The following is a 72,089-nucleotide window of genomic DNA, read 5'->3' on the forward strand; positions in this document are numbered from 1 at the left end:
CTTGTGAAGCAATGTTTCTGTTGGAATTGATCTCTAGTTTTATACCACTATGATCTGACAAGATACATGGTACAATTTCTATGTTTTTAAATTTGTTGAGCTCTGATTTGTGGCGTAGCATTCGATCAATTTTGGAGAAAGTTCCATGAGATGATGAGAGGAATGTATATTCAGCTTTATTTGGGTGGAATATTCTGTAGATGTGTGTTATACTCATTTGTTCTAGAGCTTTGTTTAAGTCCATTATTTCTTTGCTTACTTTTTGTTTGGGGATCTGTCCAATTCAGTCAGTGGGGTGCTGAAATCCCCCCCTAATTTGGCATTACTGTCTATCATGCTATTTAGATCAAACAGGGTTTGCTTTATGTATCTGGGTGCTCCTGTGTTCGGTGCATAAATATTAAGAATTGTTAAGCCTTCTTGTTGGATTTTTCCTTTCACCATGATTTTGTGACCATCTTTGTCTTTCTTTAGTCTTGCTATTTTAAAATTTATGCTGTCTGAAATCAGAATCACCATGGCCTCTCTCTTTTGGTTTCCATTTGCTTGGAAGTTTGTTTTCCAGCCCTTGACTTTGGGTCTGAAAGTATCTTCAAACTTTACTACAAGGCTATAGTAACCAAAACACCATGGTATAGGCACAAGAACACAGATATAGAATTTTGGAATAGGACAGAGATCCCAGACATAAAACCATCCTCATATTGTCATGAAATCTTCAACAAAGCAGACAAAAGCATACATATGGGAAAAGAATCTCTATTCCACAAGTTGTGCTGGGAACACTGGATGTCCATGTGCAGAACATTTAAACTGCATCCCCACCTCTCACCTCTTACAAAAATCAACCCACGATGGATAATGGACTCAAACCTGAGGCACGAAACCTTAAGCATTCTGAAAGAAAATGTTGGGAAGAGTCTTTTAGACACCCACCTAGGCAAAGAATTTATGAAGAAGACCCCCCAAGCAATCACAGCAGCAACAAAAATAAACAAATGGGACCTGATCAAATTACAAAGCTTCTGCACAGCCAAGGAAACTATCATTACAGCAAACAGACAAACTACAGAATGGGAGAAAATATTTGCTTTCTACACATCTGAAAAAGGGCTGATATCAAGAATCTATATAGAACTTAAGAAAATCAACAAGAAAAAAATCAAATAGCCCCATCAATAAATGTACAAAGGACATGAACAGCAACTTTTCAAAAAAAGACAGATTAATGGCCAGCAAACATATAAAAAAGTGCTCAACGATTAATGGCCAGCAAACATATAAAAAAGTGCTCAACATCTCTAATCATTAGGGAAATGCAAATCAAAACTACAATGTGACATCACCTAACTCCAGTGAGAATGGCCTCTAATAAAAAGGCCCAAAATAACAAATGCTGGCATGGATACGAGAGATTGTGACACTCTTATTCTGCTGATGGGACTGCAAATTAGTACAACCCATGTGGAAAGTAATTTGGAGATACCTCAAAGAGCTAAAAATAGAGATACCGTTTGATCCCACAATCCCACTACTAGGCATCTATTGAAAGGAAGAGAACAAAGACATTTGCAATCAAATGTTTATAGCAGCACAATTCACTTTTCCTAAGCTGTGGAAACAACCCAAGTGCCCATGACTACATGAGTGGATTAATAAAATGTGATATATGTATACTGTGGAATAATACTCAACTACAACAAAGAACAGTGATCTAGTACTTCTTATGTGATCCTAGATAGAGATTGAGCCCATCCTTTTAAGTAAGGTATCAGAAGGATGAAAAAACATGCACCACATATACTCACTATCAAATTGGTACTAACTGATAAACACTAAGGTGCTCACAGGGTAGTAATACTCACTGGGTGCTGGTCAAGTGGAGGGTGGAGGACTGAGGGGAGTAAACCCACAGTTAATGGAAATGGGGTACACTGTATGGGGGAAGGACACTCTTATAGCCCTAGCTAGGGTGAGGCAAACAATATTTCATGTAACCAAAATGTTTGCACCCCCAAAATATCCTGAATTAAAAAAATTAAAATAAAAAAGGAACGACACTAAAAAAAATAAAATTAATCTTAAAATTTTAAACTGTAGAAGAGAAATGCTTATGTGATGCAGAATTATGATGCATTTCTAAGTACTATGATCATGTAAGAAAGAAACATAAAGCCCTCCATTAAATTTCACCTTGTTTTCTTACTCCCATGTAAGCAACATACTCATAGCTCTAATTTCCTATTTCCATCATATAGGACGGTAGTTAAAAATTGGAGAGAGCATCTACTATAAAGAACATAAAGCTATGATTACCCGAATTGAAGATTTAAGAATCTTCAAATACATCTACAATTGTCAAACAAGCCCCAATATTCACATAAGGAGTGGAGAGAGGACTACAAAATCAAGTCTACAGGATTTCTGAGTTTTGCAGATGAAAAAATTTATGTGCAAGATATAACAACTATGAATACTAAACTTAATAAAGCTTCCTAAGAATAAAATAAAATGTCCCCAAAGCTAGAAATATTTTTTAAAAGTAAACAACCATCTTCCAGAGATAAATGTGTATGCTCTGTTGACAGTCCCCTCTTCTTTATAATGCTATGACAATAAGTAGTTTATTCTAGGGAACAGTAATCAATTATGATTGCATTCATGTGATGTATACATATGTGTGTCTGGTATATGTAGAAATTATTGGCACAAGATAAATCACATGTCCAGAAAAAAATAATTGTAGCATTTATTTCTTCAAGAGGGTTGCAGCTCAAAATTTATATTCTTATTTAATGAATACCAATTAAGAACCTCCCTTATATAACCTGAAATTTTTAAAAAGATCAAATAAAATGTTTATTCCTTTCTCTATTTTCAAACAGATCTAAAATGATTGTCAAGATTATACCAAAGAGTAATACAAATTATTTAAGTAAGTTATGGATATGCAAAAGATAAGTTATAAACCTTAAAGAAGAAATGAAAGAGTCAAAAATTAATAATTCATAATATCAGATAAGGCCTGAAATATATTTCACTTTGCATTATCCAGGAACATAGGTTTTACTCAATTAAATATATTACTTTAATAATTTACTAGATTAAATGTATTACCTTAATAATTTTTTAAAAATGAGGATTCATTTTTTTCCTTTTTACATAGTTTTTATTTGAGCATAATAGATGTACAAATTTTGAAGGGACATAAATTTTGATACATTTCTAGAATCTTATCAGTGTACTTGAGATACGCATCATGTTAAATAGTATCTGTTCTTTATGGCAGAATCATTTGAATTATTCTCTTATAGCTAGTTTTAAATGTACAATATATTAATTATAGCCACCCTTAACTTTTCTGTTTGTTTTTCATTAAACAAATATATAATTTTTTAAAAGAATATCAGCCTCTTTTTCATTGCCTTTCTTTTCTTGATTTGCATGAAAACAATTTCTAACATGCCTTACAATACAGAGAGTTCCCACTATCATTTATCTCCACTATTTCTGTTATCTTTTCATAAAAATTTGTGTGATCTTGACTCTCTTAATCAAACTTTGTATTTATCTTGCCCTTCCTCCATGAATTCTTCCCTGTCATCCCCTTCTTCATTTCCACATTTGTGAGCTGCTCCTTTGGGTTGCTTTCTAATTCTTTCCTTCTACAATTTCTAACCTAAGAATTGTTTACTCCCCTCCACTTTTACAAATCTCAATCCTGTCCATCCTTCATTTTGTTATTACATTTGTTTTCTACTATGGCCTTGAGGAGGTCCATTTCTTTACAGTATTTTTGTCAGCATTATGAGGATGGGGGAGGGGTACATAAATATATGGGGGAGAAAAGTTTTTCAAATAATAACTTGCCTTTGTAAGACCACAGTTTTCCAATGACCCGGAGGAAGGTTTGCGCTGAGGCTCAGGTGGTGGAAAGGAAGGATTTAAAAAGCCCTGGACTTTGCCTGATGTTGTGGGAAAGCATTCAAACACATCTTCCTTTGGATGATCAGAAATCTTGTCCTCAAACACGTTTCCCTTACCTGTTCTCACAGTAGCATATTTTGCTTCTACTACAGTAAAAAGAAAGTAAATAATATATAAAAATATTTGTAATGAAGAATCAGTGGATAACACAAAAATAGGCAATCTTTAAAGAGCTTACAATTTTTCCTGGATTGCTGAGAAGCAGTAGTTAAGTTTGTTAAGTTTGGTTCAGAAACATCCTAGAACAAAAAACAATAGCTTTAAGAATAACAAGTATCAAAGTGGTAAAATAATTATAATATTCACCATTACCGTATGACCTAATGCAAAGAAAAGAGGTTTTGGAGTCACTCAGATGTAGATTCAACCTCAATTCTGTCATTTACTAATTTACATCTTCTCATGGGGTGAAGATTAGGAGAGATGGTACAGATGTCCTAAGACTGTTACTCCCTTTGCCCATAATTGATTATTCTACAAATGCTATAATATCCATTAGATTATATTCTTAGCCAAAATAGCCTGAGACAAAAATGGACCTAGTCAGCTTACAGGATTATTAAAGTAACTATCATTAAGATACTTAAATTAATCAATTTTGTGTTACATTGTGAAATGTTTTTGCATGATTTACATTTGGATTAACTATCTCTTGCCAGGGAAAATGGGAGAGTTTAGGTTTTAGTAATAACTTATTTTAATGGGTTGGCTTTGCAAATATTATCAATCACTTCTATTATGTTCGTCAAAATTCTAAAAATAAATTATTGTATAGATTCAGGTTCTCCTAAGAAAGACAGAAAATAATAATAAACCTTGTGGGGCAATCATTGAAGAATGAAAGCCACAAAGAGCTACTCAGTAGAAAGCTTTCACTAAATATGATGACAATGAAAACAAAGAAGCACTGACAGGGTACACACTGAGGAAATGCATTCTGCAAGGAAATATTTAGATTGGGGAAAAGCATTTTTGCAAGGTGGAAGAGGAGGATGAAACAAACAAACAAAAAGAGACATGACCACTCCACCTAATATGTGATTAAACCATGGAAGAAAAGGAAAAATATTCTGTATGATAAGGTACATGGAGAAATATGAGAATAAAACAGAGACTTTAGTTTACAGTTTATCCATGATAAAACTGATAATTGATTAACATTTACTCTACAATTTATTTTCCTATATACTTCTATAGGAAACAATTTAATTTAATTACCATAAAACAATAAATTATTGAAACATAATCATCTTCCACTATGTGGAAGCTGTGACACTATTGCTACAGAGATAAAAAAAATCAGAAAAAGAAATATTCCATCTCTTTTGTACTTGGAGAAAAAAATTAGTAATTAGAATTATAAAGATTCATGTATTGCTTAAAAAGACATTTTTTAATAGAACTTCGGTTGAAGATAAGGAACACTTAAGAAACTTTAATCTGAAATCCTAATCTAAACTTCCAATTGGATGATACTAGAAAAGATACCATAGTTCTCTTTCCTACTTATGATATGTTGCTAATTTGTTCATTTTTATGAAATATTTTCTCATAATAACTCTCCTGAAGTTATACATTCTAATTATTAAAGGGGAACATAAATTTAAATTATATTTTAAAAATTCAATAGATTTAATTATTAATTATATTATGGATATTGTTACTTTTAACATTCCATTATAACCTTAATATTCTAACATTTCTTTGCACTAAAATTCATTTATCTATTCATTTATTCCCATTAAAATACATTAAAACATTTTATACATGCCAGATTACATTCTCCGTCCTCTAACACACACACAAATATGTTTCCTAAACTGTAGTAACTCATAGTAATACAGGAATTATAAAATTATTATTTAAATAACTAGGAAAAACATGGAGTGGATATAGCTTAGATGGCTGACTAGAGACATCAGAAGCCAGATCATCTCAGAAAGAAGAGAAAGTTTCAGATGAAATCATAGCCCAGGTGTAATTCGGCAGGAAGAGTGCCAGAACCTGCCAGGGACACCAAGGAAAGAAGTCACAGGAAATAACAAGAAGGAACAAGATTTTAGAAGAAATGAACCCCCAGGGAATTGGTGGCCCCATGGAAAGGGCAGGTGGGTGTGTTTGATTTTCCTCCTTTCACACCTCTGGCAGTCCTAAGGCTCCAAACTATTGGGTAGACCCTGTAGCCTCATAAGCCCAGCACTGCTGCCCTCAGTGAACTGAGAGCTTCTTGACAATACAGCACCAGGCTTCTAGCCCACTGGTTACCACTCACACTTACCACAGACCCAAGGTGAGGCAGAAGTTGTCATACTGCTTTTCCAGCTATTGTGTGCCTTTGCCCTGCCCAGGGGAATTGAGCATTTTACATTTCTTGACACTGGAACCCACACAAATATTTTCTAATACTCAGTCAGATTGCAGTAGCCACAGGGCACTGGTGGGTCTTGAGGGAACTGTGTGATCCCAGAGCTTGGACATACAGGGTGAGCTCCCTTCAAGTAAGAGGAGAGTGCATCCCCTGCAGGGTACACCTTGGGAAAAAGAGGACCAGAGTGCCAGCTCTCCTCCATTCAGACTCTTCTCCCCTGACTCACAGCACTGGACCTGCTCTACAGAGCAGAAAATGCTACATTCTACAGAAAATGCTCAAAAGTGCTCTAAAAATCAGAGTGCAGTCAATACAGTGTAAAAATAAGTAGAAGTTAAAACTCAAAATTCTTACAAAATAGTAAATTAAGTGAGAATACAAAGCTACCGGTAAAAATCAACAAGACTGAAACAGTATTTCACTAATCAATATTAACATTCAATGTAAACCTTCTAAATATCCCACTGAAACATATCAATTCGTGGCATGGATGAAAAAACAAAACCCAAAAATATCATGTCTCAAAAAAATACATTTAATTCATAAAGATTCTCACAGAATCAAAGTGAAGGTCTGGAAAAATATTCGATGCAAATGGATATATAAAGCAAGCAAGAGTAGTTAATCTTCTACCAGGTAAAATAGATTCCAAAACAACAATAATGACAATACAAAAATGGTTATTATATAATGATTAAGAGATCAATTCAATAAGAAGATTTAACAAATCTAAATATATATGTACCTAACACCAGAGCTCCCCAATTCATAAAACAAATGCTACTACTGCCAGGAAAAGAAATCAATAGGGGCATAATTATAGTGGGGGACCCTAACACTCTACTGACAGAACTAGATAAATCACTGAGGCAGAAAAATCAACAAGGAAACAATGGATTTAAGATGGTAGAACACATGCACCTAAGAGACATTCGCAGAATATTCTGCCAAAGAAACTGCAGAATGCACATTCTTCTCATCAGCACATGGAACATTCTCCAAGATAGAACTTATTCTAAACCACAAAACACATCTCAGAAAAGCTTTAAAAAATCAAGATCATATCATGTATTTATTGTCTCATACTACAGTGGAATGAAATGAGAAACAATTCCAAGAGAAACTCTCAAAATTGTATAAATATATAGAAATTAAACCACTTCCTGTGAAATGATCTTTGGGTCAAAGATGAAAACACAACAGAAATGAAAAAATGTTTTTCAATTGAATGACAATGGCAACAAAAGCTATAAAATTTTGTAAAATGCAGAAAAAGTAGTAACAAGAGGGAAGTTTATAAGAGCACAAAATATCTACATGAGAAAGATAACAAATTAATAACCCAATATCACACCGCAGGAAACTAGAAAAAATGAAAACAAACCAATGCCAAATCTAGCAGGAGAAAAGAAATAACAAATAGCCAAGCAAAACTAAACAAAAGTAAAACCAAAAAGAAAATACAAAGTGTCAATGAAATGCAAAATTCATTCTTTGAAAAGATAAAACCATTGACAGACCATGAGCCAGATTAGCCAAGAAAAGAGATGATTCAAATAAACTCATTCCAAAATGGAAAAGGAAACATATTTTAAAAGAAAATCTGAGATTACTACAAACACCTCTATGCACACCAACTAGAACATCTAGAGGAAGTGGACACATTTTTTGGAAAAATGCAAAGTCCCCTGCTTGAATCAGGATAAAATAGAAATCCTGGATGGACCAATAATGAGTAATAACATTGAGTCATTAACAAGAAAACTCCCATGGAAAAAAAAGCCTAGGGTGAGATGGATTCACAGGTATATTTTACCAGAGCTACAGAAAAGAACTTGTACTATCCTACAGAAATTGTGCTACAACAAGGAGGGAATCCTCCCTTACTCACCTGACAAAACCAATATCATCCTGATAACAGAGCCAGGTAAGGACACAACAACAAAAAAAGAAAACTATAGGCCCATGTCCTTGATGAAAATAGATTTAAAAATTCCTCAAAAACAAACAAACAAAGAAAACCTAGCAAAAAACACATCAACAATATAATTTACCATGATCAAGTGGGTTTCACCTGAGGGAGGCAAATGTGGTTCAACATACAAAAGTCCATAACTGTAATTCACCACATGAAAAGAATTAAAAACAAAACCAAAGCCTAATCTCAATACATGCAGAAAAAACATCCAACAAAATCCAATACCCCTTTCATGACAAAAACCCCCAAGACACTAGGCATAGGAAGAACATGACTCAAAATAATGAAAACCATATATAAAAAACTCACTGCCAACATCATACTGAATGGGGAACATCTGAAAGCATTCCCTTTAAGAATTGGAACGGACAAGGATGCCCACTTTCACCACTTCAATTTAACACACTACTGGAAGTCCTAGCCAGAACAATGAGGAAAAAGAGAGATAAAGCGTATTCAAATTAGAAAAAATTGAAGTCGAACTATCCTTGTTGGTTGAGGATATGATCTTATACAAAGAAAAACATAAAGACACCTCCAAGACATTCCTGAAATTGATAAATAAATTCAGTAAAGTCTCAGGTTACAAATTCAATGTATACACATCACTAGCATTTCTATGCATTAACAACAAACACGGTAAGAATAATATCAGCAACTCAATCTCATTTATAACAGCTTCAAAATAAACAAATAAATAAATAAATAATCTGGGATATACTTAACCAAGATTGGGAATCATCTCCACAAGAAGAACTACAAAATACTACTTTAAAAATATCCTAGATGATACAAAAAATTGGGAAAGTATCTCAGGATTATGGATTAGAAGAATAAATGTTGTGGAAATGTCCACATTGTCAAAGTAATCTACGGATGCAATGCAATTTATACCAAAACACCCATGTCACTTTTTTCACAGAATTAGAAAAAACAAACCAAAAAAATCATATGATACCAGAAAAGAGTACGAACAGCCAAAGCAATGTTAAGAAAAAAGAAATCAGGTGGCATCGCATTACATGATGTTAATTTACACTATAAGGCAATATTAACCAATAAATCACACTACTAAAATAAAAGTAGATACATACACCAATAGAGCAAAATAGAGAACCCAGGAATAAAGCCAAATACCTACAACCAACTGATCATTCACCAAGCAGACAAAACCATAGATTAGGGAAAGGAAACCCTATTCAATAAATAGTGCTAGGAAAATTGGATATTCATATACAGAAGAAGGAAACTTGACTTCAATCTCTCACCATATACAAGAATTAAATCAAGATGGATTTAAGACTTAAGTGTAAGACCTGAAAACATAAAAAAAATTTAGAAAAAAAATACTAGAAAAAACTATCCTCAACATAGGGTTAGGTAAAGAATTCATGTCTATGACCCAAAAAGCAAATACAATACAATCAAAAATAAATAAATTGAAATTAAGTTAACTAAAATGCTTTTACATAGCAAAAGATGTAATCAACAGGATAAACAACCTACAGAAAGTATGCACAAGCTCCGTATCTGAAAAAGGCCTAAAACCCAGAATCTATAAATAACTCAAATCAACACGAAAAAAGAAAAAAAACCATCAAAAGTAGGCAAAATAAATGAACATTTTTCCAAAGAAAAGAAACAAATGACTAACAAACATATGAAAACACATCACTATTCATTGTACATCACTATTCATTAGAGAAATGCAAATCCAAACCACAATGCGATACCACCTTACCCTTGTCAGAATAGTTGTTATTAAAAAGTCAAACCAATAGATGCTAGTGGGGAGGTGGTGAAAAGAAGAGGCTTATACACTTTTGGTAGGAGAATAAATTACAACAATCTCTATGGAAACTATATGGAGATTTCTCAAAGAACTAAAAGTAGACATACCATTGGATTCATCAATATCACAACTGGTGATCTACCCAAAGGAAAAGAAGTCATATTATAAAAAGGACACCTGTAGGAGATCTGAGAAGAGCAAGATGACCAAATAGAAACCTGCAGCAATCATCCCTCCACATGAACACCAAATTCAACAACTAGACACTCAAGGAAGCACCTTCAGGAAAACCAAAAATCACGTGAGTGATCTCAGTACCAGGTTTCACATTCAATCAATGAAAGAGGCATTGACTGGGGCAGTAAAGAGCCTTGCACACTATCCCTCCTCCATCCACAGGCAGTGCCACACCAGCACATCAAGCAAAGAGAATACATTTCCCTGAGTCAGAGAGAATGAAGTGATTGTGGGACTTTGTATTGAATTTCAGAGGAACATAGCACAGGTCAGAATACTGCCAGTGCCCACAGAGGGAGCATTTGGACCCTCCCAGCCAAAGAGAAATTTTCTGTCCTGAAACCTTAGTTCTGGCTACGTCCATCAACTGGCTGAGAAAAAGCAGCCTGGGGCCTAAAATAAATTCATAAGGCAGTGATTTCACAAAGGACACCATCCTTGGGTAGTTCCTGTGCCTGTGCTGGCTCCGATCCAGTGGGCTTGAGGTACACATGACCCAGAGATACACTAATGGTGGTGGCCAAGACAGTGCTTATGTCACCCTTCCCACAAACACTGGCAGTGCAGCTCAGGGAGAGTCTTCTTCCATTTGGGGAAGGAAAGGAAAAAATTCAGAAGACTTTGTTTTGCAACTTGCATGCCAACAGCAAAATAAAGTACATAGCAGACTCCTAAGGCCCTGGATTTAAGAACATAGTCCATGAATTACACTCCTAGAATCACCTTGAGCCAGAAAGATACGCTCTGCTATTAAAGGAAAGACCCAGTCCTGTCAGGATTCACAACTCACTGACTAAAGAGCCCTTGGGCTAGCATAAACATCAGAGGGAGCCAGGCAACAGTCACCAAGGGCTTTTGTTGAGATTGGCTGGGTTCCAGTGTGACCTAAGCAAAGTCTTAGCTATGGTGACCATGTGGGAATGCCCACATTGCTCCTCCCCCAACTCCACCAACTCAACACACAGAGTGAGGAAAGAGAATGAGAAATTTTCCTTGTAATCCAGGAAATTCTCCTATATCATTCCCAACTCCACCAAGCCAGTACTACAAGGATTTAGCAATTGTCATATCATTACTGGACGTGGGGTTCCCCCTGTGCTGATTCACCTGTAGTAACCAACAAGTTACTTAGCAACACTCAATTTCCTTTGAATATCTGGAAAGCCTTCCCAAGAAGGTCATGTTAAATGGAGCCCAGATCAAGAAGTTTAAAATAAATAACTGCAAGATGGTGAACCAGAGGCACCACTAGCCAGAGCATCTCTGTAAGGAGGAGGAGCTTTAGATGAAAGACAAAGAAAAAACAGACAAACAAACACAGATTGAATGACAGTCTAAAGGAAGGGCTCCTGATCCTACAGAAGACTCCACAGGAAGAGGCTGCTAAACACCACTGGAAGGAGAAATGCATCAGTGGGAATTAAGCCATGAGAGGCTTGGAAACCTACAAGAAGGGTAGGTGGAGGAGGAGTTAACATCCCCCTCCCTCACATTTCAGACTGTCGGTGGGCTCCAGAGCTGCTGGAGTGTCCTTCTGCCCACGTACGCCCAGAGAATGTTGCCACCAGTGAGCAAGGAGCTTCTTAAAAACAGGAAACCAGGCTCCCAGTCCCCCAGGACACCTCCTGCCCTGCTGGGAGTCAGCTATTCTCCAAGAAATACAGGTTCCAAGCAGGATCCTCGCAAGACATTTGGAAATAATAGAGACAGAGATAAAGTGTAGTTTAAAATGATGGGGGAGGCAGAGGTCCTCCAGCATTCCCGTGAGCCAGGAGTCACTGAGTGAAATCCTGCATCAGTATTTATTGGTACAGCAATTAGCTGTTAGCGGTTACGGATATATGTGTACAGATCATTCATTTAGGTTTAAAGGCTCCCCAAAGGTTTCAAGAGATCCTTTAATTAATTCTATCTATGTGAGCAAATGGTTACAAAATTTTTCTCAGATAAACTTCTTAAGCACTAAGTTAAGAATAGACCTAGCTGAGTATACAAGTTAAAGATAAAATTACCAATTAGCAATAAAGCTAAAACAGAAATATAGAGACCATGTATTTCTTTATCTAGTTTGTCATTAACTGAGACATGTGGTCCAGAGTGAAGCAGGAACTGTCCATGAAGCTAATTAGCTTTAGCTACAGGTGCCTCCTGGGCTGGCGTCCTTTGATCACTTCCTTAACCTGTGACCCTATGCTGAGCTCCGTCTTACACAAGCTCCAGGTGCTGGCCTGCAGGCCTCAAGACAGGCATAGCCTTGCAGTCGCCCCTGGTCAGTGGAATGCCTCCCTTGTTGCTAAGCAGCTTCTTGTATGTGAACTAATATGCTCAGTTTCCTTCAAGCAAAGCCCTGAAAAACTCCTGCAACTTTCCATGTCTCTTAATTCTGTATTCCAACAACACCCCACAGATCTGAGCTGGACAGTAGGTGCCATATTTCTTCTCTACCACCAGACACCTTTGTCCTCCCTAGAGGGCTTCAACCCCTCAGATTGCATATTACTCACCCCCACATAGACATTGTTCAACTTTGTCCCAGACTACAGGAGCCACAGTGGTCCTGTGGGTCCCAGGTGATCTGCATGAATCTGCATCCCCATCATTCTGGACAGACTGCCTCCTGGAGAGAGGGCTGGAGATGACCAGAGTGGATTTCCTCCAGCCAAACTCTTCTTCTCTCCTTTCCCTCCCCAACCCATCGCTGCCAAGAGAAACAATTGGGCCACCACATGGACGCCTCTACAGGAAACAGGGTGCACACTTTTCCTTATTGGTCCTGCAGTGGACAGAGGGGTAACACAGACCATGAGCTCCCTGTCTGCCAGCCATCCCTGGTGATATTTCCCCAGCAACTCCAGCAAAGCACGGAACTACCAAAGGTGGGGGGACATAGAATCAGCTTGGGTACCCCATGGATGACTTGTGAACAGCATCCACATCCCTGGTATGGTCAAGAACTGGATCCCAGGGATGGGCCCACATGCCAGATCATGTATGCCCAGGTCTCAATCATATTGCCTGGAGGCACAGAAGTAATATTTGTGAATAAGTGTCATGAAATGTGGGTGCCTGCAGGGACAGACAAGGAGGAGAGTGCTGTGTGGGTCCTAGATGTAGTGTGCTCTAAGGGCACCCCTTCTTACATGGGAGGACCACACTCCAGCTGAGGCCAGGATCCTAGGAAGGGAACATCCTGGCTTGCACAACAGTTGTAGGGGAGCTTGGCTGGTTTGAGGGCTTAATGGCAGAGGCCTGGGAGAAACCATGTAATAAAGGAGGGTGGAAAGGAGTGAGGTATGCTCTAGACTGCCAGATTGAGGGACTCAGATAGCCCTGCCTCCTCACACAGACTTTCTGGTTGAATGAGGCCACTTCAGCCCCTCCCTGGCAGCTTTGTCCAGAGGTAGGGAGCAGATCTTCAACCCCTGTTAATAGCATTTTTCATCTTGATGGCAAGTTCACCACCCAAGCCAAACATGCCCAGCCTCATTCCCCAACCAAAACTGCTGTGGTAGAAAGTAAGGGCACACTTGGAAGTCCCAGGGTTCCTCCAACCACTGGGGGCATGAGAGTGCTTTTCCTGAGGGACTAGACTTGGTCACATGACCCCTCAAAAAAGCATTGCAGCTTGTTCCTTCTGGCAAGCACAACCTACTAACAGTGAAGTCAATTTGTACATCTTTTTACTGCATTTACTGACTCATCATATGGGCTGTAATTGATGCTCACCTCCAAGCACCACCTACTGGTTCAGAGAATAAACTGGGCATGTCATTCTCTAAACAAAAGAAAATCCAAAAGTAAGAAGCAATACCTGCTCCAGATGAGAAGGAATATGAGACAGAACTCCAGAAGTATGAAGAATCAAAGCAAAAGGACACCCCCAAAAGGGGACACCACATCTCTGGCAATGGGTAACAACCAAAACCAGAATATTGAAATGACACATAAAGAATTTTGAACATGGATTATAAGGAAGCTCAATGAAATAGAAGATAACAAGGAAACCCAACACAAAGAAAGGACCAAAACAATGCAAAAAATGAATGAAAAAAACACCAAGGAGACTGAAATATTAAAGAAAAAAATCAAACAGAATTTCTGGAAATGAAAAAATCATTCAAGGAATTACAAAACACAGTGGAAGACCTTAAGAATAGGTTAGATCAGGCAGAGGAAAGATTCTCAGTACTTGAAGACAACACTTGTTAATTGAACAAGTCAGTCAAGAGATAGAGCAGATAAGCAAGAGGAACAAGCAAAGCCTACAAGAAATATGGGATTCTGTAAAAGGCCTAACATAAGAGTCATAGGAGTCCTTGGGGAGAAAGCCAAAATAGCTGACTAGAGAAAAAGCTTGCTGGACCATCCCAGCAGAACAGTTGAGGATTGGACTGAGGAGAGCAGAGAGTGATTACCGCTTGGAAGTAGACTTCAGGGATAGATACCACTGGAGTCCAGGAACACCACCAAGAAGAACTGAGCTGCTGAGAGAGGAAGACAGAAGGGAGTTATGGGCATAAACTACTTCCAGGGAGTCCTGGAGCCCAGGGGAATGGTAAGGGTTTTCTTTTCCCCTCCCCCACCCAGAGGCCTCAGGGCAGCAACGAGATGCAGGGTTCTCATCCAATAGGGGAGTGCCGGAAGAGACAAGGCAGTTGGCATCTCTGCATCCAGATGCCATCTCCTCTGCACTCCCCGACTCCTGGCATCACAGGAAGTAATTTTGGCTCAAGCAACTCCTAGCCATGTGGCTGCACCCACCCCATAGTAACCACCAAAACACCTTGTACTGAGTGACTTGGTTCCACACAACAACACACTCCCAGCTGAGCCTGCCTTGGGCCAGAGAAGCGCACTCCCAGAGCCCATTCCAAGCTGAGCCTGCCTGGGTCAGCATAGCTGCCACCAGGGCTAAGAGAGGCAGACAGACAGGTGCCACTCCAAACTTCAGAGTGGTGCAGGAAGTCCACAGCCCCTTCCCCAAACCATAGCAGCCCTGGAGTTCTCTGTGCTCAGTAGCACGCTTCAGTGCCAGGGGCACTTTTCCACCCACAGCCCTCAGTTTGTGATCTTGCTGCCTACAGGTGCTTGGTGTGTTCAGCTGCTCATTGTGCAGACAGAAGGGCAGGGGCCATGGGGGAGAGATCCAGTTCTAAGTTCAGGTGGCAAGTGAGAACCCATCCCCATTGGGAGGGTGTGGAGGAGCACAAGAGAGCAGGGTTCTATGGGTGAGCCCCATGCCCCCTTCCCCACTGAGAAGTGCCATATTGGAGTTGGCTGTGCCATTGGGACGCAATTTGCATAAGTACTGGTTCCTGTGGAAACCAAATGCCTTGAGTGCCACAGGCTGAATCAGAGCAACCGTCCCTATCCCCACTCACTTTAATAGAGAGTTAAGCTTGAACCAAAATTTCCTTTAGCTGCCATTATTCTCCCAGTGGGAGCATCACTTTAGTGGTGACTTTGGGGGGTAGAGAGGCCCACCCACCTTGCGTTGGGGTCTAGTGGCAGAAAAGCAGTGTACAATTGGAGATCCCCCTATCTGCCAGTGATGTGCAGAGACACATGCCAACAGGCCAGATACACAAACTGTGGGGAAGCTTGAGAGCCCACCTTGGGTGGAGAGGAAACAAAGGTGGACCAATCAGAGGGGAAAGTGACCAGGTTTGTGGATAGGAATGGAAAATCTGGCCAGAGGCCTCAGCAATCACATGAGTAGGCACCTGCCATCAGGAGCAGCCCTCTAATCTTCCAGAGACCACTCTCAACTCTGTATCAGTGGCTCCCCAAAATGGCCAGATAAGCAACCTCTGAGCCCCATGGAAGCCCACACAACCAGGCTATTGCACCCCAGCTGTGATCCATCTTGCTCTGCCCCCTACTTAAGAAGAGAGCAGGGTCCAAGCAACACCTGGAAGCTAACAGCCCCTCCCAAAGCTTAAGGCATTCGTATACCCCACCTGGTGGACCAGAGCCTACTGTGGGTACAAAGGATTACCTCAGTAACTGGCTCCTCCACACAAACTAAAAGCAATGACAGCAGGAACAACCCCATAGCTAAACACAGTTCCTTCCATCTCAAGCTAGTAAGGAGCAGTGGATTCGTACCCACAAGTACAGTCCACTAGCTTGAAGCTTAAGCTGGGGGACCAAACTCCCTACACTCCATTGGGAAGAGGTGAAGATGAAGACAACAGGTCAGAGGTAACACAAGGGTTTCATCAAACTTATGTAGAATGGTTTTCTCTGACCAATTTTCTATTATAAAGTCATATGTAAACCAAAGCTAAATTTTAAGAGAAAATACTATACAAAAGGAGATTCAGAGTAGTAAAATTAATTTCACAAGAAACCACTTTACCTTGGTATCGACACTGCTTAAATCATCAATAGTTGGGTAGGTGGACATCCTTTAGAGAAAAAATATGCAACAAAAATAAATGAGGTTATCTCCTTAAAATAAAAACATCTACAGGGTTATACCTAGGTGCACCCACCCAGAATAATTTAAATAACATGAAAGGTCAGCTATCTAGATATTAAATGATGTTTCTTGATATAATTATTAGTAAAATTTGGTCTCTGTTTTAAGACATATTCTAGTTACTTACTTCTGTCTCCACCTCTCACAGTCTATGAAGTAGTCAATGAAGACTTACTTTTAGCTTCATAACAGATATCGACCGCCAATATATTAGCAAATCCCAAGTATAATATGTCTTCACAAATTGTCTGTTCACTTAGTGACTGATATGACTTTTGTTACCTGAACTGGAAGAAACCTGATAACCTAAAACAAGGTAGAAAAATCTGATGTCCTTTCTCCATTACATGTCTCTGTTTCAAAGACTAATCTGTGTAACTCAGAAAATCGGGAGGCTTGCTTCTTCAGGAAGGAAAGCACCTAAGAAGGCCCTATATCTCCCCTTTACTCTAAAACCATACAGGGAGTTCCAGGAAACATCTGAAATGTTTGAAAGACAAATGTACAAAAGTAAAAAAAAAAAATTATATGTTGTTATTGGGGATATTCTTCCAAGAAAAAGTACAAAATTAAAAATTATATTACCCGATTATTTTGCCCATACAGGTCATTCCTTATTCAGTTCTATATAAACTAGCAAGCCCTTAAAAACCTTCATAGACACTCAGATACTCAAGGAGAGAGACTACTGGAAAAGGAGAATCCTGGTAGTCATACTTCTATTTCCCAAAGTACTATCTAAGTACCTTCTTATGGGCTCCTGATTCCAGATCCTTCTTCTGGAGGACTCCATGGCAGTCTTCAAACTTTTAATCTTCAGTCTAATACAGCACAGGTTCCTGAAAAATAGGCTCAAATGACCAAGAGCAGAAACCCTCTATTTCCCTCATCCTGATAAGCAGGCTAAACGAGTCTCAGTCATCCTCTCCCAGGATAGGCACATTACCAGCTACCCCAGCTCCATGACTGATTTCCCGCCAAATCTTACCCCTTTCTCTACTCTACATGTACATGGGAAAGACATCAGTGAATTGGGAAAAAAGACAGAGGTGAGGGGACACGTGCCATGGGCCACAGACCTATGTAATTCAGCAACTGCTAGCCCCCTAGTACTCAAGGGGCTCTAAGCCACCCCTGTGTAGGTTGGAGTGGAAGTAGATGATACCACATTCCTATCTGCTACAGAGACTCTTCCCAGTGGCTCAAATTCTTTTAACATCTTTTGACAGAAATTTCAAGTTTGCCAGTTCCTCCAATTAAACAAACAAAAACACAGCAACCTGGTCAAAACTCCCTCAATCCCTCTATTTTAATGTGCCTTTCTAGATAAATCCCAACATCCTTTTTCATTCATTCATATGATTTCTCTTTATCAAACTTGTCAAAAGCCCCAATATTCTGATCTGTTTTCTTAAACCTGTATTTCTCTCCAACCCAGCATTGTTCTTCTTCAAAATTGGCCTTCCAATGCTAATTCCACTCTTATCCACTGCCACTGGGTTCAGCAGCTAATTTCATTCTTATTCTCTTCCATTGGGTTCCCTAGATCTACTCTCCATTTCTATTATTAAAACACTCACCTACAGGATGATAAAAAAGGAACAGTACTGGGCTTGAAAGAAGAAACATGAGTTCAAATCTCATTTCTGCCTCTGACTATATCCAAATAAATCACTTAAATATCTTGGGTTTCAATCCTTTGTTATTTACCAAAGTAAAAAATTTCAGGTATGCTATCTAAACAACTACTTGACCAGGATGTTAAACACAGATTAAAGTACCAGAGGATGTTTTTATTAGTCCCTAAGATTCCTTAAAATCATGAATTTCTGTGTGCTTTGGATTCTCTGTTTAGAAAAGTAGGGAATATTTAACTTGAAAAAATGAAAAAAAAAAAACAATAAAAAACCAAGAAATGCAAAGTAGAAAGTAAAAAATTATTAAGACAAAATTATAGAAAATCATGAGAGAAAAAAAAGATTCTAGAAAGAATATAAAAAACGTTCATGGGATTAGGCAAGGATACCAGCCTAATGGGAAAACAAAACTGGTAAGTCATTAAGTAGAAAAATCAATTAGAAAGAACTTCTCAATAGCTAATAAATAATTAACATAACATAGCCTATATGTAGAGAACCTTCACTTAAAGTAAAACAATTCTTCTCTAGGACTTGCCTGGTCTTGCCTATGTAAAACCTATGGTCCTATAACCACAGTGAAGTGAGATCTGCCCTAAAACCTTTGATATTAAAAAGAAGGACCACTGCCATTCTCAAATACATCAGGACATGCTCTTGGAATAACCAGACTTCTAAGAAGAACTCTTGATGAGAATAAATATATAACTGAATCTGACTTTCTAAATTGATCTAATTTGTACCTGTACCTTGATGGCAATACTGCACAGGTTTCTCTCGATCTATGCTAAAGGACAAGCAAACACATTTGGGATCCAGTCAGGCTGATAATCATGAGCCCCCACAGGTTGGGGCTCAGTTCCCAAGGCTGGCTTTTTCCCACACCAGTAACAAATGTGGGCCTCCAGAACTTCTGAATGATCAGATTCAATCCAGGTTCCTGTAATACCCTCTTTGGGTTCCACTAATTTGACAGAATGGCTGGCAGAACTCAGGCAAACGTTGCAAAAAATATGGATGAAGAAATGCATAGGATAAGGTATGGGGGAAAGGGTAGAGCAATTCCATACCCTCCCGGGGTGGCCACCCTAGAACAACTTCCACATATTCAGCTATCTGGAAGCTCTCTGAACTCAGTCCTTGGCTATTTATGAAAGCTTCATTACAGAGATATGACAAATTAAATCATGGGCCATTGAAGATCACATTATCTTCAGCCCCACTCTCCTCCCTGGAGGTTGGAGATAGGGTGGAAGTCCCAACCCTCTAATCATGCCTTGGTCTGTAATGACCAGCCTCCATCCTGCAGCTACCTGGTGGCTGACAGCCATCAGTCAATCCTTCACACACAAAAAGATAATCACTTTGGAGAGTACAAAAATTTTGGGAGTTGTATGCCAGGAAACCAGATCAAAGACCACAGTTACTTAATCAGTAAAAAGTAATAGCATGGATTCTTTGAGAAGCAGTTGTGATGACTATAGAAGATATGAAATGTTAAGCACATAATGTGGTCTTCAGCCCAGAATAGAACACTGAAAAATTAGGTTATTTTCTCTGCATTCCCTTAGTTAACATACAATTTTTTAAAATCTGCAAAATCCTACCTGATTGTAGAGTCTTCAGAAATTCCATCCACTATTAAAAAAAAGGTAAAGTATTTTTAAATCAACAACAGACAAATATAGAATATTAAAAGCATAGAAGAGTATGGTGTTATGTGCCTATATGTTCAGCTACTCAAGAGGCTGGGGCAAGAGGATCCTTTGAAGAGCTCAGAAATAAGACCAGCCTGAGTGACACAGCAAGACTCCACCTTCACAAAAAATAAATAATTCATGCACACTTTTGTACATGTTTTAGATTTTGGACCAAAATAAGAAAAAGACTTATGCTTTGTTACAAAGCATTCTTTTGGGTCATACCTGAGGACTATACTCGCATTAATATTATTGATACTATTGGTAGGCAATCAATACATTAGTAACAGTTGCCTCCCCTCCTTTGATATATCAAATGAAAGGGAGACTGGAATTTTTCAAAATTTGATACCTACAGGTGAACCACTGTGTACAGTCATCATAAACCCAACTGAAACCTACCAGAGTGACAGAAATTGGTCTCACTAGTAGAGTCAGTATTGTAAGAAGACAGTGTCAAATGTAAACAGCATGATTTCTGCACTAACAGACCGGGAGATGTAATCACAGAGTATACAGCAGTCCCCCTTGCTGCTATATGTTCTCACACCGCAACAGCATTTATCAACACAAAGGACTTCTTTGACCAAATGTGGTGGTGGTTCAGGGGCTCCCCATAAACAATCAAGCAATTCATTCTGCTGGAGACACCTGTTGAGAGTCCTCCAATTCAGTTCCAACAGTATCTTCAGATCCCACAGGTTGGGGCTCAGTTCCCAAGGCTGGCTTTTTCCCACACCAGTAGCAAATGTGGGCCTCCAGAACTTCTGAATGATCAGATTCAATCCAGGTTCCTGTAATACCCTCTTTGGGTTCCACTAATTTGACAGAATGGCTGGCAGAACTCAGGCAAACGTTGCAAAAAATATGGATGAAGAAATGCATAGGATAAGGTATGGGGGAAAGGGTAGAGCAATTCCATACCCTCCCGGGGTGGCCACCCTAGAACAACTTCCACATATTCAGCTATCTGGAAGCTCTCTGAACTCAGTCCTTGGCTATTTATGAAAGCTTCATTACAGAGATATGACAAATTAAATCATGGGCCATTGAAGATCACATTATCTTCAGCCCCACTCTCCTCCCTGGAGGTTGGAGATAGGGTGGAAGTCCCAACCCTCTAATCATGCCTTGGTCTGTGATGACCAGCCTCCATCCTGCAGCTACCTGGTGGCTGCCAGCCATCAGTCAATCCTTCACACACAAAAAGATAATCATTTTGGAGAGTACAAAAATTTTGGGAGTTGTATGCCAGGAAACCAGATCAAAGACCACATATATATTTCACAATATCACATCCCCTGATTTGATTTCTGTGGTATCAGTTACCCATGGGCAATCATGGTTCCAAAATGTTAGGTAGAAAATTTTAGAAATGTGGAATGCAGATGCCATTCATCATGCCATTCTAAGTAGCATGTTGAAATCTTTAGCCATGCCACTCCATCTTGTCTAGGACCTGAATCATTTGCTTGTCCAGTGTATCCAAACTGGATGTTCCATCCACCTAATAGTCATCAAGATGCTCTGCTCCTAAAATCCAAATATCAATATCATTGCAGCTTCCCGATTCAGGATCATCCAAAGCAGATGCTCATCTTTCTGATGTCAGAACGTCAATTGTAGCCTAAAACTGCTATGTTATTCAACTTAATTCATCTCAACATGTAGGAATTGTATCATTGTATCACTAGAAGAAGGGTATGTACAAGGAGATAATTTGAGAGACCACATTTCCATGGCTTTATAACAGCACAGACTATCATGTAACTGTTCTATTTTATTGTTATTATTGTTAATCTCTTATTGTGCCTAATGTAGAAATTAAACTTTATGATATATGTGTGTGGATGTATCATATATGTGTATATATATAGGAAAATCATTGTATATATAGGGTTTGGTACAATTCAAAGTTTCAAGCATTCACGGGGAGTCTTAGAACATATCCACACATAAGGGTGGACTACAGTATATATTTTGTTATCACACAACACAGCCTCTCCAGATTCAGTTCAAACTGTTCAGTTTAGGATAAAACACCCCACTGAGTGAAGCTAGGGATAGGAACATGGTACCTCCTCTGCAAGGCAAAACAGGAAACAAGCCTGGGAAAAGGACCCTTGAAAGACTTTTCAGCTGCTAGTTGAAAAGGTCTCAAGAGAGATGAATGTACTTACTCTCACTAATCTTATTCTGAGGCAGATGCTGCTAAGTTTATACTTAGTTCTAGCTATTTATCTGCCCTATGTATGTTGCAAGCAAGGCTCAAATTCAACTGCCATTTTATCTGTCATCGAAAGAACCACTGGATTGATCACTCCCTCAAGCAAGAGCTTATCCACTCTGAGCTGTATCTCATACTCAGAGGAAAGCTTAAGACAAAATACTGGGGAGGTGATGATAAGTTGCCAAGGAGTACTCTTTGATGTGAAAAAATATATATGTAGCTAAAACTGTTAACTTGCTCAAGCTCCAATAATGGGCCAACAGTTGTCCAACTCCATAGTGGGAGGAAAAGAAGTGCTTTTTCACTACAAGTAAAGCTAAACAGTGTGACGCTCTTGGCATTCCTCATAACTGATAATCTAGTTTGTGAGCCATGTTATAATTATGTAGACTGTTGTCAAACTCATCCCTCAAAGGAAGAGAATCAGGGAGGAACATATTTATTCACCTGTAGTATTCACTGTTGGGTCTCATTTCCAATTCCATGGTAAGTATGAAGTACTTTGTCTTCCCAGTTTTCTAAAATACAACCTTGTGAGATTGCCGTCTTCCATTGCTAGAGTCTATCTGAACCCACCTCACAGAGCAAGATGGTCCCGTTAGTGCTATTAGTACTGCATGATGTCATTCTTCTCAACCCTCCCCATTATGTGACAAATGCCTATAAAAATCATGCTTTTTCAGTACATAAAGCATATGTCATCAGAACCCATACTGATGAACAACAACAAAAAAAAATGGTAGGAATCAGGAACAAAGAATTATCTTAAGTGAATACCTTTAATTACCATGGAATTTTACTTTTTTAAAAATTCAAAAAGATATCTAAGGTATTTTTCAAAAATATGTGACTCTTTTGGGAAGAGCAAAACTATGGAGACAGCAAAAAGATCAGTGGTTGCCAGGGGTACATAAGGAGGAAAGGGGGAGGGATAAAAAGGCACAACATACAGGATTTTTTGGGCCATGAAACTATTCCATATATGACACTACAATGGAGATACATGACATTATACATCTGTCTAACACTACACAATGCACAGCACCAAGAGTAAATCCTAATATAATCTATAGACTTTGGATGACAATGACGTGTCAATGTAGATTCATCAATTGTAACAAATGTGCAACTCTGGGAGGGATATTGGTAATGGAGGAGGCTGTAGTATATGGGTAATGTCTGTACCTTCCTCTCAGTTTTACTGTGAACCTAGAGGTGTTCTTAAGATAAACTCATTTATTTGAAAAAAAAAAAAAAAGATTCAGTGAACCAGCTATTACCATATATTAATATTGTAGCAAAATGTAGTCACCTTGAAAATTAGGGATATTTAATCATCAAAGTTACAGAATATGTGTACCACCTCCCAAGTTGAAATATGCAAAAATACATAAATCAAATAACTTTAATTGTAACTTTGGCAAGAAAATAAATAATAAAATAATTATAAACAACGAATTCATATAAGATGTGTTGAACCTGAACCATTCCTGTAGTTAACATAAAAGACAATTTTTATTCTAATGTTAAATCTGAAATCATTATACTTATGTTACCTAAAATTTTACTGAAAGGTTAATCAGATGAAAAGGACAGATAATAAGTGCCTGAATTGCCATAGTAACTTATGTGCAAATATCTGTTAAACATTCATTAACAGTAAAAAAAAAAAAAATAAACAGCATTGCAACTTAATATGGATCATGCAACTAAAACAACTACCATGTTATGCTATATCATTATATTATCTGCTATTAAATAAAATTTTAAAACCACCAAAAATTAAGTTGGGGTGTAACTGCTGTGCAGAACAGATTGTATACAGCAAGGATGAGACTGCCATCCTTAGAAAGGCCTGCTTGCAAGGCTGGCCCATGGCTGGGATCCGGGACATTGGCCTTGAGAGGGTTCCCACCATTCCCTAAGTGAAAAGAGCGGCACACTGTGCCTAAAAACTCTTCGTATAAACAATGTGACTTACTCTGAAGAGCAGCTTTACTTCTGGGAGTCTGGAAAACACTAAAAAGACTCTATATGAATATCCATGAAACTCAACATTTATAGAAAAGTGTTGATCTTCCTTGTTGATCTGCTGCTCTTCTCTATGCACCTGACAATTCTTACTCCTTCCTCCTATCCAGTTTAAATGTTAATGCCCAACCCGGAAACCTATGCCTCATCTGAGATTTCTCTCCCCCCCTAACTTTTACATTCAGTAATCACTAAATCATATTAACTGTACCTCCCTTCTGTGTCTGCTTTATATTTTCACTGCCATGACAAATATAAGTTAAATCATACTTCTTAAGTTTTAATTAACTTCATTTTATGTTTATAGTTCCAGGTTAAGCATGGGTTCTTAACTGATGGCTTTCACAGGGAAAAGAAGAACCAAAACCAGAAACAATTATTACTATTTCTTACATGAAAAAAATATTTTAAGCAAAACAAATGAAAAAGGTCTAATACCAGTAAAAATACAACATTTTAAAATGAATAAACCCACCTTGCTAACTACTTCACCAAGGACAGGTGAAAGCCTCATAATAGGTTCATACTAGTGTAAGGACTGGTAACCAGGAAACTATGGTTTGGACTACTGCAAAAGCTGCCTTGTCTCCCAGATTAACTTCTATGGATCCTCTGTATGAAGGGTCAGCAAACTATAGCCCACAGGTCAAATCAAGCCTGCCATATCGTTTGTAAAACAAAATGTTACTGGAGCACAGTCATGCCCATCTGCTTACATATTTTCTGACTGCTTTCACACTACAATGGCAGGGTTGAGTAGATGTGAAAGAGATAACACAGCCTTAAATATTTAATACTAGATCCTTTACAGACAAAGCTTGCCCATGCCTGATTTAGACCATATACAAAATGCCCTAAAACTGAAATCCCACCTTAAGACTCCCCTGCTCAATATTCTTCAATGAATCACTACAACAAACTTTAATGGCTCCCTACCCAGTAGCCATTCCTTCTTGTCTCTTGCTGGAGAAACACAATTCTATTTGGATATTTATCATCTTAATATCCCTCCCTGGCTCCAAAAAGAAAAATAATTATTCTAAGCTAATCACAGTAATTACATCTGTTTCCCAGTGACTGATTTAAAAATGAGCATATGGTGTGACCCACCTGATAAAATGTTACAGGGAGACCACTGCATCCTTCCCACTTTTCTCCTGAGTTACAAAAAACATATGAAGAAAAGCAGCCCTTCCCACCTTTAGATAGTGTCTTGTAAGAACATTGTGTTTGGAACTGGTGCTAATGAGCCAACCAGGAAAGGAGCCATAAGCACAACAGTGCCAAGAGCACCCCTGAAAGAGGGACAACAAAGTGGATCCTGGTGGCATTACGGAACCACCAAAACAACTTGGTTCCTATTGTTTCAGCCTCTGTTCCTTAGGTCATCTATTATTTGCAGCCAAATGCATTCAACCTGAGAAATTTCCCATGGCCTAAAAAATAAGATCTCTCCATTTCTACTTTTTAGTGTGGAAGCATTAAAAAGCCTTCCACAATCTTGTCTTAGCTAAGTGTTCATCTCATTCCCAACCATTACAATTTTATGCTTTTTGCACAAGCAAAACTGAACTGCGCACACACCCTGCAAAGTTCACACATGGATCTCAGATTTTGCACTTGCTGATCCTTCTGCCAAACATGCAATCTTGTCAGCTGTTCCTTCTGCCAAGCATCATTCTTCTGCCACTCTACCTAGCATGCTTACTTGACATGTTACCCAATTTTTTAAAGCATGAATTCCTTGCTGTGGACTTGAACTGCCTTGCACATATGTAACATGGTAAGTACATTAGAAATGGTAGTTATGAGCTCACAGAGGGCATCAGACACATAGCAAGCACTGAATAAAGTAATAAATAATAAAAATGACAATAAAAATATAAAGCTTTTGAGTGTATTTCTTAGACATTTGTATTTGGTAACATAACAAAAATGCTTATTGCCTAAAAGACTCTTGAGCGTTATTTGTCAATTGGTCAAGAAAGTAAATGATTGAAAATGATTTTTGACAATTCTGTTGAAAAAACACAGACATTACTTCCTAGGACAGCTCTATTTTATTATGAGAACCCTAAGGACTGAAACTACATCTATCATTGTCTACTGCAACTTGCAAAACCTAACTTATAAAGGCTCTTTCTTAAAGACGTACTAAATTAAAGGTGTCTCGTACACTTCAGATTAGCAGGTGCTTAAGTTGTCACACCTAGGGAGAATAGTACCATTTTTGCTATTGTGAAATGTTTGTGTACTTTTATTACAATTTGTTGAGCCCAAAGCAAGTCTGTTGGAATACTGACTATGGTAATCTTTTGCCTAATGGTAACAGGGTATCCTATTCTAATAAAATTACTGTTATCATGATAGTTATCTGGCAGATAGAAGAATATATATCTTGTTTTAACAAAGTAAATATATCTCATGCAGTTTCAATTTATTTGGGATGAGGTCGATAATAGTGAGACCACGTTAGTATAAAAATATGTAAGATAACTTGTGCTTCTCAACAAGGAATATCTGACTTTTGTACTCAGTATCTTTAAAAAAGAATCTTCTTCTGACACTACTGCACACTGGCTACTTTTTACAGTTCTTATTGCTATTTGTTCACACCAGAAAGCTATTTTTGAATTGCCAGTATTAAAGATAATTACTTCCTTAGTGACAGGAAACACTATGTAATACCCTTGATCACTGAACAACAAGGATTTGAAGTATAGGGGTCAACTCATATGCATATTTTCTTCTGCCTCTGCCACACAGAAGCAACAACACCAACTTCTATTTCTCCTCCTCAGCCTACCTTGTGTGAAGACGATGAGAATGAACACCTTTCTGATGATCCACCTCCACTTTATGAATAGTAAATAGTTTTTCTTCCTTATGATTTTCTTAATAATGGTTTATTTTCTCTAGTTTTCTTTATTGTAGGAATATAATGTATGATACATATACACAACGTTTTAACTGACTGCTTAAGTTAACAGTAGGGCTTCTGCTCAGCAGCAGGCTGTTAGTAAAGTTTTGGGGGAGCCAGAAGTTACACGCAAATTTTTCACCACACAGGAAATTGGTGCCCCTAACCCCTGCAATGTTCAGGTCAACTCTAATTAATATTCATTTCCTAGACAGAAACATTTATTATAAAATATAAATAACTCATTTTAATAAGAAATCCAATTGATTATAATGTCACCACAGAGGAAACATATAACATACTAACTTTAAAACCTATTTTATTATTTATACAAAAATATCATAGAGCATTTTAGGGACCATAATTAAATGAAGACTTTTTTTAGACAATACTGTTTGTGATTATAAACTCCCTACAATTAACTTCTTACATAATTCCAAATTCTAGATTACTAGGAAACAAATTTTTAAAATATGCACACAATTTACACATTGACTTTTTAACTGCCCTTTTTGTGCTCAAAACTTCCTTACTCTTTATTTTTTTATCCATGGTAGAACGACCAAGAGTAATTCACTATCAGAAGTCTTACCTGGATTGCTGTTTTCAGAAAGATCGTCAGTTATCTTTTCTTCTTTATGTTCTGAAATTTGGTGGTCAATGCTATGTATAAAAATGTAATAAGTAATATTACTATTTTAATGCTGATATGAAAACATTTACCAAATATGTGAAATTCTCAGAGTATTTCAACAAAATCAGGGCTAATATCAGAACTTTAATTAGCCCACACACTTCAAATCTGTAAGCGCTGCAAACTTATTATGCTTTGATTTAAAGAATAAAAAACTAAGGTGAAGTCCTCATGAAGTGTGAGCAGCATAGTTCAGTCAACAAACTAGAGTACGCTTGACATAACAAAAAGTGTCCTGAACTTAAAAGAAGTCTTAGGTGCTATGACCAACAGCTATTTGTTCATGGAAAAGTTGCTTGTCTTAGGCTCAATGTCTTCAAAACATGACGATTTTTCTTCCTTGTGTCACTCTTAATAGACATTTTTATAAATATTTAATATTAATACTATAACATTTTTACAATGCTTGAAGAAATAGTCAAGTAATGGATTACTTTGTTCTTTAATTTAATTGCTGAAATTATTTTAGAATCCCAAATACAACCCATTCTGCATTTTTCCCTAGGCTGCAATATTGAATGAAATGTTGAAGTTTCAAGAAAATGTTATTAAGTCCTAATTTTGATTATTAGTTGTCCTATTCTTTGTGGCTTGTAATTCAGGGTATCTCAGCTATTTCATAATTTGTGACAAAATTTATTAATATATATATTATTTCATTAAATTAGATAACATAACTCTACCCCCATTACTGAGCTAATCAATCACACCAAAGGCAGAATAATCAACAAATGTCAAGACCTGCGCCTTGGACTGCTACTATTCCTTCTCTACCTACTCAAACTCTGAACCAGCAGATCTTCGTTAGCAAGATGCTTAATCTCCATGTTCTCTCCAAGTGATGGGGAAGGCAAAACCTTGCTTTTATTTTTACTAGATTCAATGAAGGAGATTCTGGTTCATATTTTCTCATGTCTGAGACCAGTACCAACAACATATTTGCATATGACATTATACATGTTGCTCAACACTCGACTCCACTGTCATTTCATACATCACTTTACACAAATTTCTTGTTAGTGAAACTCACAATCTTAATATTAGGTCACACCTGTTTTGCTTTGACATACACTGTTTCCTCAGAGCTAGTCAGCAAATAGTCAAATGATGTTCACAGGACTGCACAGAATATGGAATGCTTCATAAATTTTCATGTCATCCTTGGGCACGGACCGTGGTAATCTTCTCTATATTCTTTCAATTTTCTTATATGTGCTGATGAAACAAGCACAAAGCCCTATATGGACACTGATGAGTCAGGGATGAGGTTTGGCCCTGTTAAATCCAATCAACCTCCTGTATGTATGTATGTATGTATGTATGTATGTATGTATGTATTGTATTAACAGAAGAGCCAAACAATTAACCTACCTTTAGCTCAGAGAATTCTGATGAATGGTTTCCCTAAGAGGTAGAATTTGAAAGAATTTAAGAAACCTCAGGTACAGGTCCAAGTAGCTTGGGAGATTTTCATTATTATGGAAAACACATCACTTGAGAGACCAGATACAAGTTAGTGACCATTACTCTGCAGAAGGATGAAATGTGACTTTCCAATACTTAAAAAAAAAGGCACTAAACACAGGCAAAAGGAGCCTTGGCATACAAATTGGTAGCAAAGAAAAAAGGAAGTTCTAATGTCTTCCTACAATGATATTTGAAACTCTCTGACAGTTTAGAACAATCCCAACTATTTGCTAGAGGGAAGACAATCAGGGGCATCAAAGGATAACTTACCATAAAGACCTAGGCTAAGTCTAGGCTGAGATGAGGGCTCCACATAAGGTTTTGAGTGTGGAGGGAGGGCCCTTTTGCTCACTATGTGTGTGGCTATAGCTAGGAGGCCCAGCTGCCAGAGCAGGGTACTGGTGGTTTAGGAACAATGGTTGAGCATATGTGCACGAACTCAAAAAATGTGTATGTAGCCTTGAAGTCTAAATATGGATCACCATATGAAGACTGAGGGATCTGAATCTGTAAGGGCATCCTGGTTGCAAAGGTCAATCATTTCCAGACAGCAAGACCAGTGTCAAATGGAATAACAGAATAAATGAAACAATAGAATGATTGAAGTGTCCTTTCATTCCCCTCTCTCAGACTTGTAAAAAGAACTGTCTTCTTTGCATTTAGAGAACCATTCCATTTCCTGAAAAGTTCAAGGAAGAGGCTATAGGAAATAGCCCCTAGAAGACACTACAACATTATCTGTTAAGTAGACATTTCAAGACCCAAATAACGAATTAGAAGGATCAAACATGTGGCATATTATCCCATGCACAAGAGTTATTCTTCAAATGAAATGGATGAAGCCGATACTATCCCTGATGATAAAGGTTTCTTGAAAGTCTTGAGATGATGAATTCTGTACCCATTACTACTTCTAACTCGTTTAGCCTTTTGTTTGATTTCTGGCTGATGAATTCGACTAATTCACTGCCATTCCAACACTACCTGAAACACACTATGAAATCTCACCTGATGTATAAGATACAAAATTTGAAATTATTTTAAGCCTTGATTTAGTGTTCACTGGTCTTTTAATGTAAATACTTACGTATTAAAACCACTAGTATTGGCATAATCCTTCACAGTCCATGCAGAGATATCTTCAGAAAAAACATCCATACCTTCCTCAAGAAGGTGTAGTATACTTGGTGAGTTATGATGTTCAGCAAGCATGAGGGCCGTTCTAAAATAACAAAGAGATAACCTCACCCTTGGAAACTTTAATAAAGTTATTTAAAATGTTAATTTGATATACATTGCCAGCTGAATATTTTGCCTATCAGTATAGAGTTAGCCTTTTATATGTACTAACTGACACAAGCATCTTGGGTGCTCAAGCGTGCCTCTTTGAAATTACCACCTAGGTTAAAAGGAAGGGACAAAAACGTAGCTTCTTGTCCCATTAAGGTATGACATAGTAGAAGTTGGTCATTCTCTGCTGAGATCACTTATCTAAAGTAAGCAAAGCATTGCATGAAGTATGCTCCATGTCTTCCCTATTTTGACATAATGGACTGTAATTCAGAGTCAACTAGGGGTCAGTTAAGTAAGAGCTATCTGCAGGCTTAAACAATAATATTAGTAGTAATGGTGAAAATAGTAGCCATAGTAGTTTCGGTTAATGATGTTGATGAGCATGTGCTGGGGACTGAATTCAATGTTCTATATATAATCTTACTTGTACACAACCACCCTGGAAGGACATAGTGTTATTCTCCTTCTCATATTAGAATACACATTTGGTGGGAAGTGGTGTTCCCAAGGTCACACGCCTAGCCAGTGGGAAAGCGAGAATTTAAACCTGGTTTTATATGAATGAAAAGCTGTCTCTTCCCTTTATCATCCACTTATGACTTGTCTTCATTAAAGAAAAATTTTATCCACTTAAAGTGGTCTTTCTCCCTTTTCTCATAACAATTAAAAAGAAAAAATCAAAATACATTAGAAATGAAAAAGGAAAACAACTGATGAACTCACAGTATCTAGTTATAGCAATTAATAATCCTTTACAGATCACCTAACATCAATATTTTTCAAAGAAAGCACTTAAGGCAAAAGAGTGGTCCCAAAGAAAAAATGATTTTCAACTTCTATTTATGTTTCATATAGCATTTTTGAAGGAAAGTTCTATAAGAAGTTAAAAAAATACTATAAAAAGATTAAGAAGTTCAATATTGAGTCATAAAGTGATCTAAAAGGTAAAGTCCACACTTCAATAAAACTAATATGAAACCTCTTTAGGTGATATAAGATGACATGATCAAAAACATCAGATTACAAATAACAAATATCAGTCAGTATCATAAGAGATGATGAATCCTACTGCATATTGTTCTTTAGGTTCCCCAGTCCAAATAATTGCTTTTCTACCTAACTGATGATTTGTGTTGATATTTGTCACTCTATCCTCTCAACAGTTATGTTAATCTCCTCATTCATTTAATAATTCTGACTTGAGTGACTCTTACTACCCTAAAATAACATTCACATTTTTTTAAAAAAAGCACTAAATACTATACCTGTTCATTTTATCTACTGCATTTATATCTGCATTCTTCTGTATCAAAAATTCTACCATTTCCTCTTTAGTTCCACTTACAGCAAGTAGAAGTGGAGTGAGGTGATCCTGTAATACAGAAAAATCAATTTATCATTCAAAAAATTTCATATTTCTCAACTGAACTGAACATTTGATGTAAGAGCCTATGAACTTAAATGTATCATACAGAAAGTAAATGAAAGGTAGTTTCATCCACTCGCCCGTCTGTTCTGCTCCTTCCCTTAGAAACTCCCCTCCTCTGCCTCTCCAGGCTAACTCCTGCCATCTCCAAAACTCATTTCATACGTTTCCGGGTTCTAAGAATCTTTGTTTCTATCACAACATTTACCATGATATGCTGTACTTATTTTATTGTTTTCCATCTAAACCAAGAGTTTCTTGGGGGCAGGGGCTGTATTTTTTATCTCCATATTCCCAAACCTTAAGATGTAGTAGCAAATGCTTCAAGCATTTTTATTGAATTAATATCAATTATTGTACCTACAGCAATGTTTTTTAAATGATATTCCAAAGAGTATTTAGATACCATAAGTTAAACACTGTACCCCAAAAGAAAGATTCCATGACCATCCAGGCTAGAGAAGTAGTGCAAAACTGTGCATCATAGGTCCAGTATTAAAGAAATCTCTCAAGCTTTGCCTGATCTCTATTTGACAAGTATTATTATTATTTAGGTTTTTTGGTAAACATGTGAAGAATTAAATCTTTAGAGATACAGTTTTAAGAACTTTCCAGTGAATGTGGAGGTTTCCTCCAGGTGATACAAACTCATGTGATTCTCTTCTAACAGTAGTGTAGGACACCAGGGTACCAATGTCAGGTACTCCTTCTCCAAAGGGTCACTAAGGAAATGGGCTCTGAATAAAAGAGAGAGGTTTCAAATGAATTTCAACTCATTATTTCATGGTCCATGTTGTTTCTCCTGTGACAAGGTGACAGATTTTTATCTTAGTTATTAGAAGGCTCACTATGATTTTTTTCCTCAATTATCCTGATGATCCTGGGATGCTAATGCCTATCTGCTTTATTTTAATCCACTTGTATTCTGATTTCTATTTTAATTGGTACTCGAGTTGGTTTTTACTTCATGCAAAATATAAATCAGAAATAAAAATATAATGGCTTATCAATTAGAGTTCTAATACTGATCTATATGGATTATTGCTAGCACAATGGAAGCCATTAAATCATTTGCATTTTATAGAGTTTATGCTGAGGAGAAAGATATAATGCTGTCTTCATTACACACAGCCTAGCCAACTATAACCATGGGTAAAGTTCCCTGGTGGTCTAGTGGTTAGGATTCGGCATTCTCACCATGGGTAACCTAAAAAGCTTATAGGTATTCCAATAGGATGATGATTTTTTATGGTATATATAATAAAAAATTGATTTTTAAAAAAAATTTCTATATTCTAAAATTCAACCATATTACTAATGGATAAATGTATATTATAATATAGATGACATACATTCTAAACAAGTATAAACTGTCTTGAAAACCTTGAAATTATTTCAAAAAATACTAAAAAACAAGCTTTGTCCTCTCAAATACTTAGGTAGGCAAGTAGATGTCCTGAGCCTGTGAAATACCTAGATAGGCACAGTAGCAAACTGGAGAACATACACCTTGTATAAAGGGGGAAGATTCTGCACAGCACAGCAAACATATGAGCTCAAGGGACAATAGGCTTGACTCTTTAGGGAAGCCTGAAACCCAGGTTCCTGCATGTCTCCCAAATGTTACATGTGGACTCAATTTATAGAGGCAAAGTAAACCTACTTATGAGCTGCATTTTGACTATAGTCTCATGTTCTAAAATTCACTAATGATGTTTCCAAATAGTCATGTATAAAGCAAGTACTTGCATGTGAAATCTTTGTTTTCTTTAGTGTCATAGGTTTTACCAAAATATCAAGCCCTAATATGGAATAAAAATTGCTATTAAGATTTATAATACCCACAACAAGAATTTTTCAAACATCTATTCGTTTACTATCTACTTGTGTTTATTTTTCCCAGATTGTTACCCAAATGGTTAACTAGTTCACAGACTGCTAAAACTAAATTATTAAAAGAATTCCTCTCTATGTTCTTGGAAACTTCATGCTTTTAAGTGTTGAAAACTGCCATCCTCATTATGTCAAAGCTGTATGAACTTAACAGACATACTGAGATAGTCCATAATACAGCTGTACCTGAATAAAAGATTCAAGATTTGCTACTGTGCTAATTGAGAACACCTTGCTTGTAGTAAACATTTGTTGAACTAATCCCCTGAATGATAACAAAGAAATGTGAAATCCTGAAAGGGCCCGTTACTACTTATTGAAAGACTGTCCATAAACAGATTTCTAAAGACCCTCTGACTGGCAGTGAATGATTGCTAAACTGCAGGAAACGGGTGTTATTCCATAAGCTGATAGATGTTGCCAATAATATTCTTTGGAACTGCTCAACCACAGAGCTAGAGAGAGGCAGATAAAGTCAGGCTAATATTATTAGAAAGGACAGATTTGAAGGAAGTAGCATCTATCAAACTCCAATTCTTCTGGAGATTTCTTATGTTTTTGAAACACGGGAATTTCTATATTATATTTATTTATTCAGTGGTTGTTAAGTAGGAATGCATCAGAATTTCAAGAGAAGTATTTTTATTGGCTACAGAGAGGGTCTGACTATGTTGCACAGGTGGACTCAGACTCCTGGGCTGAAGTGATCCTCCTGCCTCAACCCTCCAGAGTAGCTGGGACAACAAGCACACACTTCTGCATCCAGCTTTGAGGAAATGTTTCAATATACATATCCAAGCCTTCTTAGATTTACTAAATTAAAATCTGCAGGGCTGAGCCTAGACTTCTAGATTGTTAAAAAATTTTCCCCGGTCACTGTGACACGGCTCTAGCTGAGCACTAGCACAGCAGGCAATCACTTCAGTGTCCGGTCTCTCTCACATGGCCAAGGCCCTTTATCACTTGGAGATCTGGCCCAAAACAGGAAATAGTGAGAGATGGAGTCATTTGCTGAAAACTCCATTTAGTCTTGCTGCACAGGGTTAGAACAGGGACTAAGAAACTCAAAATGCAACTTGATTTTGCTATTTATAAGTTTTGTACCTTCCACCTTCCCAACAAGAAATTCTAGTAGAGTCTTGTCGAAGTGGCTGTTTCTGCAAGAGGAGGATAAGTGGCTGTTTGGGCAAGAGTAGGATATTCTTCCCTCTTCTCAAGTCTTTCCCACATCCTCACCACCTATTCACTGCCAATCTGCTTTCCTCAGAGTCCTCCTAACATTGATTTCTGGGCAAGTTTACAACTCCCTAACACTCTTTCCCAAACTAAGAATTACTTTCCGTAAAACTGAAGAGCACTTTGTCTAAACATATAAACTGAGAACAAACAGAGAAGTAAATACACAAAAAACTCTTCATTGTATTTTCCCCAAATTACCTAATTTCCAAATGGCCAGCATATTTCTGACTGTTCTCTTTTTCCCTTTCCATTTCTCTCTCTTACGACTTGCCAATTAGAGATAAGTCACTTTGATATAAATTGCATTTCTAAGGAACTTGCAGCAGCAGCAAGAATTTCATTTACTATATAATGCTTTAGTTATCAATTTTAAGATAAAGTGTATTTCCAGGGCAAATTTGGCTCCCCTGGGTTGTTTTATACTAAATAGAAAAAACAAACAAACAAACAAAAAAAAACAACACTTGTTTGAAAAAAAGTTAACAAGTTTTCCTTTAACAAATGCAGGGTTTTCACAAATATTAACCATGAATGTATAAAAGAAAACTGCATCTTCTAATGCTTCTTTAAATGTATAAACATTTTAAGTAAAATTTTAAGACAATTAAGGTATTTCAAAATATTTTCATTCACGGAATGTTTGAGCTTCCAAATATGGAAAATTGACAGCTACATATGTCAACGTTTGATATTTTTCAAATACAGTTCATTGATCTCTACCTTGTTTATGGCTTCTTTATTTGCGCCATGTGAAAGGAGCTTTGCTGCGATCGATGGGTTGTCGCCATAGACAGCATAGTGAAGAGCTGTGTTGCCATACACGTCACTGTGATTCGGATCGGCACCATGTTCTAACAGGATGGTGGCACACTCCTCTTCCAGGCATTGTACCGCCTATCAGTATCAGATCAAGAAATAGATCATAAATTCTAAGAGTTCAAAAGAAACATTCCAAAGATTCCACCGACTAGTTACATTTAAATGAAACAAATTTGTTTTTATTGTGTATATTGAAATGAAATCCGTCTCATGCTGCAATAGGTGGCTGCTATATACCTTAATCAGAGCTGTCCTTTTTTCACTGTCGGGGACATTGAGCTTGCATTTTCTGTCCACCAGGACAGTAACTACTTCTGGATGGCCACTGGCACAGGCCAAATGGAGAGCAGTCCTATGAAAGTGAGAGAGATTTTTAGGAAATTGTAGTGCACTACCTTAAAATATACAATGATTCATGTAATTATAAATATTAAACAGCATGTTTTCTTCTACCTTTAAAGCAAATATTTAATTTTCTTGTGAAGAAAGTACAATATTTATTAGCTGCTATTCCTCACTAGATTAATAAAAGAGCAGCCTATTTTAATAGAAAGAGATTGGCTTTTGGTATCAGTTCAACTTGGATTTGCATACTACTTTAAGCTCTATCAATTATGAGCTATTGACCAGGCACGGTGGCTCATGCCTGTAATCCTAGCACTCTGGGAGGCCAAGGCAGGTGGATCATTTGAACTCAGGAGTTCGAGACCAGCTTGAGCAAGAGCGAGACCCTGTCTCTACTAAAAATGGAAAGAAATTAGCTGGACAACTAAAAATATATAGAAAAAATTAGCCAGGCATGGTGACACATGCCTGTAATCCCAGCTACTCAGGAGGCTGAGGCAGAAGGATTGCTTGAGCCCAGGAGTTTGAGGTTGCTGTGAGATAGGCTGATGCCACGGCACTCTAGCCTGGGCAACAGAGTGAGACTCTGCCTCAAAAAAAAAAAAAAAAAAACTTATTATGTATCACTTAGCCCTTCTGTGCCTCCATTTCCTCTTCAATAAAATAGGCAAAAAAAAAAAAAGTAGCTATCTCATAGGACATCACTGTGATGCTCAAATGAGAATCTGTACGAAGTATGTGGAACAGTTCCTAATGCAAATAACAGCTCAGTGACTGTTACATAATGTAATTATTACTACTGCTTAACAAAGATAACATTTTAATTAAGCAAAATAATGCAATTATACCTACTTTGTGGTTTATTTAAAGACTAGAGATAACATTGTATTTCAGTGATGCTAGGGTGCTCATTTTCTCACATTTTAACATCACTGATACTGGAACAGCACCTTTTATTCATGATTTATTTCAACTACAATGGGCAGCATAGAAAAATTATCTCATTGATAAGCAAAATAACGGGACATCACAAAATCAATGCTGCCTTACATTAAGGGAAATAGGGCATATACAATAGGTCTATGGACGTTCTAGTTATATCACTGGCAGTTATGTAAGTTTCAGTTCTTAAAAGTACTATGGAAATAGAAGGTTGAAATAACAAAATTTTTAAAACCAAATAATTTTTACTTTGATTTTCAAATAACTTCAGAGCAAAAGAAACTCAGGACTCGAATGAATAGGTATGCCTCATTTGTTCAATAGATAGATTTATACACTGTGTGAGAATCAGATATTTTGAACGTTTAATGTTAATAATTAATACTGTTACAAATTTTAAAAGGGCAGTTAAAGTCATCTTTTACAATTTTCTACCTTCACAAATGGTTTTGTCTGAAAGGAGTGAACAATGACTTTAACTGAAATTAAGTCCTAATCCTCCAATTTCAAATTTCTCAAATTGTTCATCCTGGTCAGGTAAATAAGTTTTAAGGATGGATATGTCCTGAAAGTTAGTAGAATACGTCTGCTACATAACAGGTCTTCATAGTATGTTTGATGAATAAATGCATTGAGAAAACAGAGTACAAGAGTTAAATATTTTGAAAGAAAACCCCTATAAAGTAATACCTTTGTAATAGTAACATTTATATTTCCTATTTTTCGTTTTCATAATGATACACCTAAGTTATAATGATTCATCTAAAATTTTTGCATGTAAGTAATAAATTATATAACAAAACGGATGCACATTAAAAAACTGTGTAATAAAATCTTCAAGCACAGATGAAAAGATTCCCTTTACTTCTGAAGGGATAAAAGTTGGTGGAATATTCCAATCCACAAAATAATTTTAAAATAAATTCATAGAAATTAAGAAATTACTTCTGTCTGTGCAAGATTCATATTACTGCTCTTCCCAGGGATTTTATCCTTGATGACAAACTTTTACTAGAACTTTTAAATCGTACACGCTAATTGCCCAGAAATAACAAATTTTATCACATTGTGTACATATTTTAAGCTAACACAAGACCACAGTGTGTGTGTATATGTATAATGATCAAATTGACTTTTATTCTTACTTGATATGCCTAAATACTCTTTACATATCAGCACACATATGTATCTATGCCACCTTCTCTGGTGACATATTATTCCATCTATGGACACAATCTAATTGATTTATAAATCCATCATATGCATTCCTCTTAAAACCTTATTATTTTAAGTGCTGAGAAAAACAAATTGTATGATCTCTATTTCTTGAGGATATTTTACTATAATGGAATTGATGGGTAAAGGGCATATACAATTTTTAAATGTGTAGTTCCAGTTGCCTCCTTAGTGCAGTAGGCAGGCAGCGCGTCAGTCTCATTTGTATGTAGTTACCTCCAAGTTGTCTATTTGAAAAGAAATCAGCAACATAAACTGTAAGCACCAGTATAAGTATTTTCCATGTTTAATATTAGTATTTAATGTCTTCATTCTGACAAACTTTGTGGATAGATTAACATTATCTCATTTCTCTTTTAACTTAAAATCCTTCTCTTAGCAGGGACACTTAATATTTTTTCTTATGTTTGTAGGTCACTTGTAGATCTGCAAAAAAAGTACTTTGCCCAATTTTACATTAGGCGTCAGTTTTTATCTTGTTTGATTTGTCACCAACATCAAGTTTTAAATTCTTTCATACATTTGGGTGTTTCTAGATTTTCTATTCTGTTCCATTCATTTATCTATCTCTTCAACTGCTAATAAATGATTAATTTGTGGAAATTCATAGCACATTTGGATGTCTAGAAGAGCAAGTCTTACTCCATTACAAAATTTTTCTTCATGTCATCACAATAGTAAAAGTGAGACAGCGTGTGTTAACTAAAAAATTTGGAAACCTTATAACTTTTATTTAGCTCATGTAAAACTGATAAAATAGAAAGAGCTCATATTTTCAGAAAAATGAGTCTTCCTATTGAAGACTATGGTACCATACAGCCACTTCAAATTTTCCTTCTAAGTTCCCTGAGTAAAGAACACATTTTCATAGGTGTACAGTGGCATGAAATGGATATTGAACTTCTTGCTAAGATGTTTTAGCACAGAATTATTTATAGTATACTTATTATTCCTCTCACTATGTACCTTTCTATAAGGTATATAACATAATGATTTAAAATGTGTACATTAACAATCAAACACCCTGTATACTTGTGCTAGTTAAGTAGCTAAAATTGGCAAGAAGCTGTCCTAGAAGGGGAATCATGAGTGGACGGGGAAGCAGCTGAAGTCCTGTTTTTGTGCTGCTGCCCATGAAGCTGGCCTTGGTGCTGGACCCCTCCCAGGTGCCACGTCCCAGGTGCTGTGGAGCCCACAGGCAGGACAGCCGGGGGCCCTCGCCGGCAGGACCCCGGGCTACGGCCAGTCTGGGAAGGGCATCTCCCCCGCACCTGCCTGGCCCCCAACCCGGGATGGCCACTCCCATTACCTCTTCTTTCTATCTCTGGCATCCAAGACCTTTTTCTTCAGCGAAATGATCTGCTCCACTTTCGCGATGTCACCGGCGCTGGCAGCTTGGTGGATTTGGCCGAGATCTTTCTTCCGGATGTGGTACCGTGGCTGCAGGAAGGCGCTGTCACCAGCCTCGCCTTCCAGGCCCACTCTGGTCTGGCCACAGCGGCTGGAGGGGCCGGAGGGCGGCCCGCCCTTGTCTGCCCCGAAGCAGAAGATCTTCCTCATGGTGGCGGCTGCCGGCTTCAGGGGAACCTCAGCCCACCCGCACCCCCACCCCACCCCACCCCAGCCCACCCCTGCCTATTCCCCGCCTCAGGAGTCCAGTGCAGTGAGGACAACCCGATATGACCACGACCTCCAACAAGGGAAATCCCGGTCTCCAACTTCTGACAGCTGTAAATAGCCAGGCAGCGCCAAGCACAGCCAAGCGACCACAGGCACCGCCAGAACCGTTAAAGCAACTGCACATGTGCGCACGAGAATGAGCCGTTACTGTGCATGCGCCCAACTGCCAGCAGGAAACCGCCCACCCCTCCCCCTCCCCCCCTTGGTGACACACTCCAGAACGCGCCACTCGGGGCTGTTCTGTCCCTGCTGCCGCGTGGCCTGCATGTGTGGCTGCAACTCGGGCCCCTACGTGGGCTGGCGGAGCTCACCCCGGGGCTGCCTCAGGCTCTCTGAGGGTGGCACCCCTGGGCCTGTGGGTTCCCAGCCAGCTGAACTCTCTGCTGACCATGCCTATAAAATTATAGACTCTAAATAAAGCTGTCTATTTTTCCAAATCTTTCTATCAGAAAATGTGTTTTTGTTTTGAATACCTAAAGCTGGTGCAGACAATTACCTTTCATTATGAGTGGTGGGAAAAGAGGCTGTCAGTGGAGAGATAGAATAAAATATGATCCTCCAAGATTTGGAACAATAGACAGCTTTCCCATTGTTGGGTGATGGCATTTGGGCCTGGGTCTGGTTAAAGTCCCTGACCTGGTGTTTGTCATATAGGAAGGGTCACAGGGAACTGACAGGGGTAGACTCCTGTGGCTTTTTGGTCTCTCTCTGCTGACCATGGCTATAAAATTGTAGACTCTAAATAAGATACGCACATCTCATTGATACCTTGAAGCTGAAAAAAAAAAAAACAGTCAAGACCCAAAGATTGCCTGGCCACAAAATATCTCAAAGCAAGCTTGGGCTCTTATTTCTGGAACTTTCTTCTTCCCCTTTTACAATTCCTCCTCTTAATCGTTCCCTTAGCTAACCTCTTCTTTTTACAAAATCCTTAGCTATTCTGGCAGACTGCTTATCAAAAACATAAACCCTCTTGAAAACCAGCAGATTTTTTTTTAAGAAATATTTTTTCCATTCATACTTTTTTAAAAAGTAAAGTATAAAATTCCTATAAAGACACCCTCCCTATACTAAGGGAAACGGTGACATTATTATCTTCAAGGACAAAGAATGAGTCCAAGAAACTACTGTCAGACCTTGTTAGAAGAACTCATAAGAGTTCTAAACTCATAAGTTTTCAGTCTTCTCACATATTTCAGTCACATTTTCACAGTTAACTATTGTTTGTACAATCCAGTATATTGATAACTGAATCAAACTGCTTTACTCAAAATTGGGTTCACAGATTTTATAAGATGGCCTACTTAAAAAAATCTTAACCTTATGCCATTTTGTCAGAAAAAATGATTTAGATCCAACTGGTTTTTATAAACTGGTGAGTTTATATGTTTTACTACCTCATGACTAAAATTCTAAAATGAAAACTTTAAAACCTTTTTTATGTGTATATATATATATATACACAATATATATATTTAGATGTCCCACAGTGTCACTTGCTCTCTCTATGATGGGCCAAGTTTCATGCCCTCTCTGGGCCCCCGCTTCGCCATCTGCACAGTAGAGGTGGATGCTCTCTGAGGCCCTTCCATGCTCTGCTCCTGCGAGCTGGGGTGATAAACAGAAAAGCAAGTTTTCTTGCCCCTGGCTCATCGGCAGCCCAGCCTTCTCAGAACTATAAATTAGCTCCCAGCTCCCATCATCCCAGGCCACCCCCCACCCCCGGGCCCAGCTAAAGGTAACCCACCTCCCCGTCCCCTTTCCCTCTAGAACAAACCAGGCCAGCAAGTCTGGGACAAACTCTCACTCAGGCCCTGGAAATGGGCCTCGGGGACCAGGACTGTTTGCCCAGGTGAGACAGTGATGGACGTGGAGATGCTAGTACCCTCCCAGACAGAGCAGCACACACACACACACACACACACACACACACACGCATGCATGCATGCACACACCACACAGGCATGCACACACATATTCACACATGCATACACATGTGCAGGCATGCACACACCCAAAACAATACACATGTACCACATGGACACACACACAACACAGAGATGTGTGTAATACACACACATGTACCCACACAATGAACACACACATGCATGCATAGCCACACCATGTGTGCATGTGCACATACACCACACTGGCATGCACATACATACCCCCCACATGATATGCCTACACATGCGGACACACACACCACGCATGCACACACTGCACATGCAGGCACCCGTATGCTTGCATATGCACACATAATACACATGCTTGCAAACACTGAGACAAAGCAATATACACTTGCATACCACATAAACATGCATGCCACACACATTCACATGTTGCACATACACACATACACACATGACATACACACTCATGACTTTAACATAACTATTAAGTCACTAAATATGAAATGTCCGATTTTGAATCAAAAGCGTAGTTTATTGTATCTCAAACAAGAAGCAGTAAAATTAACCAAAGGATGCACCTGAACTATCCACACAGTTTTGCCATCTTAACAGTAGCTGGTTTATGCCGGCAGTGAAGGAGCCCAGAGAGCGAGTGGTGATGAAATCCCAAAAGGCGTTTTCCACAGTTTGTTGAGAATGGAATATTTTTCCTTGCAAGAAGTAGTCCAAAGCCTGGAAGAAGTGGTAGTCAGTGGGTGCAAGGTCTGGTGAATACAGTGGATGACAGAGAGTTTCCAAGTCCAGCCTCTGTAGTTTGAGCAGTGTTTGTGCAACATGTGGTCAAGCATTGTCCTGCGAGAGGATTGGCCTGTCTCTATTGACCAATCTCGGCTGCTTAATCTCATCCTCATCATTTCATCCAATTGGTTGCAGTAGACATCTGCTGTCATCAATTGACCAGGTTTCACAAAGCTGTAGTGGACAATACCAGTGCTGGTCCACCAAATAGACACCATTAGTATTTTTTGATGAATATTCAGTTTTGGACTGTGTTTCAGCACTTCATCTTTATCCAAACATTGTGCCGAACTCTTGCAATTGTCAACAAGAATCCATTTTCATCACACGTAGCAATACGGTGTAGAAATGATTCACCTTTATGTCGTGACAGCAAAGAAAGGTGAGCTTGGAGACAACTTCTCTTCTGATGTTCATTTAATTCATGCAGTACCCATCTATTCAGCTTATTTACCTTGCAGATTTGTTTCAAATGCCTCACATTGTTGGAATAGTAACATCAAACCTTGCTGCTAATTCACGTGTAGGTGGAGATAGATTCGCTTCCACTACAGCTTTCAGCTCATCATTACCCACCTTGGTCTCAGGTCTCCCAAGTGGCTCATTTTCAAGATGAAAAATCACCAGAATGAAACTTCTCAAACTATTGACCACCTGTGCATTCATTAGCCACATCCTTCCCAAACACTTTGTTGATATTTCGAGCTGTCTGTGCTACATTGGTTTTGAATATGGAATTCACAGTCAAAAATAACACTAATTTTTTACTTATCCATGGTTTCACAAAAATTACTGTAATAACTTAATATCATAATTATTTTATATGTAAAATATATAGGCTGGGTGCAGTGGCTCCTGCCTGTAATGTCAGCACTTTGGGAGGCTGAGGTGGGAGGGTCACTTGAGGCCAGGAGTTTGAGACCAGTGTGGGGAACATATTGAGACCCCACCCATTCAAAAAAATTTTTAAAAATTAGCCAAGCATGGTCGTGTGTGCCTGTAATCCCAGCTACTTGGGAGGCTGAGGCAGGAGAATCACTTGAGCCCAGGAGTTGGAGGCTGCAGTGAGCCATGATGATGCCACTAAACTCCAGCCTGGGCAATAGAGTGAGACCCTGTCTCTGAAAAAAATAACATATAATAAATAATAATATATATTAATAAATAGTTAATATAAAATAATAAATATATAATAATAACAACATAAAATAACTATTAGAACTTACACCCTCAGTACGTGTTCATGTAGAAAAAGCAATCAATAAAAGAACCCACCCAGAATCCCACCACCACGGTGCACATTTTGGAGAATATTTTTCCAGATTTAGTTTGAAGGACATATAGCATGTGTCCTTTTTAATTTTTATAAAACTGGCATTGTGTGACCCCTGTGGGTTTGTCACTTACTTTCTTCACTCGATGACATACCGTGACTCGACACGTGCACTGTGGCACAGTCTCACGTGGTGACTGGGGCTGAGCGTTCATGCCACCCATGCAGCACCATGGGACACTCAGGACACGGCTTCCTCAGACACCCCCCACGAGGCACGTAAGCTGTTTCGGTCCCTCGGTGCCACGAACAGCGCGGCGGCCCGGCCTGCGGCTGAGCGTTTGTGCCCAGCCTCGAGCACAGTCTCGGGGATGAATTCCTGGTCGGGAGCAGCGTCGCCCTCAGTTGCCGGAGGGTCTCTCCCGCCTCCCTGCCGGCTCTCCCCGGCCGCCCCGACGGCGCCCAGCCCGGGGTGGGGGCCAGGGGTGCTGGGGGGGTCGCGCCCGGGCACACCCGCGCTGTCCACGCGGCCTCCCGCTGGCGGTGCCTGGGACCCACCCCGGCTGCTTCTGGCCCGGACGCGAGGCAGGTGCATGACGAGGGACTCCCGACCCCGACTGTGGGGTGAGGGGCTCGGGAAGAGCCGAAGAGGGCGTGTACGTGCATGGCGTCCTTCCAGGGCATTCTGTGGGACATTGCTCCAGGTGCCGTGGCGGGAGGTGCTGCTCAGGGGACGCAGCCCCGCCCCGGTCCCAAAGGCTCTCAGTCTGCCGTGGTCCTACCTTTTCCGTCGTATGTTTGCAGTAACTTTCATTACAGGACATGTGAGTGCCAAGAGGCACCCCAGGAAGTCCCCAGCTCCCGGACGAAGCCCTCACTGCCCTGTGGTGCAGCAGCGACCCGGCTCCTCCCTGGGAATCAGGAGCCTTTGCCCCAGCGAAGAGAAAGTCCCCATCTGCCCACGTGTCCAGTGGGATGTCGAGCCCAGGTGGCCAGGCTGCAGCTCCTCTTCCCATCCCATGGGACCATTTCCGTGTCCCTGTTGCGAGCACACCTGCCTTGGGCCCGACACTCCCAGTGGCGGAGCTCAGGGCAAACACGGAGTTGGGGTCAGGGACACTGGGGCTGTGCTTTAGTCCGGGCTGCAGTGGCAGGGAAAATGCAGGTGCCACAGGCCACGTGGGGTGCTCAGGGGAGGCCCAGGGGCAGAGTGAGTGCAGAGGGGATGCCTGACTCAGCCCGGGGGGGCCGATGCCCATGGAAAGGTGGGGAAGAACTTTCCAGGCAAACACAAGTGAAAAGGGCATCCCGGCGAGGGGGGGAAGGAGCGAACTGGGGGCTGGGGAGCCACAGGAGACAAACGAGGGGCCTCAGCTCCCGCCCAAGGAACACGGGCCGGGCCAGGCTGGCCGCAGACCTCAGCCCCTGACTGTGGGAAGGGTGCTAGGGAGGGGGATGCCTGGGGGTGACGCCGGGGACCAGAAGTGCTCAGTCCGCAAGGACGCCGTGACCTCTGGTGACCCAGACTCCAACAGGCGCAGTGCGGCAGGGGACCCTCAGGCCTGGAAGCCACAGGCAGAGAAGCCTCGGTGACTGGGCTTCCTGCCCGCCTTACGGGAAGATTACGGGGGCCCTTACCACGGGTGGGGGGGGCACAGCCCTGCCACCTGGGTGACCAGCGCTTCCTCCGCAGCCTCTGGGTGCCACGGCTTGACGGGATTGTCGTGGGACACATCCACGGTGGGGAATGTGATACACCCCACTGGGTATTTAAGGGGAAAGGGGCATCCTCTGCACCTCCGGGTGCCACAGAAATGCCGGCTGGGGACGTAGCCCTGGTGGATTCCACCGCCATCTCTCAGCCCCCGCTGCTACCCCCACCCCCCCTCCACCCTCACCCACCCACCCACAAGGTGGCTGACGCCCCAGCACTCGGGGCCATGCCACACATGGCATCAAATCCAAACCCTTGCCAGGGCCACATCCTCGGCTGGGTGCCCTCTCCAGCCCCCCTCACTGCCCGCTCCTGGGCCCACCGGGACACGAAGAGTTACCGGCAAGTGATTCGAGCCCCTCTCCCTCTTAGTGTGGCCCTGTCACCCCCGTTCCCAGGAGGGGGACACACACGACAGGGTTCAAGAATGGAGGGCACGATGTCTGCAACTCACCCTGAAACAGCTCGGGAAAAAGTATACGTGTCTCTGCGTGTGTGTGCGTGAGAGAGAGAGAGAGAGAGACAGGGACACAAAGAGACAGAGAGAGAGAGAGAGAGACAGGGACACAAAGAGACAGAGAGAGAGAGACAGAGAGAGAGAGAGAGAGACAGGGACACAAAGAGACAGAGAGAGAGACAGAGACAGAGAGGCAAGCGGGCAGAGAGACAAGAGACGCAGGGAGACACAGGGAGAAGGAGGGGAGAGAGACGGAGACGGAGGGAGACAGAGGACACAGCAGATGTGATAGAAGGTGCACATTTGGGCACTGTGCGGAAGGTGGCATTCTTTGGCACTTTCACAACTTTTCTGTACTGTAATTATTGGGCCTCACAATAAACAGCTCAGGACAGGCGGCAGGAGGGGCACCTCGGAGGGAGACGCGGTGAGAGGGGCCGGGAGCCTCACCCGTGCAGGGGAGGGGAGACCGGGGCCACCTCTGTGCCAGGGCGACCACGCAGCCGGCAGGGCCCGCCCACAGCGCCCAGCGGGGTTGGGCCCGAGGGGCCTGCAGAGCAGGCTGGAGCAGTAACAGGGTCCCTTTGGCAGGAGCCCCTGGGGAGGCACCAGGAGGGAGCGGGGAGACGCGCAGGGCTGGCCGAGAGGCGCCAAAGGCTCCAGAAATAAGTAAAGCATGAGGCCGGGTCCCCAGCCCAGCGAGCAAGCAGTCGGGAGAAGATTCTAGGTGGCCACTGCGGAGCAGGAGGGGCCACACCAGGGATGCGCAGGGCTGCCCGCGAGGCCGGTGGCCGTCAAGGTCAAGCGATGCCGGCGAGACTCTTGCAAGGTCCGGTCCCTGGGGTGAGAGAAGACGAAGTTGCTGTGCAGGTTCCCCAGGTGTTTGCAGATGATCAGGATGGGCAGAGGGAGAGAGAAGGGAGAGCTGGAGGAGGAGGAGGAAGAGAGGACAGATTTGCAAGAACTGCTTGAAGAAGGGAGGATGAGCCCCCCGGGGAGGGAGAGAAGCCCACTGAGGACGGATGGCTGGACAAAGTGGAGGCCCAGGCCTGGCATCTCCAGGAAGTGAAAGGACCAGAATCGTTGCAGAGGGACACGGAGCAGGACAGTGGAGGGACAAAACACAGTAATGGGGGGCGTCGAGACCATTCAAAGTGGACAGTGCTGGGACCACAGGAGTTCCACATGCAAATAAATGAAGTTCCAGTTACCTGAGACTCCGGGAAGTTGCCCAGCCTTACACCATGCACAGATATTAACTCAGAATGGCTCTTAGCCCTAAATGTATGAGCTAAATTTATAAATCTCTCAGAAGAAATCGTGGGATTAAATCTTTGTGACTTTAGGTTGGGCAAAGCCTTCTTACATGTGACATCAAAAGTGCAAGCAACAAAAGAAAAACTAGATAAACTGTACTCCATCAAAATCAAGCTTTTGTGCTTCAAAGGCTACCAGCAGAATGGGAGAAAATGGTGCAATTCATATGTTTGTGTCTTAGTCCATTTGTGTTGCTATAAGGAACATGCCTGAAACTGGATAATTTACAAAGAGAAGCGGTTTATTTGGCCCGCAGTTCTGCAGGCTGCACACGAAGCATCGCACCAGCATCTGCTGCTGGTGAGGGTGACAGGGAGCTCCCAGTCCAGGCAGAGGTGGAGGGGGCGCGAGAGGGAGCGAGATAGGGAGGAGGGGGTGCTGGGCTCCTTCAAACAACCAGCTTTTGTGTGAACCAGTAGAGCAAGAACTCACTTCACTCATGGAGGGGAGGGCACCAAGCCACTTCTGGGGCTCCACCCCTGTGACCCAAACTCCTCCCACCAGGCCCCACCTTCAACACTGGGGATCAAATTTCAACATGAGATTTGGTGGGGACAGACATCCAAACCGTATCAATTTGTTTAGGGGCTTTGATCCAGAATATATAAAGAACTCTTACAGCGCAATAATAAAAAGACAAGTAACCCAATTTAAACAGGCAAAGGATCTGAATAGACATCTCTCCCAGACAGACGTGCAAGTGGCCACTCAACAGGGGAAGGACACTCATCTTCACGAGCCATTAGGGAAATGCAAATCCAAACCAAGAGACACCTCCTCATATCCACAAGGATGGCTAGAATAATAGTTTATTTTAATGGAAAACACCAAGAGATAGCCCGAATGTAGACAAATAGACCCTCATGTGTTGCAAAATGGTTTGACCATTTTGGAAAATAGCCTGTCAGCTCCTCAAATGGTTAAACACTGAGTGACCACATGACCCAGCAGTTCCACTCCTAGGTGTGTGCTCAAGAGAGTTGAAAACATAATGTTCACATGGAAACTTATATTATGAATAGCAACGTTATTCATAATAGCCAAAAAGTGGAAACAGCCCCAAAGTTCATTAATGGATGAGTGGATGAATAAAACATACTCTATCCGTTTTGGACCAATGCAATGTTATTTAGCCACAAAAAGGAATGAAGGGCTGACACCTGCTACCGCATGAATGAAACTCCAAGACATTACTCTAAGTGAAAGAAGCTGGACACACAATGACCACATGATGTAAGATTCCATTTATATGCAAAGTTTGCTACAGGCAAATCCACAGAGACAGAAGAAAGTAGATTAGTGGCCCCTGGGGCTGGAGGAGGGGAACAGGGAGTAGACATGGAGCTGATAATGGCTGTGGAATTTCTTTCTGGAGTGATGGAACTGTTTTAAAGCTAAACGTTTTAAAGTTACATTTATCTGTGGATGTACTAAAAACTACTGAACGATACACATAAAAGGATGAATTATATGGTATACGAATTTTGTCTCAAAAGAACTGTTGTATTTTTAAAACTCGGGAGGGGGATTGTGTTGGAAACGGGATCGGGGGTTGGGGCAGCTCCTGGCAAGCTGGAGCTGGGCCTGGGAGCCCAGGGAGGAGGAAGTCCCTGCAGGGGGGACCCGGAACAGCCTCTTCTGGGGGTCAGTAAGGTGAGGGTGGGGCTGACTCCCAGGGCTTGGGAGGGCGGGGAGGGCTGGGGCAGGGGAGTGGGTGACAGAAGCGTGCAGGGCTGTGTGTTTAAGAAGGAGGCCACAGTCCATGGGGATGTGAGCTGAGGGCATTTCACCCTGAGGGTGCTGGTGTGTGGCATTTGGGGCTGAGAGGCGGTGGGTGGGCCCCGGCTCTTCACGTCCCAGTCAGCGGTTGCCTGGCAGCAGCTGAGAGAGACGCGGTGCACGGCAGGGCAGGGGCTGCACGGGCCAATTTTGAGGAGGAGGAAACTGAGGGTCCCAGTGGTGAATGGGCACCGACAACATCACACAGCTGGACGTGGCTGAGGCTGACCCCTCGGGGTTTGGAGCCGGCTGCACCGTGAAGCTGGCAGAACTGGGACTCCCAGCTCAGGGCCTGGTGTGCAGCAGAGCCCGTCAGACCACGTGTTCCCCCCAAAGCAGGCCTCAGCCAGGGCGGGGCCTCTGCAGGGACACCCAGTGCCCCCCAGAGGCCTCCCGACACATGCTGCCCAGAAAACGCCAGGGGGCTGGCCAGGCTGGCAGTGCAGAGTGGGCTCCCCAGTAAGGTGGGAGCTGGGGGAGCTCCCCCTCGACGCCGTCCCAGGCCCCAGAGTGCCCTGTGGCCTCCCCAGTTCTGGCTGTCCTGGGTGGCAGGGTCTGGGCTGCAGGGCACGTGCAGCAGGTGTGTGGCCTTCGGCGAGTCACTTCACTCTTCTTAGTCTCAGTGAGCTCACCTGTAAAATGGGGACACTCAAATAGGTGTACAGTGACAGTTCCCAGGGCGTAGCAGGCACTCTACAAGCAGCAGGTGCCCCTCAAAACTCCCGGCCGAGTCTTCCTCATGAATCTGTGTTTATTGTCAGGGTTTGGCCGGCCACAGTCCCCCTGTACGCAGTCTAAATTTCAGGTAGCCACAGGAAATCCAACTCAAGCTGACTTCGACATTATAGGGGATTTACGGGGTCAATCAAGGAATAACAGCTTCAGGCACAGCATGATCCAGGCTCAAGACCCGGCTGCTTTCTCTTTTCACTTCCGCTCTTCAGGTGGCTCCACACCCAGGCAAACTCTCCCCTCAAGGTCATCAGATGACTTCCGGTCTCAGCTGTTCCTGGTTCTCATCCTGAGGGAAAGAGTCTGTCTGGGCAGGAGAAGGAAACATCTCTCTAGACAGCACCAACAAATGTCTCCTTAGGTGGAATTGGCTCCCATTCCTTAAAGGAGCCATCCCTGTGGAAGGAGGGCAGGGTATGCTGACAGATCAGCAGAGTCCACCCTTGCATAGAGCTGGGTCCAGTCCCAAGGATTTCCTGAACCAGGCTCCTATGGGCTGGGAAAGTGGAAAGTTGTTCTAGGAAGGCCCCAGGAGCTTCCTCCGGAACTTGATGTGGCCATGGGGAGGCAGCAGGAGGACCTGCCCCGGGCCCAGGCTGAGCGACAGAGGTGGCCCAGTGTGGCAGGAGAAACATGGGAGGGAGCTCCCCATCACTGCAGGTGTGCAAGCCCATTGGGAGGATGTTCATGGGGCCTCCAGCCTCTCATGGGGCATGGAGTGAAATGCCCTCTGTAGTCCCCTCCAGCCCCGAGCATGTGACCCCAGCCTCCAACTGGGCGCCTCGCTTTGCTTGCCCCGCAAACCCAGGGGTCTGGAGGCTGGGCCCAGGTCTGCTGCCTCTGCCTGTGGGGCCTGGGGGCAGTTGCTTCACCTCTCTGAACCTCAGCATCCTTCCCTGCGACGTGGGAGTGCCCACGGGATTAAGCTGCACTGGACGTGGCTTGAAGGCTTGGCATTTGCACTGTGGAGGGGCGGCGTGTTCCCCACGAGCAGCATTAAAACTTTGAGGGGAGCCCCAGAGGGTCACAGGCGGCCTCCTCGCCCGTCAGTGTTGAAGCACCACCTTCCCGGCCCGTCTGCAGTCCCCCAGGCCCCTGAGACCCTGCGAACACGGCTCAGGGGGCCCTGCCCCCACTGAAGAGCAGTGTGGCCTGGGGTGGGGGGAAAGGCTCCAGACCCCAGCCCACCACCCTGACAAGCTTCCCTATTCCTGACAGCCGGGGTGGCCAGAGCAGCTCTGCAGGCCCCCAACCCACCCCCAGCTCCTGCCAGGAGCATGAAGGGCCTCAGATGCTGCCGGGCTAGCGGCTCCTCAGAGTGTGGATGGAGGCCGCGTGGCATGCGGGACAGTGGCACCGTCCTCCAAGTAGGAGGGACTGGCCAGCCTGGGTGGCCGCCTCGCTTGACAGGAAGTCCCCTCCCAGCAGGGGAGAGCTCGCTGTGGTCCAGGAGGAGGTTCAGTGCGACTCCTCCCATGGGGGCTGGGTGGGGTCAGGGTGGTTCCCAAGAGGGGTGTGGGCAGAAGATAGTGAAAGCCGAGGAGCATTGTCTTATAAGAAGGGAAAAGATGGACCCCTGCTCGGCCGGCAGCTTGGTCCCTCATTTCATCAGCCAGGGCTGATCCCGGGCCCTCTGTCTGCTCTCAGCTCTCCTCGTGGGAACCTCAGCTGGTTCCAAACCAGGTTTTGCATGAATCCTGCTGCCTGAGTTCCAATCCGATTCTGCAGCTCACTCGCTGTGTGGCCTTGGACACTTGATTGAACCTCTCTGTGCCTTGCTTTCTTCCTCTGTTAAATGATGAATACCTTCTCCAGAGGTGGCTGTACCGGACAGGTGCATAATGCACAGTAGAGGCTCCCTCAATGTGGCAATTAGCCAGGTTGTCTCAGCAACCTGCTTCCCTTCCTTGGGCCTCAGTTTTTCCTTCCATAAAATGGGTTGGAACAGCAGTGTGGTACTGGGGAAAGAACATACAATTTGGGGTCAGACCCAACGGTTTTCTAATCCTCGGGCCATCACCTAATGACTTAGGGGCCTTGGCAAGTCATGTAAGCTCCCCTGGCTCAGTTTCCCATGTCCATGCAATGGGTCTAATACCATCCCCCTAGTGGGGCTGTTCCCAGAGCTGACGGAAACACCCTGAGGAGGAGCAGAGCTGGGCCCAGTGTTGGGAGTGTCAGGGGAGGGGGCTGCAGAAAGTCTGTCCCACGTCACAGCCCCCCACCCTAGTCTGAGCAGGGCCCACCCTCCGAGTCAGCCACTCTCAGGCGCTGATGAGTCCTAATGCAGGCTGAGGTCCGGCCCTCGAGGGTCTGCAAGGCCCCTGAGTGACGTGAGCTCCGACCTCATCTGAGGAGAAGCCCGGCTCAGGCCGGGGCCAGGGCGAAGGGCAAGGCCTGGCTGCAGCCGGAGAGCTCTCCTGGAGGCCCAGGCCTGGCACCCTGTCTGGCCCTGGGCAGAGGCAGAGGGGTGGATGGGGCCATGGGGTCCAGGGCACGAGGGGACCTGGCAGGAGGCCCAGCTGGAGGGAGTTGGTTCCATTCCATTCAGCATAGGTGACAGTCTGTCTTATTCTTGTTTGTGGAGAACTTTCAGTATTGGGGCTGGGGTAATGTAAATAAACGAAAGATGGCTCTATGTGAATTAAGGGCGCCCCCAGCGTTGTTGGAGAGTGGGCTGAGATAGCACGAGAGCGGGCTGGCCCAGTGCCTGCACCCTGGACCGACCGCAGGGGGTTGTGCACCTTGTGTCCCGAGAGTCGGAGGGCTCCCACCTCCCTAGAGCACTGCCCGGGGCCCCCAGGCCTTCGAGCGCCGCTGGCCTGCAGGGGCAGAGGCTCCAGGAGAGACTTGGGAGGGTGGGGGAGCTGGATTTGGGAGGGTGGGGCAGCAGCTCCGCCAGGTGGGAAGGGGGCCCCTGAGGTGTCCCCTCTGCTAGGCATGAGGCTGTATGGGGTGGGGACAGCAGAGGGCGCCGCTGGCCCTGGCATCTGCAAAGCTTCTCTCCTGAGATGGGTGCTGGGCCTGCACCAGCCACGGTCACTGTGCCGCAGTGAGCCCGGCCTGCCCCTTCCAGGGAAAGACCGAGGCCACCCCAGGGGGCTGCATCCTGGCTGCGGAGCAGAGAAGGGAAACTGCATACGGATCCTTTCACTCTGGGCCTCACTTTCCCTCGTGTGTAAGGAGACTGAACCCCCTTGCACAGGGGTCGTACAAATCAAATCAGGTGGCTGTTGGGGGTAGCGTGGTCTTGAGAGAGGAGCACAGATGTGAGCTGCAGGTGGACCTGGATCTGAGGCGAACCTGCCGTGCACTCTGACCTTCTACCCCCCCAGCTTACTCTATGGGTCACAACACCCCTCTCTCAAGGCCGTAGTGAACATTGAGTCGAGTCATGTGTGCAGTGCACCTGAACTGCCTCACAGCCCCGGAACCCGCAGTTACTGTCACGGAGACTGTAGTGGGCTGTGCAAACTGGTCTGCAGCAGCTACCGGTCCTCGACCCTCTCTGAGACTCAGTTTCCCTACTGTACATGAAGGGTTAGAAATGATAGCTCTGGCCCTTCCTGGGTCTCTGATTTTCTGTGCCCTGGAGAATCCAGAGACGGAAATGTGTTGGCTTTCAGGGCTGGGTGTCTGTAGGATGACACGGGGCCCCCAGGGAGCCTGCCCTACCCAGGCACACTCCAGGGGCAGGTGTCTTGGACATGTGAACAGCTCCCCTGCCCCTCAGGCCTGAGCCCACCCTGCAGAGATGTGAACCAGGAGCGCTGGTCAGGGCTGAGGTTGGCCCAGTCCAGACCATCGTCCCCGCCGTCCCCAACCCCTGGCATTGTGGGTGGTTTCCAGAAATGGCCTGAAATTCTCCACGTCTTCAAAGCAAAATGCACTTTAAAAAGTTTTAGAGGCAAAATGCAGGTCCTGTAGCCCTTTGTCAAAGGGCCTTTTAGCAGGGGATGCCGCAGCCCCGTTCACTCCCCATCTCCCACCCCCCATGGCCCTTCAACTGCATGTGCTCTCTGGGCCCCATGGGTGCTCACACCTGAGGTCCCCACCTCCTGCCTCCTCTGACCTCCCCAGACACACCTGTCTGACAGGGCCACTCCCCGGCTTGACCCTTTGGCCGTGCCCAGGCCCTCTGGACACCAGGGCCCTGCGGATCAGGCCTGCTTCCCCTCCCCACCCTCCAGACCCTTTACCCCAGCTGCCCCCTCCTCTGGGCCAGAGGGGGACCTCAGTTCCTAGCCTCGGTGTCTGTGAACGTGAATGAAAAAAATCTTTGTTTTCCACACCGACTGCAGCCGGAGTCCAGCACTTACTCCTTCGGCGGTGCGGGCAGCGCAGCCGCAGCGGGGCCTGTGGCTCCGGCCCTGGGGACACAAGGGCTGCCCAGGGCTCTCTGCACTCACTGCAGGTGCCGGAACCCCGGGGTCTCGTGAGTCACCACCTAACAAAGCAGGTGCGGACTAGCACGGGAGGATCCACCGCTGCACACCTTTCCAGGCTGTGCTTTAGGAGACTCATCCCCGTGCGACCCTGTGCTGTTCTGGAGGGTCTGCTCTCCCCTCTGACTGGTCACTTGATGTCACTGTCACCAGACTCCAAGCCCTGGTGGCAGGCCCGGGGTCTGTGGGGGTCCTTCAGAGACCGTGAGGACCAGCGAGAGTGGAAATGCCTCCTGCTCCCGCAGGCGGCTGTGCCCAAGCCCGGAAGGCTCAGAACCGTCCCTCAGCCACCGACTCGGGCGGTCGTTCCAGCAGCGCTAGGAAGCCAGAAAGCGCTGTCACCCGCCCTGGGGCGGAGGCGGGAGCTGGGAGTACAGTCTGGCCTTGATGGGTCCTAGGGGGACTGGGGGGCCTAGGCGTGCGCCCCGGGGTCTGGGCGGGGACCACCGTCTGTGCCGCCGCTTCCCGGACCGGGCAGGACGAGCCCGAGGCCGGTGGGCCGGGGCAGGAGGGGGGGACTCCGCTGTCGTCCTGCAGGGCGGGTCGCCCGTCGCCTTCAAACGCGCTGGGCCGGCGCCGGCGGACCGTGTGTCCAGAGGAGGGAGCGGGACCTCTGCCTCCCGTGCCCGGTCCCCGTCCCCCAGGCGCGCCCCTGCGGGCCCGACGCCCCCGCGCCCCTCGGCTTCGGTGTCCCCGCTGGCCCCGGCCGGTCCCCTCGCCGCCGCCCGCGCCGGCCCGACCCCCACCCGGGCGCCGGCCGCCCTGGCGCTGGCCCGGGAGCCCCCGGCGGCGCCGAGCCCGCGCGCTGCGACGTGTCGCGTGTCCCAGCCCCGGTGCCCCGGGCTCCGTGCCAGACCTCTGCAGCTGCTGTCTGGTGTGCGCCGCCGGCGAGGGCGAGCCCTGCGGGGACAGCCTCTGTGCGCGCGGCCCCGGCCGCTGTCGCCGGGCACAGACGGGCACAGCCGTGCCAGGGTGCGAGCCTGCAGGCGGCCACCCCGCGCCAGCCGCAGAAGGGCGCCTGCCCGTCGGGTAAGCGCTCAGCGGGGAGGACAGAAGCCTTCTCCTGGGGAAACTGAGGCTCAGAGTTAGGGCCACGCTGAGGTCCCCACTCCCTGGGCACAACTGGACAGCCCCTTAGATATCTCTGAGCAGCTCTTGGTCTTCCAGGTGGAGAAACTGAGGCCCAGAAAAAGTGAACCGCCGTCCACAAGGTCACAGAATTAGAGTCGGAAGTGAAGTCCAGGGGTCTCCTGACCACCCTGAAGGGCCTCATCTGTATTTCTCCAGCGTCTGTGTCTGCTGCAACCGTGTCCCCTGGGCTTCATGTCCCTGCCCCGGCAGGGTACTGGGTGCAAAGTGAACTTTCCTGGCCTCAATCTCCAGCGGGTATGCTCCCTTGGACCACACCAGTGTTTTCTTTCTGTGGCTAAAATGCACGTCTGCAGGGGACTGTTGGGGAAGAGCGACTGTGTGGGTCCCTGGGCTACTTAGGGTGCCACAGGGACAGTTTGTTGGGGGTAGAAAATGCCTCAGTCTCTTGAGACCCGAGAACAGCCTCCCCGACCTGCAGTTGGTCCTGGGTTGCATCTTGCCATGCAGGCTGACTCTGTGCATGGAGGAAAATGCTAGAAAACCCTGCTGTTCCTTTCCTTGTTTGGGGGCCCTCTCAGGAAGGCAGGCTCTGCTGTCGATCGGACAGATGCTGCCTTATGCCCAGTGCGGGGCCCCGGGTTCCTGGATATGAGTCAGGCCCCTCATGTCCTGTGCACAGATAGTGGGGTGGACACGCAGTAGCCACCAAGACAGGCTCCGCGGAGCCCTGGGAGCACCACAGGGAGCATCAAGTGTCCAGGGTGCCTGGGATGCCTCCAGAGGGACGTCCAGGCCTCATCTTGACGGAGAGGACAAGTTTTCCAGCAGCAATCGGGAAAGGCATTCTGGGAAGAGGGAACAGCATGGGCAAACGCATATGGGCTTTGCTGTGTTGAGAAGAGCGGGTCCCTCTGAGCAGCTGGTGTGGGATTAGGTGGGGGTGGGGGCAGGAGTGACACCCGAGGCTGGGCAGGTCAGCAGGGACCGGACGATAAGTGGCCATAAGTGTCATGCCAGTGGGCTCAGACTGGACATTGCAGGTCAAGGCTTCCCACAGTTGGGGTCCTGGGGCCCAAAGGGGCGCGAAACGGAACACTGTCCCCGTAGTGGGGATTCACAGGTTGGTCCGTCAGAGGAGCAGAGGAAACCTGCAGTTTTCTCCACTGATAAAACCCAGGCTTTCCTGAGATTTTCAGCAGAGCTCCTCTTTTCTGGCAGCACACAAGGCCTGCCCCGGCTCCCTGCGGCTCCGGGGGCATCCTATGCGATGCTGCATGATTATGTGGGGGAGCCAGCCAGGGGGTCATGGGAGGGTCTCAGCCGTTTGTGCTGCTACGACAGATTACCTGAGACTCGGTAACTTAGAAAGGACAGAAGTTTATTTCTCACGGGTCTGGAGTGTGGGAAGTCCAAGATCAAGGCGCCCGCAGGCCTCTCGTGGCAGAAGGACAAGCGCCAAAGAAGGCCAAATGCTGTGTGAAGCCCGTCCTGTTGGGGCCTTAATCCCATCTGCGAGGGGGAGGAGCCTGAATGGCCCAATCACTTCACAGTGCCCATCTTTCAACACCGTCACATCGGTGACACCTGCATTTTGTTTGTTTCTGTTTTTTTGAGACAGAGTCTCACTCTGTTGCCCAGGCTAGAGTGCTGTGGAGTCAGCCTTGCTCACAGCAACCTCAAACTCCCGGGCTCAAGCGATCCTCCTGCCTCAGCGTCCCGAGTAGCTGGGACCCAGGAGCATGCCACCATGCCTGGCTAATTTTTTCTGTATATTTTTAGCTGTCCAGATCATTTCTTTCTATTTTTAGTAGAGACTGGGTCTCGCTCTTGCTCAAACTGGTCTTGAACTCCTGGCCTCAAGTGATCCACCCGCCTCGGCCTCCCAGAGTGCTGGGATTACAGGCGTGAGCCACCGCGCCCGGCCGACACCTGCATTTGGAGGGGCCGCGTTCAGACCACAGCAGGAGTGAGGGGGACGAGGTCAGAGGCCGAGGGCTGGAGAGCGTGGCGCGGCTCGAGGCCTCAGCACTGGGCGTCATAACTTAATGACTGCCCGCTGTACCTTGTGGTAGCCTGCCCAGTTGGGGGCTTGGTCCTGGTGTGCCCGTCTCGGCCTTGCTGTCCCCTGCAGTCTGGCTGTGCCGGGGGCGGGAGGGGCCTCCCCAGCCCCAGGGCCCAGGGGCAGACAGGAAGGTTGGAGGTGCCACACTCGTAGACGGAGGAAGTCCACAGTCACCTTCTCTGTGTGCCTGGCTGGCCCTGGGCTGGCGACAGGGGCACGGCAATGAAGCAGCCCCTGCCTGTGCCCTCAGGACTGACAGAGCATCGGAGAGACACAGGGAGGCTGAGAAGAGCAAAACAGGTGACGGCCACAGCCAGGTGGAGCAGTAGCTCCGAAAGGCAGGACGTGGCTGTGAGCATGGAGGTCTTGGCTGGGGGCTCCGTGCTCCCAGACCTGCAGCCCCAGCGCACCTCTTACCAATCGGGGGACATCAGCTGGGCTACTTAGTGACCCTCAGTTTCCTCATCTACGGAATCAGGGGACAGCAGTACCCAGGGGGAGGCTGTTCAAGGCACACGGACACATGCCCGGCTCCTGGGGAGTGACCAGGAGCAGCTCTGCCTCATTTCATAAGCTGGTACCGCAGCTGGGACTGCTGCCAACCCTGCCTCCTTGTGCAAGGTCAGGGCGGGCTCCCGGAGGAGGTGCTCGGTGCTGGGCTGTGGAACATGAGTGGGAGCTCCCTGGGCAGAGCCGGGAGGGCGGGGAGGGCATGGGCAGAGGAGACGTGGGTGCACAGGATCCTGAGAGCCCCGGCTGCCTCCGGAGCCTGAAGGGCCAGGGAGAGAGTGGGGAGCTGCGCCTGAGAGGGAGGGGGGGCCACAGGCACTGGAAGGAGGGCTGGATGGGGTCCCAGATACTGAGACCTTGAATCTGACGCCAGCCAGCTGCCTGTCTTTACACGGGCTCCTTGGGGCTGCTGCCCAACTCCAGGGGTGACGCACACGTTGCGGGTGCCATGTAGCCCTGGCCCTGGTGCCAGGTGCACAGGGAGCCCGGACTCCCGGGTCTGGGCTTGTGCAGCATCCACTCTGTATGGGGGACTTGCTGGTGCCCGGCCTCTTGCCAGCGCATCTCAACTCCCTCTGCAAGTCGGGTCCCTTCTCAGGCACCCAGACGTGCAGACTGAGGCCAGGAAGGGTGAAGTGACGGGTCTGAGGTCACACGGCCAGGCCTGGCCCGGTCTGGGGCCTTTGAAAGCCGTGCCCTCTTGGGCCCCTGGCTTTCCTCTGCAGGGGCGGGACAGGGCCCCCGAGGCCTGGGGTCTGCTCCAGCTCCGCCGGCCTCAGCCCGCACGGAGGCCCAGGCAGTGCCCACCACTCACCCTCCCCAGGGCCCGGCCAGAAGTCGCTAGTGACGTCTACACGTGGTGGTGTGTAAGGTGCTGCCCACTCTGGGCATTTCTGGAAGGAAGTCCTTCCAGAGGACCGTGGCCTCTCGGGGCCATCTGTGTCTCCCTCTCCGTGCGATGGGGGTCCGTACCTTTTGCCCCTCTCCCCCTTGCCCTCCTGACTTCCACAGGTGGGAGGGGCTCCTGGGTGGAAGGGGACCCCTCCTCTGCCTTCAAACACCACCAAGGTGCAGATGACTCAGGGCCATCTCCAGCCCGTGTCTCCTGTGCTGGAGACACGTGTCAGCTGCCTGGTGACTTGCCTTGGTCCCTAACTCCACCCCTCCCAGCCCAACCCAGAGGACCACCCGGGGTGCTTGGGTGAAAGCCTTTGTCCCCTGTGAGCCTCTGCTACCCCGCACAGCTGCCTCCTGTCACCATGCGTCCTCTTGGCTCAGCCTCGAAGTGTCCCCAGGTTCTTCCTTGCCCCAGCAGCGCTGGCCTCACCAACTCCATCCCTTCTCCACACAGCAGCCAGGATGACCTTGATCAATCCATCCTGCCCGTGACAGCAGGACACCTTCCAGTGGTGCCCCGACACTTACCTTGGCCCTCAAGGCCTCTGCCCGCCCCTCTGATGCCGTCTCATGCCATCTTCTCATCTCTGTGCCAAGCCACGCCTGCCTTCTTCTGCCTCAGGGTCTTTGCACATGCAGTGCCCGCTGCCTGAGGTTCCCTTCCCTCACATTCACATGGTCGCTTCCTCATCCTGCTCCGGGCTGGGTGCCTGACACCCCTGAGCTGCCCTCCCTGGTCACCATGACTGCAAGCCTTTTGGCAGCCTCCCAAGCGCACCCCGGGGTGTCCTCTGGCCCCACCCTGCCCCTGTGTTGTTTGCTGACTTGTCTGTGTTATTGCCATGCTCCCCAGACTGAGCCTCGCAGGGCGCGGCCTGGCCGGGGGCCTGGCCTCCGTAGGTGGTGTGAAATGCGTGGGTCGCCCCTGTGGAGTGTGAACATCCTGTAGCCCTCCCAGCTCTTCTTGCACACCTCCGGCGGCGGAGGCTCACCCCTTCTCCAGGGAGCTCTTGCGTAGTCCCCTCTCCTCACTGAGGCAGAGCTGTCACACAGAGTGGATAAATTGCCGTCAGTGGGACAGTGAAGAGGGAGACAAATATGTGTCAGAGGGTCTGACTTGGAAGAGGTTTCCCTTTGCATATAACTAGCGCCCTGTGACCTTGCAGCCTCTCAGCTAAGCTGCAGGCAGACAGGCCCACAAGTGTGCCATTACCTCAGAATTCAGAGCCCTGGGCAGTTTACAATGTGGCATTTTAATAATCAGCTTTTATTGTGCAATCCCAAGCAGGTTCTGACAGCATCATCCAGTTCTATTTATTTAAGAGTTTTGTTGGCTTTTGATTTTTAATCCTCTTAGCAGCCTCCTGGGGCTGCACATGTCTTGGAATTCAGCACTCAGGACTAACCAGGCAAGATGACGCCTCCCCTACCCCTGCGCGCCCCGCCTGTGACAGCAGGGCTGAGCTGCAGCATCTGGAGGCTTGAGGACTGTGCCGCCTCAGTGCCGGCTGCGTTGGCAGCCCAGAGCCTTGGCCAAGGCCGCTGAGAGCCAGGCGTCCGGCCAGAGAGGGGCTCAGGACCCGGGATGCTGTGCAGCCGCCCTGTCCTCACCAGGGCTTGCCTAGGAAATGCACCCTCACCGCCCCGAGCCCACACCTGGAGGTGCTGCGGAGCTTCCTGCAGGTCTTCCCGGGGGTTTCTTGCCCAGAAGCCCCGCCCAGTGGCCCACAGGGACTTTAGGAGATGCAGAGGTCCCCTGCCCTCAGGACCAGGCACAGACTCCCGGTGTGGCTGGCAGGCTCAGTGCGGTCAGGCCTCTGCTTCTCGCCCGCGGTCACCATGGCCAGCGGATCCCCTGGGAAATCCCGCTCCCGCGCTGGGAGGGACAGATGACAGAAACCTCCCGTGCGAGGCCCGTGGAGCCTCACCCTGCCCGGCCCAGTTTCAGGCCGCCCTTCCTTCAAGTCCACGTCTAAGGGGACCCAGAGGAGACCACCTGGCCACTGGGGGCTGAACGGAGGCCGCCAGGCTGCCGGGAGCTCGGGGCGGGTGAGGCGAGCAGAGCTCTGCGGGGCCTTCCTGGAGGCCTGAGTTCTGTGCAGGGCAGGGAGTGGCCGGTGCCGGCCAGCAGGCCAGAGGGTCCTGCCAGGTGGGCTGCACCTCCTGCCCAGGGCTGCTTTGACAGAGAAAAGCCACCAGGTTTTATGAGGATCAAGGGTGACACGTTAGGCTTATGCTCCAGGCTTACAAAGCCTTAAACATGTGGTCTGGGTATTTTTGTCATGGCTTTTTATAAGAAAAGGTGCAGGGCGGTGCCACAGGTCACTCAGGTAGAGAGGGACGGCCCTGCCCTGAGCCTGGGCACCCCTGGCTTTCCATCCAGAGCACCCCGAGGCAGTGACCTCCCTGCTCGGTTTTGTTGAAGGTGTTGAATAGTGGCTGAGATAGAATAAAATGACAGACCCCTTGTTCTTGATGCAGCAAAAACATGGCCAGGACATGTGTGTATGTTCTCCAACCTGAACACGGGTCTAGTGCAGGGGTAGCAGGCAACTCCCTTGAGTTGTGCAGTGTACAACCTTCCCAACTGTGTGCATTACCCCTCCTCTAGCAAAAAACTGGCAGAGCCAGGACTGAGACCCTGCTCTGTTCCTCATGACTGGCTGCTCAGGGCTGAGTCCCAGCACTGCCACTTCCTATGGAAAGACCCCACAAGTCTCCTGGGCTCTGAGTTGCCTCACCTGTGCAGAATGGTGATGACAGCGGTACCCTCCTCACTGGATCACTGGACAGGCAATGGGATAATGAATTAAAAGTGCTTTGCATGGTGTAAGGGCTAAGAGACATTAGTGCAAATGGATGTAAATATTGGTATGTGGGCACTTACACAGATGGAGCCGTGAGAGTGAGGGAGAGGCGGTCAAGGCACGGAAGGAGCTGGAAGGTGGCATTCGGAGAGGAGCTGCCTGGTGCCAGCCCTGGTGTCACTGGCCCTGCTCAGTCCCCATGTCAGCACTGAGGAGCCTGAGCCCTGAGCACTCAACTGACTGGACCTGGTCAAGTCAGGGAAGGCTTCCTCTAAGAGGAGGGCCAGGGGCTTGGATGGCCCAGTGGGCAGTGCAGAGCCCTGCCTGGCCCTCGGGACCTCCTGCAAGAGGACCAGCACCCTCTTCATAAAGCATAAGCCAGATACTGGCAGAGCGGCCTCCTCAGTGGGATTGGCTGCAGCCCAGCCGGGCATGGAATTTCACAGCCAGAAACCAAGGATGGGGCAAGGCTGGGCTCTCCTGGGGATGGACAGCCAGTCCTATTGGCCAAGGAGCAGCAACGGGGTTGTGGGGTGCCCACGGTCAGGGTCAAGGGGCCTGGCTGTATGCCCTGGGCAGGACGCCTGGTCTGTCTGAACCTGGTTTCCTTGCCTGTAAAATGGACTAATGGTTCCTGCCTTGCAGAATTGCTGCAAGAATTCAATGAGATCACAGACTCGCAGAGCCCAGCCTGGCCCGCCAGCTGGGTGTGGCTGTGGGGGGAGGCAGCGAGCTGCTCTAGGCCTGGGCTGCTGGCCTGCCCCCTCCTGTGTTCCTGGGACAGGACTCTGGGCTGGAGGGTGGCAGACAGCAGCATCCACCCGCAGGGAGCCACAGCTGGATCTGAAGCTGATGTTCTTGGCCGGGGGGTCATGGTTCACTCGGGGACAGGCAGGTTTTCAAGAGGAAGGAAAACACAGGGAGCTGCCCTGGGGACTTACTAGACCTGGGGGCAGCTCCTGGGTTTCAGAGTCCGGCTCTTTGGAGGGTGGGGCTGGAGCTGTCGAGGTGGCCGCTGGGGCTGCACATCTGTCTCTGGAGAACATTCATTCCCTCCTTCGTCATTCACCCTCTTGCTCCCCTGCCGTGGGCCAGGCCAGCCCCGGCTCAAGGGTGCTGGGCCGTGGGGATGGTCCAGAGGGACAAGCATTGGGAGGGAGAGATAGGTCACCAAGCCTGCAAAGTCAGGGTGGGCTCCCCAGAGGAGGTGCTGTCGGCCTGGGCCTTGAGGGATGATGGGAAGTGCATTCCTGGAAGAGGAACTGCATGTGCAAAGGCTCAGTGACATTTGGGCACATGTGTGCTTAGGGAACCAGAGCGGGGGTGCAGAGGGGAGAGTACACGCGGCTGCAGATGTCAATGGGACCAGGACAGCCTGGGCCTTGAATACCCTGCTAAGAGGCTGCCATCTGGTCTGCAGACTGTGGCCAGCATTACAAACAGATTGGCAAAGCCTGGGACCTTGTGGGCACCCACTGATGGCTCCTCCATCCGTAGCTCACAGCTGACGACTGGGCGACCGAGGGGTCTGCTGATAGCAGGGCCAATAAAAAAAGGGGCAGTGATTTTAGTGTTAGAGGAACAGAACTGGGTCTTAGGCCTGGCTCTGCCCATTATCTGCTGGAGGGACTAATGCATACAGTTGGGCAGGTTGTACACTGCACAATGCCAGGGGCAGCTGACCACCTTGTGATCTTTGTCAATAATGGTCCTAGAGTCATGCAGTGAACAACCTGTGCAGTGGTACAAGGTAGCCCTGTGTAGTCCTCCTTCAGGACCTGCCACTGTCCTTCAGCACTTCTGGAAGCCCTGTTGGGCAGGAATGTGGGAGGTGGAGCCCCAAAACCCGGCTTCTCTTCCTGCTAGCTTTTCTTCCAGTCTTCCTCTATGCTGGCTCTGCCCCTTCCTCTCCCAGAAGGTGCCACCAGACACCTGGCCTTCGCTGCTGTGTCAAGTTCCCCCTGACTAGGACTCCCAGGGCCTTTAGAGTACAGTTTATTTTAAAAGGTGGAAAAAAAAGTTCACAGATGAATCTGGTTGAGACTGTTGACTTCAGAGCTTTGGCTGGAGGATGGGTGGGCGTGGGGGTTGTCAAAAAGCCCCAAACAAACAGAGTCTGCTTGCCAGCCACGGGGGCCCAGGGTTTTCATGTGGAAAGAGAAGCCTGTCTGCCCTCCGTTGACTCATGGGTGACTCATCTGAGCGGGGAGGAGCACAGGGGACACCGGCACGGCCCCCCCCCACGGGCTGATTTAAAGGGACAGGGCCTGCGGTGGTGTCCCAGGGCCTGGGGTCACTCCAAGCCCGAAGTCCAGCTGACCTGGGGTGGTGACAGCCTGCCTCCGCCGTGAGTGATCTTCGTCTCCGAGCCTCAATTTCCTGGGCCATAAAATGGGCCACTCGCTCTCGTGGGGCCGCTTGGGGACTTGGTTGAAGGATGAAGGATGCTCTTTCTTTCCGGGGGTGTCTGCAGACCTACTGTGTGCCGGGCCGGGTGGAGTCGGCTGAGCGTCCTTGAACTTGCTCCTCCCCTCCCGCCCGAGGAGTCTCGGGCCGCGCTGCCTCTGCCGGGCGGCCCCTCCCCAGGCTGGCTTTGCTTCCCCGGTTTCTCTCTCTTTTTTCTCAGATGTACCCTATATGATTTACCTGTGCTAGAAAATTTGACAAGTCCATGAAAAGAGAGATAAAGTCCCCTGTCGCTTTCCCCGCTGTCCCCAGGGAGCGCCGCGCAGCAGTTTCGATGGGATTTCCTGTCGGGCTTTGACTTCTGAACACTTCACGGGTTTTTTTTTTTTTTAAATCATCACACATAAAATCGAGTGTCACCTATGTTAAGTGACCTCTGGAGAGACCGCGCTAGGAAGAAGATTGTCCCCGGGAGGCTGCGAGGCAGAGCCCGTGCCCGGGGGGCCGGGTCAGCGCTGCCGCCCCCCGTGGGGGGACCCGGGCCAGGTCGCCCCGTGGGCTGGGTGGGACGTGCCCGGAGCGCACCCGGCCCTGGCGCTGGACTCTCTGAGGCCCGGGCTGAAGGCACCTGCTGCAGCCGGTTCTAATCCCTGCTGTGGGGCGGGGACACGCTCTCCTCCCCTTTGCTGCGTTCCCGCTGGTCCCTGTCCCCAATCCGCCAAATCAGCGGCTCTGCAGTCACCGCTGACTGGGGCCCAGCCGTGAGTCCTGGGTGCTGTCCCCTGCCTGGTGGACTCTTCCAGCCCTGGAGTGAGGCACCTCCAGACCCCCTCCCTCAGCCCTGGGCTTCCTCTCTGTGCCACCCTGGTCACTTGCCTGCCCCCAGCCCCAGCTGGACCGCTTGTCCCCAGCGCTGGCCTGGTGGGCACACGGAAGACACCTGCACACGTGGCCTGAATAAACTCCACGTGGAGTGAGCGCTGCGGGCCAGCGTGGTGTTGGACCCCGGGCAGGGACAGCTTGGTCCGAGTGGGAGAAGGCTGCTGGGGGGCTCCCTAGGGGACGTGCACTTGGGCCAGGCCAGGGACCAGCTGAGCATCTTGGAAGGGAGACGCAGGAATAGGCACAGAGAGGGAGGTGGGTGACAAGTAGAGGCTTGAGGACAGGTGGCCTGATAGAGGTCCCACAGCAGGGAGAGGTGACACTGGCCTGACCTGGGGCTGCTGGTGTCCAGTCACCTCTCCCCCTGCACAGCATGGGGAGCTCTGTGCAACACAGAGGAGCGGCTGACCCCACTGGGTCCTCCCCTGCTGGAGGGGGGAGGGCGTGGGCCTGGGGGTTCCTCTGGGGTCCCCTGGGTCATGCAGATTGTCAGTCTGGGAACCTCTGGTGGGAAAGCCAAAGCTCGAGGGGACAGCAGGTTCTGTGGCTGGCTTCCCTATGCTCTGCTTGAGTGGCGGGGCTAGAAGATGATCCTGAGTTCCCAGGGGCTGTGAGCGGAGTGGTCGGGCAGGGGCTCAGCCCTTGGGGCTGTGCAGGCAGTTTCCCCTCCCTGACGCAGCCCCCATCTGTGAGTTTTGGGAGGGCCAGCAATCTGTGCGAAAATAAACGCATGCACGGAGAGCCCTGGACATGGGGTGGACCCTGCCCCAGGGGGCTGTTAATGTGACCTCTGAACCTGAGACCCTGGGAGGGGGTTCCTGGGCATGCGGCTGCCACACCCAGGAGCCTCACACTGGCAGCATCCCCCAGCCAGGCCCTGGCCACCCTGGACAGGCAGCCTGTGACTCAGGCTGACCACAGCGGGCTGGGGCCTGTGTGCGAGGTGCCCACTGGCCGGTGAGAGGCAGACGTCCCAGGAGCTGAGGAGAGGTGGCCCCTCCTTATGCCCAATAGCACTTGAGTTAGCTCTGGTGGGTCCCAGTTCGGGCTTAAGGGCTAGTCGTGGCCACCTTGCGGGAGCCACAGGGTGGAGGTGGGAACAGCTAAGGAAGGAGCCCCGCAGCCGCATGCAGGTCCTGCTTCTCAGCTGGCTGTGCCTTGGGCCAGAGGATTCGTCTTACTGAACCTCAGTTTCCCCACCTTAAAGTGGAGGCCAAGGTCCTTGTCCTGGCTGCCACCGTGGAGAATTGGGGATGTGAACTGGGCTGTATGTGGGGACTGCATTTGCCTCACAAATGTTCACAGAGCACGTTGTGGGCCTGGGCCCCGCCCGCGCTCAGGGCTCCGTGCAGCTTGTTACCTCCGTGCCTCTGTGTGATCTGCAAGACCAGATTTCCGCTAGATCCTGACTCGCCCTGCCCCGGGGGTCTTCAAGAGAACTGTCAGTGCAGGGCTGGACTCTAGGGGCTGGGGCTCTGCTCCCATGGGCCGGTACAGTCACGCCCACACCCAGTTCCCACGCCCGGGTCGGGGGCAGCTTCAGTCCCGTGTTTCAGAAGAGTCAGACCCAGAGAGGGTAAGTGATTTGCTTGGGGCCACACAGCTGTAAAGCAGACCAGGAGCCCAAGTGATGCTGAGCAGCATGGGTTCCAGATGGTGGGAGCCCCGGAGGGCTCGGCACAAGGGGCTGTAGTCCTCATGCCACCCATGCTAGGGTGGCCTGACCCCAGAGTTAAATCTTGAGGTTGTTCTGGGGTCCTGGGAAGAATACATTTTCTAAGATTCCCAGGGCTTGTGGCTAAGCCCTTCTGATATTGACAATAACAGAGGTTCAGCAGTGTGGCCCATAAGAGGTGACAAGCATTGGGTCTGCTGGGGGACTGAATCTCTCTGGCCACAGCAATCTTAAATGTAACACACATAAATCAGCCCACAATTCATATGCAAAAAATATAATTTTGTCTTCAAATTTAATTTTCAAGACACACCCCCCCCCCCCGACATTCCCCCAGGTGCTTGAGATAATGTCAGTTCATTGGTCTAGTTACCAGGAGTCGTCATGAAATCAGGCTGCTCTGGGAACAGCAGGCTTGAAGAATGACAATGTCTGTGGTTACTGAGATTTGTTTCTTCTCATTGTTCTCTCTTTCCCCTTTCAGCTGCAGGAGCTTTCTCTCTGCTTTTCCTGTGCCACATGGGAAGGCAAGGGATCATTCTGCCCCCTCCTTCTCAGGCTAGGAATAAGAGATCCCTATATGTCCGGCTACAGCCCATCCACCTAAACTCCCTCTGCAGCTGTTTCCCCTTGCCTGGGGGCCTCCCTCCTCTTAGTGGCACTGCCTGGGAAGCAGGGCAAGACCCTGCACTGCGGCCCACCTGTGCCTCTGCTCATGACTTCTCTTCTGATTGCCCTCCTCACAACCTGGAAGCTTTTCTTCTAGTTCCCCAGGAAAATCCCTTTCTCCTAAAGCCTGCTGCTGTCACTCATGGGTGCCTCCATGTTCCTTCAAAGGCTTCACTTTTGGAAGACAAAGGTCCAAGGAGGTTAGTACTATTTTTTTATTTCTCCATATTCTACTCTGTAACTTCAACCTCCTAGTAGAATGAGAATAAAGTTTAACAGCAAGGAAAAGCGGTGAAGGAGAAAGTGATAATCCCCGCCACTTGATATATTACGATAATATTCTACAACAATAATTCACCTACCTACCTATTCATCCTTACAACACACAAACACATACACACAGAGAAAGCAAGCAAACGTATTGCCCTGCTATGGCATTTAAAGTGGATGCGTGTGAGCCTTCACATTTCAGATTGTTTCTATTCAGCTACATGGACACATAGGCTGAAATACATAGTAGATAAATTTGTAGGAAAAATTTGTCCACAACTTGGAAATGGGAATGAAATTGCAAGAGTCCTTTCAGTGGAGGACAAAACAGTCTACTGAACTCTTGGAGGATCATCAAATACTATAGGAGTATGCAACATTTTATTGATTTTTCTGTTGACTATTTTACAATTCTGTAGGAATAAAAGATAATGTGTAGAAAACTATTCTTGTGGATAGCAATGCAAATGAATTTTTACTGGTAAAGGTACAATTGATTTCTGTCAATTTGACAGGATAACCCTAATTCCATTATATTGTATTTTCCAAGAGTACAGTATCTACCTTCACATCTATTAATATTACAAAATCCATTTCTTCATTCCTGTCTCTCTATATACATATATCTACATCTATCTATATTTATTCCTCAGATTCTGCTTTGACTTAGTCTTTACATATTACTGTTTATTAGTTAATAAGTTGAATGAAATGTTTGATCTGTTCATTTTATATTTATATGAAGGTCAAGTTTTTTATTTTTTGAATATTATGCATTAGTCATTTATAGGATAAGCTATTCTTTGGTGTCTAAGTGGCCACTCTCATTCACTTTTTGACCCATATTCCAGATAGTTTTTCGGGGTTTTTCCACATTTCACTTAGTCTTCATAATTGTCTTCACCATAATAGGTAATTAAATTTCGGCTTTATGCATTAAAGCTGAGGTTTCAAGAATGTTTTAGCTGTAGTTCAAGGTAGTTAAAAAGCACTCAGTAATAGAGCTTGGATTTCAATAAATTTCGAGCTTCCTTCCAACCCCTTGTGCCTCCACTGTATTACTGTGGATCATTTTGAAAGTCTAAATTGCTGAAGACTATATAGTCTTCCTATAAAAATTAAAGTATTGGAAGATCTTACGCTCCTCATTTTAAGCCTTTTTAAGGAAAGGCAAACTGTTAACTTTGGAAGTTTAAATTTAAAGCAAAATAAAACAATCAAAACAAAAAAACTCCCAACTAGTGCAACCCCTGTGGAAAGCATTATGGAGATACCTTAAACAGATTCAAGTAGACCTACCATTCGATCCAGTAATCCCATTATTGGGCATATACCCAGAAGAACAAAAGTCATTCTATAACAAAGACACCTGTACCCGAATGTATGTAGCAGCACAATTCACAATGGCAAAATGTGGAAACAACCCAAATGCCCATCAATCCACGAATGGATTAGTAAACTGTGGTATATGTATACCATGGAGTATTACTCAGCTATAAGAAATAACGGTGATACGACATCTCTTTGGTTCTCCTGGAGAGAGTTGGAACCCATTATATTAAGTGAAGTATCTAAAGAATGGAAAAACAAGTATCACATGTACTCACCAGAAAATTTGTTTCCCTGATCCTCACCTAAATGCACATCAGGGAAGGATACCAATTGGATATCAGACTGAGACGGGGGGTGGGGGCAGGGGATGGATGTATGCCTACATGATGAGTGCATTGCGCACCGTCTGGGGAATGGTCATGCTTGAAAGTGCTGACTTGGGGAGGTGGGGGTGGGGGGAGGGGAAGGTGGTATGACTACATGGTGAGTGCCAGGCACACTGTCTGGAGAATGGACACGCTTGAGGCTCTGACTCAGGGGGATGGGCGAGACATGGACAATGTATATAACCTGAGCTTTTGTATCCCCATGAAGAGCTGAAATAAAAATAATAATTAAAAAAGAAACCAAACCAACAACAACAAAAATTCAAAGCAACGTTTGCATCCTTATCATATAGAGGATAGGCTATAGGATGTTGAATATGGATGTCAGTTGCAGAAAAGAATATTTGGTATTTAAGAGGCTAATGATCACCAATCTAGTGGAAGAGATGGAGACAAGGCATGGACTTGTAAAATTAAAAGCACCCATTATATCAAAATATTTGAACAGCATTATTTTAAAAACTAATAGATAAATCATCATGATTAATTAGTAATTGGTGATCAAATGAATTATTCTTCTGCTTGGTGGAAAGGAAAACCATAGAAGATAATGTTTTATAACAGACTAGTATTCAGGTTCAAAGTTGGTCAAGTTCATCTTATTTTGCTTTTTCTCACCTTTCCGAACCATAAGGCAGCCATGATTCAAACTCAAATGGCTCCAGCACTGCTGTACTTATTATGTACGTAAGCATTCTTGCTCTCTTCAGACTGGTTTGACTTCCATTGATTTTTTTTTTCTCCCTATCTTTAACTGTTGTTCCATGACACTTTGAAGAGCTGCTATAAATATTTTTTTCTTGGATTTCCAAACCCAGTAAGTGTGTTCAATGAGTAGAGCTAAGGGCAGGACTAACTTTGTAATTTGCAGACACAGTACAAATGAAAATGAGGACACTATGTTCCAACAAGAAAGAGAACATCATTAGCACCCCAGAACTTCGAGCCTGTCTCCTGCAGTCCCAGTTTTCCAAAGGAGAGCTACTATCCTGACTTCCAACAGCAGAGGTTAGCCTGGCCTCTTTTCAACTTTGTATTAATGGAATCTTGCCGGATGTCTGGCTTCTTTTGTTCAATATTATGATTGTGAGACATTTCCATACTGTGTGTAATTTTAATTTGTTTATTCTTATTGTTAAATATCATTCATTTCCTAAAATCTTAAAATTATTACTACTAGTATCATAGTAAGTTTCCTTTTTCTTAAATCATTCACTCACACACACACACACACACACACACACACACACACACACATATTGTGATGAATTGAGTCCGCTCTCAATACAGACGGGAAAGATAGGGTTGTATATTAACTGGGTTTTGACCTTTAACTGGGGTGTCAGTTATCCAGTAACTGTGATGAGTTAAATTTCCAGAAGATATTGCTGACACACTTAGTCATATCATATTCTTTTCCAAATGAATATTTTTTTTCTTTCAATGAGTGAAATAATATACATAACTTTGGTTGGTGACATATCAAATGTGTATTCAACCTGTTTTTCCAATTCTGGGAACCTGGCAACTTTCTCTAATTCCGTTTCCAAGTGGTTGGTTTATAGTTCTTGTCATGTTAGTCTGCTGATGATAATGAAGATATCACACATACATAACATATGAAAAAACTCACAGAAATAAACCACAAGCAAGATGTGCATTCATTATACCTTAGCTTGTTTTGAGTGCAAAGATGTGTTATCAAACATTTGCTTGTAATATTTTTGAGGTTTTTAAGACTGTATTTCATTATTTTTATTTTTTTTATAAAAGTGCATTATTGACATATAATTAATTCCCATTCCATACAATGCACTCAAAGTATATAACGCAATAGTATTTCATGTATTCACAGAATTGTTCAACCATGACCCCTACCAATTTTACAACATTTTTTCACCCCGAAAGGAAATCCCATACCCTTTAGCAGCCACTGCCCATTTTTCTCAATCTCTCTTACCCCCTACCACCCACTGCCCTCTCCTATAGTTTTGTCTATTCGGGACATTTCATGTAAATAGAATCATACAATATGTGTATTTTTGTAAATGGCTTCTTTCACTTAACCTAATGTGTTTGAGGTTTTCCCACTTTGTAGTATGTGCTAGTACTTAATTCCTTTGTATGGCTGAGTAATACTCCATTGTATAGATATACCACTTGTTACCATTTGTCAATTGATGGATGTGTGGATTGTTTCCACATTATGGTTAATATGAATAATGACAATGTTTTATGTGAAAATAAGTTTTTATTGTCTTGAGTATACACCTAG

General features: G+C 45.1%; 2 protein-coding genes and 1 non-coding gene across 3 annotated transcripts; all 3 read right to left on the reverse strand.

Annotated features, from left to right (window-relative positions):
• Window positions 1-1,861: 1,861 nt before the first annotated feature.
• Window positions 1,862-27,980, reverse strand: LOC123622808 (ankyrin repeat domain-containing protein 26-like). Its single transcript, XM_045529428.1, has 7 exons — window positions 27,957-27,980; window positions 20,091-20,121; window positions 17,593-17,685; window positions 16,724-16,772; window positions 4,166-4,226; window positions 3,871-4,073; window positions 1,862-1,894 (listed from the first exon to the last, which is right to left on the reverse strand). Exons 3-7 carry the CDS (start codon window positions 17,637-17,639, stop codon window positions 1,862-1,864), a joined length of 393 nt encoding a protein of 130 aa, XP_045385384.1. The 5' UTR covers window positions 17,640-17,685; window positions 20,091-20,121; window positions 27,957-27,980.
• A 1,202-nt stretch (window positions 27,981-29,182) lies between these two features.
• On the reverse strand, window positions 29,183-29,289 carry LOC123622921. Its single transcript, XR_006729663.1, has one exon. It is a non-coding gene; the product is annotated as a U6 spliceosomal RNA (small nuclear RNA).
• Window positions 29,290-30,608: 1,319 nt separating this feature from the next.
• Window positions 30,609-40,287, reverse strand: LOC123622809 (putative ankyrin repeat domain-containing protein 20A5). The gene is made up of 5 exons (XM_045529429.1): window positions 40,028-40,287; window positions 36,433-36,547; window positions 36,097-36,270; window positions 32,084-32,190; window positions 30,609-30,747 (listed from the first exon to the last, which is right to left on the reverse strand). Exons 1-5 carry the CDS (start codon window positions 40,276-40,278, stop codon window positions 30,609-30,611), a joined length of 786 nt encoding a protein of 261 aa, XP_045385385.1. The 5' UTR covers window positions 40,279-40,287.
• Between the last annotated feature and the right edge of the window lie 31,802 nt (window positions 40,288-72,089).

The sequence above is a fragment of the Lemur catta genome, chromosome 17 (genome assembly GCF_020740605.2).
Source record: "Lemur catta isolate mLemCat1 chromosome 17, mLemCat1.pri, whole genome shotgun sequence".
NCBI lineage: Eukaryota > Metazoa > Chordata > Mammalia > Primates > Lemuridae > Lemur > Lemur catta.

Coding starts and splice junctions, on each gene's coding strand:
- LOC123622808 (XM_045529428.1), bottom strand. CDS start 17,639: ATGGAGTCCTCCAGAAGAAGGATCTGGAATCAGGAGCCCATAAGAAG. Junction 4,227..16,723: donor TAAGCAGTGTCGATACCAAG/GTAAAGTGGTTT, acceptor TTTTTGTTCTAG/GATGTTTCTGAACCAAACTT. Junction 4,074..4,165: donor TCAGCAATCCAGGAAAAATT/GTAAGCTCTTTA, acceptor TTTTTACTGTAG/TAGAAGCAAAATATGCTACT.
- LOC123622809 (XM_045529429.1), bottom strand. CDS start 40,278: ATGAGGAAGATCTTCTGCTTCGGGGCAGACAAGGGCGGGCCGCCCTCC. Junction 36,271..36,432: donor AAAGGACAGCTCTGATTAAG/GTATATAGCAGC, acceptor TGATACTGATAG/GCGGTACAATGCCTGGAAGA. Junction 30,748..32,083: donor GCAGTAGATAAAATGAACAG/GTATAGTATTTA, acceptor TTGTTATTTTAG/AACGGCCCTCATGCTTGCTG.